Genomic DNA, 71,119 nt, shown 5'->3' on the forward strand with positions numbered 1-71,119 from the left:
CCGTTGAAATCTATCTACCTTAAAAATGATGTGTTTACATACAAAATTTTCAAAATTTTTAAAATTTCAAAATAATTGTGTATAGAGTCAAGTGGTCAAAATATTCAAAAAATAAATGTATTAAAATTAATTTATGAAGCTTCTAATTTTGACCGCTTGACTTTATACTAAACTAATTCTAAAGTTTAATTTTTTTTTTTTTGCTGGTAAACATATCACTTGTAAGGTAGATGAATTTTAACGGTTCGGATTCGTTATTTAAAATCAATTCATTATTTAAAATAAATTTTAGAATTGAGTTCACAAAAAGAATTGGTGAACTTAGGAACACCCTAGTGCTACTCTTCATAGTATATTTATATTTTCTAAAGAGGAGGGTTCAAATGCCTCCATGTTTTTGTGCCTCCATCTCTCTCCATCATTTTCAAAGTTTAAACAGTCGATCCGAACCGCTCAACCTAACCTCCATACTAAAATATGTTTGGAGACCAAATTTTATATTTTTAGGAATTTTTTTACTATTTTTTTAGATAGGTAAAAAAATACTGTTTTTAGATGGTTCAGATTTACTGATTTTGTACCTATCTAAGAAAATAGTAAAAAAATTCCTAAAAATATAAAATTTGGTCTCCAAACATATTTTAGTATGGAGGTTAGGTTGAGCGGTTCGGATCAACTGTTTGAACTTTAAAAATGATGGAGAGAGATGGAGGCACAAAAATATGGAGGCATTTGAACCCTCCTCTTTTCTAAAAGGTGTTTCTACTTATGTTGAAAGTGTTTATAAAAACTGCGAAAGTTTTATATTTAGTTATTCAATTAAGGTTTTTACTAGAACTTTTCTGTCATCATTCACAAAAAAAAATGATAAACACTTTGTACATTAAATATAAACACTTATGAATTTAAAATATATAACTTTTTTATATAAACACTTTGAAGTGCAAATACAGGCTGTAGAATATAAGAGGTAAGAATATTTTTTTTTCATTGATTATATTAAAAAAATCATCCTATATTATATTTCTTTGTTGGGTTGCCATTACAAATTAACCCCAATCATAAATATGAAATTAGTTCCCATTAAAAGATTTAAATTGATAAGAACGTGCTATCAAAAGTTTCTGATTATGGTTCCTTTCGTAATTAATTAAGCATGCAGCTACTTAATTAAATTGCTAGGACGAAATTTGGTGGGAGGTATGCTTAGATTTTGATTGCTTGTAGGGAGAACGAAAGTTTACCTGATAATATTTTTATTGGCATTTGGCAATGAAAAGTGTACCAGGCAAGTTGTAATACAAAAGACAATAAAATATTGTGTAGATCTAGACTAGACTTCAAAAATCTATGTATTTATTTGTGGGACTGGGAACAGAGTAAGTCACCAGTGGCCCCTAATCTGTTTCATTAAGTAAAAATTCTATTACAGTGACACCTAGTACCAAAATTAATTATTAAGTAGAAACTATGTTGGAAAATTTTCTTATTAAAAAACTATTTATAAATTCCACTCTGGTCAAATAATTGATTCAAATTATTTTTTCTTTTTAATTTATTACTGATGTGGCTTAATAGAAACTTTAAAATTAATTTCAGAGATGTAAGAGTTAGAACTTTAGAGACTTCAATTTCTAAAAAATAATTAACAGTTATTTAGAAACTCATTGAATTGTTGGGATTTAGATGGTGACGCATGAATTAATTATATATTTCTCCTTTTTCATATTACCTCTATTAATCGTGCGTTGGGTAAAACTAAAATACCACTTGGTATACCAAAGACATAAATTATTTTGTAATTATTTTTTTATAAGGAAGATGAAGATCAGTCATCAGACCATAGAATTCAGGATTTTATTGATGAGTTGGGTACACATTTCCCAGGATTACAAAAGTATCTTAAAAATTAAATTAAACCTGAAACAATGTAAATGTCCTTTTGAAGCAACACTCAACGGGCGCCGAATACTTGCTCACAACGGTATACGGGCCCAGTGTAGAGAATGAGAAGCCTCAGTTCATTCGGGAGCTAACTAGCCTCTGGCAACAAATCCAATCACCATGGATCATAGCTGGAGACTTTAATTTAGTCAGGTGGATTATTGATCGGTCTGGAGATTACCGAGGTGACCCTCTAATGGACTTATTCAATGATTTCATTTCGATGGCGGGGCTGATAGATGTCCCGGTTAAGAATCGGACTTACACATGGTCCAACAAAAGACCAATTCCTTCCTTTTCTAGACTGGATCGCATATTCACTTTGCATGATTGGTCTATTCAGTATCCAATAATCTTGGCAGAGGCGCTGGGAATGGTTGTTTCCGACCATGCACCTCTACTACTGACTTGCAAGAATATGGCGCCAACTCAAAGAAGATTTAAAATTGAGACCTTCTGGTTAAGGTATGAACAACCAATGTTGATGGTGCGGAAATTGTGGCATGGGATGCAACCCAGTAATCAGGATGGACTTAACCTCTTTCATCACAGATTAGGAATTTTGCATAGAGCACTGAGGATATGGCATGCCCGGGATTTCAATTTGATGGAAGTTCAATTAAAAAGATGCAAGGAGACCACACTGTTTTTTGACAGGATAGAGGAGAAAAGGCCGCTAGCTCCGCATGAATTCAAGTTGAGATGTAAGCTAAAGCAGAGGACATTTGAACTGGCTAATAACCTAGAAGAGAGATGGCGACAAAGGGCAAGGATAAACTGGCTAAAGTTAGGAGATCGTAATACACGGTTCTTCCATGTGAGCGCATCAACCAGAATGAGGAAGAATATGGTGAGTTCTATAAGTCAAGACGAGGTGACAATCACAGACCCGATACAGATCCGGCAAGCATTCCTCAACCAATTGCAATCATCCCTAGGCTCCTCTAACCAAGTCTTGAAAGTAAACCTCAAGGCACTGTATCCATCTGAGGAAAACCTGTCTCAGTTGCAGTCACCTTTCACAGTAAAGGAGATTGAGACGGCGGTATTTCAGCTGGCAAAAAACAAGTCTTCTGGCCCGGATGGAGTCCCAAATGAATTTATTCAGGCTTACTGGCAGGAGTTGAAGTCCAACATTGTGCAGCTCCTAGCTGACTTCTACAATCATAGTTTGGATCTATCAAAATTCAATCAAGCAGATGTGATCATGATCCCAAAAGGAGAATGCCCAAAGACAGTAGGAGACTACCGTCCCATAAGTGTACTCAATCTGTTTCCAAAGTTGATATCCAAAATTCTCTCTAACCGTCTCAGAGAGGTACTGCCCGAAATCATTTCCCCTCACCAGACTGCTTTCATTACGGGTAGACAAATCAGTGATAACTTTGTCGCAACAAGGGAGGTCTTACAACACACGGCTGCGTCAAAAAACCAAGCTGTGTTCATACAAATTGATCTTGCAAAAGCTTTTGACACAATTGAGTGGGAGTTCTTACTCAATGTGTTGATTGCTCGGGGTTTCCCAAGAAGATGGGTGGCATGGATTGAATCAATACTCTCAACGGCTCAGTCACGAGTCATTATTAATGGAGTAGCATCAGAATTCATCCCTCACAAGCGAGGGTTGCGTCAGGGCGACCCTCTATCGCCGATGTTATTCAACTTGGCGGTCGACACCTTTCAACAAATGATAAGAGTCATTAACGGGTTCTTAACGGAGCCTATCTCTCAGAAGACAAGGGAATCGGTCTTAGCATTCCAATATGCAGACGATACGGCGGTGATTGCTTCTGCCACGGATACTACACTGGTAACTCTTAAAATGGTAATTAGACTATTTGCAAGCATCTCGGGCTTGGAGGTCAATTACAAGAAAAGCCTATTTGTGCCGATTAACCTGTCCCCGCTGAATATCAGGTGCATAGAGGCCATTTTGGGATGCAAACAGGCTAATTTCCCAATCAGGTACTTAGGCATGCCCCTGACAATTCTAAAACCAACGAGAGATCAGTTCATGCCATTAATAGAGAAGGTTGAAAGAAAGCTAAGTGGTTGGAAAGGAAAATTAATTTCAAGAGGTGGCTGCATGGAATTAGTGCGATCGGTTATGTCGTCGATTCCAATTTATTTCATGACATGCTTCCGTCTACCTCAGTGGGTTATAAACCGTATTGATCGAATAAGACGTACTTTTCTCTGGGGAAAAAAGGAAGATTCAAGCAGGGGATTCTCGCTCACTAATTGGCAGATGGTCTGTATTCCGAGAAAGTGGGGAGGGATGGGGGTCCTAAACCTACAATTCATGAACGTTGCTCTACTCTTACGTTGGTGGTGGAAGGCATATCATGCTCCAAAATGCTTGTGGACAATAATGGTCACACGATTGAGAACAAGAGGAGGCAGTTCAATCACCCCACTGATATGGCTAATTAGCGGGTCCTTTTTCTGGAAACAGTTGCGCAATATTAAGACCTTGTTTAATTGGTCTGTTAAATGGCATATTGGAAATGGTAATAGAATATCCTACTGGTTTGATATTTGGCTAGATGAGCCGAGAGCAGAGGAGTCCGATAGTACAATCAAACAAAGGAAAATATCTCTAAGCAAGGCATTGCCAATACAGGCCACACTAGAACCAGACAGGCCAATTCAACAATTGATTCAACTGAATAATGAGGAGGATAGATTGGAATGGAAATGGGACAAAACAGGTCAATATACCTCAAGATCTGCTTACCGAAGTCTAACGGGGGGAGGGTCACGATGCCCTTATGTCAGAATATGGAAGGCAAAAATTCTGCCTACGGTAAGGATCTTTGCATATCTCCTACTTAAGGGGAAAATTCTAACTCGAGATGTTCTTAGAAGAAGAGGTTTACAGGTGGAAAGGGATTGTGCTATGTGTTCTAATTGCCCGGTAGAGTCTGGGTTGCATCTGTTCTTCCTTTGCCCGTACGCGGTAGAAGTATGGTTCCATACTGGTAACACTCTGAGGAAGCAACTCATGAAGCCGGGTTTAACTGTGCAGGTGATTTGGGAGGGTTCGTGGTCCATGGTTAAAGAATCGGGAGGTTTAAATTATGCTCAATGGATGTCGAGGTTCATATGTGTCATGTGGCACATATGGAAAACAAGGAACAGGTTGATCTTTCAGGCGGAACGACTGCCACCTACAATTCTGGCTGATAGATGTGTACAAGAAATGAGTAATTGGCTAAAATACTGCTGACTAGCTTAGTTACTTAATTGGTTTTCTTTACTGTATGCATAATGGTTTGCGTAGTTGCTTGTAATATGTCTCTTGCTGCTGACCTGATGATGTGTCCATCACAGTGTCAATACTTGTGTAATCCTTTCATGATTAATTCAAATTCCTAGCAGCCTCTGCTAGGCTTCAAAAAAAAATATCTTCATAATTTCATCAGCTAGACGAATGGTATCTAGGGTTTTTTTTCTGTAAATATCCATTTGCGTCTTTCTTTTCATTAAAGCTGTGCTCTAGACGGAGGACGCTGAGGGAAGGAATAGCAAATTCCCTGTGCAGAGGTGAAAACTCTCAAAATTTAGTCAGCCTAGACCAACTCACCTGCTCCAGAATAGGAGAATCGGAAAGGGAGCGAAGGGGAATGAAAGGGAGCGCGCACTGTTTGAAGAGGAGCGACAAAGAGATTTTGGCGAAATCTGTCACTTCCGATTTGAGGTGTAGATTTTACTATTCCGAGGGTAGTCATCCCGTTCCCTTCCTTCCCTTTAATGAGAATTTCTCTTTTGATATTGAAGCACAGCCTAAGATTCATAGTGTGGCCTATTTAATTGTATCTACAATTTTGAATTGGTTTGAGGAACACCTCTGCATAAAATTTCATCTTAGTCCCTCATAAAATAAAATTACATGATATTTATTCATATAGCCTCACAATCTTAATTTTCTGATTCCGCCCCATAATTTATCCACTATATAAGAATTTTGAACCTTAATAAAAAAAAAATTGCGTATCTTGTGTGGTGAAGTGGTGAAGTGTGCACAATGAATCATAATTATGTATATTAAATACGATGTTCATAACAAATTTTTATTCTATTACGTAAAAAATTTAAACTTACGGGAAAAAAAACTATTTTATTTGTTTTCCAAATAGCAAAATAGTTGCACGAGTAAAAAGGAAAGATTTTGCTTATTGGGTCTTACCAGTTCGGCCCCTGTAGCACAAAGTCAAACTTATTGGGCCTAGTTCGAAGTAAATTCAGTTAAACAGCCCAGAGAAATGAGGTTCCAAACAATAGAACATTCTATTAAGAAATTCATCGGCCCGCTTCGGCCCAGTAAAGAGCACGCTCCTTTTCTTATGAAACAGTCAAGTTCGTTCCAATCGCCATTGTCGATTACTACTGATTCCCATCTCCTCTTGCTGTCGTCGCACTTTCGCCTCGATCACCACTATAAGTAGGGCAAGCTGATACAATCTAACGGCTGAGGTACCTATCTCTCTCTCTCTCTCTCTCTCTCTCTATTGAGCTCTCTGGCTGTGTCCATGAGGCGAAACTGCAATGCTTGAATCAACTGCTGTTTTTGTCCTGAAATGTGAAGTCTGGATATCGGAAATGGAAATTATTGCTAAAATATTTTTCTAATAATGAGGGTTCGAAGTAAATTCAGTTAAACGGCCCAGAGAAATGAGGTTCCAAACAATAGAACATTCTATTAAGAAATTCATCGGCCCGCTTCGGCCCAGTAAAGAGCACGCTCCTTTTCGTATGAAACAGTCAAGTTCGTTCCAATCGTCATTGTCGATTACTACTGATTCCCATCTCCTCTTGCTGTCGTCGCGCTTTTGCCTCGATCACCACTATAAGTAGGGCAAGCTGATACAATCTAACGGCTGAGGGACCTCTCTCTCTCTCTCTCTCTATTGAGCTCTCTGGCTGTGTCCATGAGGCGAAACTGCAATGCTTGAATCAACTGCTGTTTTTATCCTGAAATGTGAAATCTGGATATCGAAAATGAAAATTATTACTAAAACATTTTTCTAATAATGAGGGCCTGAACCTTTTCATTTCTGATAAGGAGCCTATGTGCTTTTAATTTTGATAATACCTCCCTGAACTCTCTGTGGCTCTGTGGCTCTGTGGTAGTATTCTATAAAAAAATTGTGTTGGGTTCCACTGTCAACGAATAAGCAATCTTGACAAGGTTTTCCGAAATCAAGTCAAATTTCTTTTTTTACTAAATAGAAAAATTATAAATATATTGATAGTCTTATGCATTGGTTGTGTTATTGTTAGCCTTATACATTTGTTGTGTATCAACTGTTGGCAATTTGAGTGTCATTTGATGTTCTAACAAAGTTTTGTTAAATATGGACCGTTTTAAATTTTAAGTCATTGATGGACGGTGAAACTTGTACCATTTTCATCATTTTTTTCATTTGTACGAGATGTGTAATATATAGATCATATTCCAAATAGTTTGTTAAATTATAAGTTATATTTAACAGCCGTTAAGATTGTCAAGTTAATTCGTTGTCAATGGATCTCAACCTAGATATGTTTCTAAATATCAGTTTAGTATGTTCACTGTTTGATTTTTTTTCATATTAATTGTATAATTTTATCCCATAAACAATTAGAATGGTATTTTTTTCTTTCCAAGAAAAGGTGGTTTCACATATACCGGTTTCCATTAAACAAAACCTGTATGTAGTACCCTCATATATAACCTTATGTTGTATAATTTGTTCTTATTATATATGTGAAAATTAAAAAAAAAAAAGAATGAAATGAGTATTTGTCATATATTTAGAATTATATATAAAGTACATGAATTCATAGAAAAAATTTAATACAAGGGTATTGTAGTCAGTGTAACGTGTTATCAAATTCAGGTGAATGTTACTGTCAAAATTAAAAGTTCGAGGGATTACTTGTCCCACCCAAATCAAAAGTTTGGGAGATTTTTTTGCAAGTTCCTTTTATCATGTGGTAGGCATTAGGGGTGTTCAAACGGTTCGGTTTAGTTGGTTTTGGACCGAACCGAATTAGTTCGATTTAAATGGTTCGGTTTTTTCGGTTTATTGGATCGGTTCGGTTGACTTTTCAGAACCGAATAATAAGTTTGGTTCAGTTCGGTTTTAAAAATTCCAAAACCGAATATACTGAACCGACCGAAGTTTTTTCTCTTAATCAGTGTTATCAGAACCGGACCGGACCGCCGGTTAAACATAAAAAAACCGGAATCGGACCCCCATACGGTTCGATTCATTTAAAAGATCGCTTAAGCAATCGAAACGGTAAAAATTGATTTAATCAGCTGGTTTTTATAAAATCGCCGAACTAGACCACCGTAAAAAGCTCGGTTCAAAACTGATTTCACGTATCTTGCAGAAATAGCGTATTTCTCCTCCGATCTTCCAAATTTCTTGCTGTTTCTCAAATCACTAAGAGAAAAGCATTGAGAATTGGAATCTCCTTCTTCCTTTGACATCTCAATTCTCAATTTGGCTGGGTCCTTCAATATTCTTGACCTATTTGTGTATTTCACGGCATTCTCAAGGATTAGCTTTGAAAAGAAAAGAAGCTGCGGCAACTATCAAGTATTGTAAGTTTATTTAATCACAAAATTCGAGTTTTAGTAGGAAGTACAACGTAGATCTCATTCCCCTATTTTGAACCTGGGAGAGTGGTGTTAAAGCACATAAATAAATAGGTCTCAAAATTCCCATGTTTTTTTGTTGGTGAAGCAATTCATACTTTGAGCTTTCTTTGCTCATTGCTGGTCCAACCTTTCGAATCCACATCGAACTATGCCTTCAGTTGCTTTAGGAGAGTAATATGTGAAAGGCATTAATTTTTGAGTTAATTTTATTGCATTGATGAATGCCTTTCAAGTGTTTGATGAAATGCCCCAATGAAAATAGAATTTTATTTTTTTGAGGTCTTACTGCTTTGTGCGAACCACTGTTTAGAAAATTAATTGAGATTTTGATGTGCATATTTTTCAATAATCTTAGTGTTAGAGAACATAAAACTCTTGCATAATGAAGTAGTATTTTTCAACTTGATATAAATTTACCTTAAATATCAACTTGGTATAATCCAAGTCTGATACTAGAATTTTCATGATCACAGTTTGTAGCATATCATGATGGTCTGGCACCAGTTAGTTATCAATATTTATACTTGATGATTATGGATAGTTACTGCATGTACATGTTAAAAAAATGCTACTCATATCCACTGCAAGTTCAAAGATACTGGTATTATACCTTTCCTGTTGGTATTTAGCATACATGCTATAGATATATGTGAAATTGCGTATACTTGAAAAATGCTAATTCTTGGTTTTTCTAATTTCTTGTATATTTTGGGAAGAGCGCTCAAGACATATCAGGTTTTTCAATTTTCTATTTTATGTATATTTTTTTGGGTTTTAAGGGAAGTTTTTGTATTTTATGTTTTTAATAATTTATAGGGTATTTTATGTGATGGGATAGTATAATTGTACTTTTTTTACTTCACCTTTTATGTATATATGTACTCTATATAGCGCTGCAAATGAACCGAACCAAATCAAATTGGGTCTAGTTCGAATTCGAATTCAAAATTATTTCGAACCGAACCCAATTCGAAATTGAAATAGATTTCGAACCTAAAAGGTCAATTCGAATTTGGTTCGGTATAATTCGAACTAGTTCGATTTGATTCGAAATTAGTTCGAAATTGAGCTAGAGGAGAAGAAATGGCGGAGGAGGCGGAGGGTTTTCGTTTTCGTTTTCGCCAGGAGGTGGAGCTAGAGTTTTGGCGAAGGAGGCGGAGGGTTATCGTTTTCGCAAATTGAGCTGGAGAGGACAGGCAGAGAGAGAGAAGGGTTCGCGAATTAATGCAATAAAGTAAAATTTGGTGAAGCAAGAAAAATTCTCACAGATTAGGCTTGGTACTTTTTAATTGGGCTTGGCACAGCCTAACAATATCAAAAGGTTCGCGAACTGACCTTTTATTCGAATTGGGCTTGGCACTTTTTATTTCGAATTGGGCCTAGTTCGTGAACCACACGAATCGAATTGGGCCAGATTCGAATTCGAAATTGAATTAATTTCGAATTGAACTGGTTTGAATTAATTTCGAACCGAATTGCTTTCGAATCGAATTTTTTTTGAACTTTTTCAAATCGAACTCGAATCAAATCACGAATCTCGAATTTTTTGTGCACCCCTAACTCTATATATATTACAATTGTTTTAAAAAAATCAGCAGTTAAACCGACTGACCCAGCGGTCCGACCGATGAACCGTTAACCCGGAGCTTTTACGGGTCGATGTCCGGTCCGGTTCTGATAACATTGCTCTTAATACATGCGATCAGGTCCCACTGGCGACATCCCATCCATTTTCCCAAATACAGTCCCCAGTACAATTGAACCAGCCCTTCTTTCCTCTTCTATCAAATCCAGCTCTCTCTCTCGATCTGCGCTTCTAAACCCTATTCTCTGCAATCCAACTCTCCTTAGACGACCCAGATCTCTGTGCCGAGATCCTCTCTGTGCACAGTTGGGACCTCGAACAAGCCGTCTCCTCCTTCACGACTCCACCTCCCGCCACTTCTACCTCCGCCGACCCGAACTCGTCTCGGTCTCCTCCCTCCTCGGCTCCGTCTCAAGCTGCCGTCGTGCCAATCGAAGGATTTCGCTGTATCGCGAAGCTCTGTTTCGCTATTTTTTTGCTAAATTTTTTGAAGCTTTTTCCTTGTAGAACTTCGCTACCGAGATGATGAGAAAACAAGCAAGTGGTTTTTATTTTATTATTGTTTTTTTTTTTGTGAGATGAAAACCACGCAACCGTTGATAGCATATTAGCATTACAGCTGGGTGTCAATTATTTGTGATTTTGTATTTTCAAAGGGTATTTTGCATATTTTTTAGTACTGATACGGTTATCCATGCTAGAATATTTTGATATTTTCAAAGGGTTGTTTTGCACATTTTTCAAATGGTTGGAACCGAATAAACCGAACTAAAAGTTTGGATCGGTTCGGTTCGGTTAATCAACTAAAACGGTCAGTTCGGTTCTAATTTTGAAACCGTAATAAAACTTTGGATTGCATAGTTTGGTTCGGTTCTAGGGTTTAGGGTTTAATTCCGCCAAAGCTGCAGATCAGTGTATAATAAGGTTTAATTCTGCCAAAGCTGCAGATCAGTGTATTTAACTCAGAACTTGGTTTGCATTAATTATATTTTCTTTCATTTCCTTTCTATTTCCTTTGAAATACAGATATAATCAAATACCAGTGTGATGTCTAGGCTACGGAATGTTGTACTCGCTGCCGGCTTGTGTGCATTTGCAGCTGGTGGCTTGGCCTTTCCCTTTTATTTTGTGTAAGTGTTCCTGTTGTTGTATATTTTAATTTGAGTAGGGTTAAAATGCCCCATTGTTTTTATGCCCAATCATGCCTCACATCTTTACCTCTGTTTTTGAAGTCCAAACAGCTTATCCGAACCGCTCAACATGATCTCCATATTAAAATGTGCTTGGAGACCAAATTTTCTATTTTTTGGAAAAAATTTACTACTTTTTTAGATAGGTACAAAATCACTGTTTTTGGATGGTCCAAAATCTTCTATAAAACAGTGATTTTGTACCTATCTAAACATATAGTAAAAAAATCCAAAAAATATAAAATTTGGTCTCCAAGAACATTTTAATATGGGGATCATGTTGAGCAGTTCGGATCGACTTTTGGACTTTGAAAATAGAGGTAAGGATGTGAGGCATGATTGGGGCACGAAAACAATGGGGCATTTTTAACCCTGATTTTTTTTAATTTATACCTTTTGTACATGTTGTATGTCTAGTCCCAAGATTACTGTGCTTGCTCGTTTGTCTCAGTATCAGGAATTTGCACTATCAGTAAAGGCAGAGTTTTTTCCATACAAGTATAGCCCTATCCAAAACCAAGGATTGCAGTGCCAATGTGAAGTATTATACTGGTTGAGTTCTGTAGAAGTGGACGTGTTAGATTTGGCAAGTTGCCCCATAGCAGTTAATACATTTTTGGAGTCCTGCCTCCAACATTAAACCCCCACCCCCTAAACACACACACGCATGCAGAAAAAGAAAAGACAAGTAAGAATGAAAGAAACTCTGGTGTTACTGTTAGGGACCCATGTGTTACCAACATTAAACCCCCACCCCCTAAACACACACACACACACACACCCTAAACTCTGGTGTTACTGTTAGGGACACACGTGTTACCAACTTATACCAGTATTATATATTTCTAGGGCAACTTCCTCTCCTCCAACCCAAATTTTGTCCCCTGCCTCTCCACCCTCTAAACTCCACCCAAATTTTTAACATCCTTCCTAAACCAGTATTGCCTCTTATGTACTTTCATTCTTTACTTCACTATATTATTCTTTCGTTTTTTTTTGGAAGAATTTTAGTGGCTCTTGTGTAGTGAATTTATTTCCATGCTAAATAAGAGCACAAGTGAATTAAACTAGTATCCATGTGATACTGTACCAGTCATATGTAGTACTGGTATATTCCAGCTGAGTGGCTTTTTTTTCTTACTTCAGAATAGGAGGGAAGTATACCATACGAAGAACGTAAAGAATTTTTTTCTGATTTGGTCAGTGTGGTAATATGGCATTGTTACAAAATCCAAAATCTATCTTTGCAATGCATTGTAGTGACATTATTTTTCCTCTTTTCAGAAAATCAAAAAATAAACCTATAATCGACTCGACAAAGCCGCTGCCACCACAAGCCACATTTCGTGGGCCTTACGTCAATACTGGGTCCCGTGATATTGGACCGGATTCAACCACCTACCCGAAAACCTAATCCTTGTCAATCTTAAATAATTAAAACCTTATCAGTAATGTTTTCAATGCTAAAGATTATCTCCAATTTTAGATCAACCCCCAATTACAGCTTGTAACAAGGTTAGCCTTGTGTGTATCAGAAAAACGAATATAATATTTTATTCTTTTTATTTTCTCTGGATTTATGTTAGAAGTCCGAGCTAAAATTGTTTGTTACCTTCTCGCTGGTAGTGCTAGTAGTGGGTCCCCACTTGCCTTACCTGTATGACAAATCATAGTCACAAGATTTTGTAAATTAAATTTGAATAATTCGTTTTTTTTGGTAATGTCAAACAGAATACCGAATTATTCGGTTGACCGAATTAAATTTGAATAATTCATGAATTTTACGAATTCTACCTAGAAATTTTTTTTTTTTGGGTTTTTTTTGTGTTCTCTCTAGCAAGATTGAGATCTCTGGTTCAGATAATTTTGAATCATTTTTGAATTATATTCGAATTATTTCCGAATCACGAATTTTTGATATCACCAAACCAAACTTGAATAATTCATTTGTCACTATGTGACCAATGCATTAGTAGATAATACTTTAATCTAGATATACAAATCAATTTCCTCAAAACCGAATAAATTATATTACTAGAAAGGTGAGAGGTAAAAAATTTTGGAAGAAGGGTCTTCGGATGGGCATCGGACCCAAATCTATCCGATATCTATTTGGAGCCGTCTGATTGGCAGCAAAATTTGTACGAACTTCATCCGCATGAATCTAAAAGCAGTATGCGTGAATCTTGACGCTAATTAAATGGTTTTGATTTAACATCGGACAGATTTCGGTCCAATATCCATCAGATGCCCCCTGGTTCTAAAATTGTAGGGTCCTGCACGGTTGGAGTGCGTATCCTCTGAGATATCTCAACTTTTGCGTGACCGACGTGTCCGGTGCCTATTCGGGGGATTACGTAGGGGTCAGTATTATGTGTGCTTTGAGATTCGTGCAGAACGTATTTAAACGGTTGGGATTTTTCATAAAGTCACGCAAAGTTTGAGATATCTCAGAGGATACGAATTCGCGCGGTTGCACAGGTACAGTAAGTTTGGTCGGGTCGACCTAAAACATCTAAAAGCAACAAAGCATATAACAAGCATTATGCTGTGGATATCCGAAGATTCCATATATTAGTGCATTGCATGTTCCAAAGTGGGACACAGAGCAGGAAAAAAGTTTAATTGTTCACATGTCACAGGAAAATAAGTTTACTCTGAGTTGTCTGTGGCCATCACTTTAAAAGACTCGCGAGAAATTCACGTTTTATTTGTGTATTATTCGTTTTTTTTATGTTACCAAACCGAATTCCGAAAAAATGTAAATAAAAAAAAAATTATAATACGTTTTATATGCGAATAAAATGTGAAAAAATGCCAAAAATATATATTCTTTTAGAAAAATATTTTTGGTTTTTTTTTCCTTCTTTATTGTACCGAATTATATCCAAATTACGAATTTTTGACTCCGCCGAATCCGAACTATATATTCGTTTGTCACTATGATTATCAAACTCTTAGCAAACTTAGGGATGTTAATATTTCAATAACAGAGTGAACATCCTCAAAATTATTCTGCTTTTATGTTGATATATTTTTGGATTTGCATGAAATTTTTTTTTATTAGTAAAATAAAATACACATCCCCCGTCAATTCGCTAGAGAAAAAGCCACATGGAAATATATACAGAGGAACCTGGAACCAGCGGTTGTGCTCGCCGCATATGCCTAAAAGATGCGTTCTCTCTTTCCCTTGATTCTTAAATTGCAAAGATGACAATCGGAAAGGATCCCTTGGATTCCATTTGGAGCACCAATAAAACCTCCAAATTCAGTTCTCTCTCTCTCTCTCTTTATCCCTTCCTGTTCCAATGGAAGGGGAGATAGATACAGCCATGTTGATTTAAACTTTTGTTGTGGGAAGAGAGTGCTATGGAGAAACATAGATATAAACTAGCTTTTAATCCTCTCGTTTAAATCTTCTATTTCTACTTCTTTTGGTTGGAGAAGTAGGGCAACTTGTATCCTTTGGCATTTTGGAGCTTCCTCTGGCATGGGAAGAATATTTTATTATGTGGGTTATATATTAATTATGTAGTTCAAGGATCTAGGATAATCTATAGATATATAGTGCTTTCATATCTAGGTAGCATAGATTACTGTTCTTCGCTTTAATGCCTGTTGTATCTTTGACCTTATTGGTAAAATTTTATTGAAGAGTATGCCTTTAATTATGTGTTGGTTGTTTGTTCTCTTAACTGACAACAATTGATGTTGATTCAATTGATTTTGATTCGATGTGTTAATTCGGCGAGCATCTGTTGCATTGTGAAGTTAAACTCTGAAGAAAATTAGGTTTTTGATGCTTTTCTGTAAGGATATGTTTTGAGAAGTAGAGTGGAAAAATGGTACGGCGGAGCCGGCTCCGTCACGGAACAACACGGTTACTGTACGGAACGGCACGATACACCTGTTGAGCTGTGATTATTTGCGTGTTGTGATCATCTTTAGAAAATTTGACATGGTCCGGTATGTGGTCACACGAGTCACGTGTAATTAGGACCGTTAGATTTTGATTAAATGGCAAATCTTAAATAAACTAACCTAAATTATGATCAAATTATTACACGAGTCATGTTTGATCACGGTGCGTTTGAGCATGGTGTGACTATTAGCGTGCCGTGATCACATAATTTTAATAACGAAATCAAAATCACAACGTATTAATCATCACGACGTAATCATGACAAATTACAACACGTTTTTGCTGGTCGTAATCATGACAAATTACAACACGTTTTTGCTGCTCTACAAAAAAGACGGTTTGCCTACGGTTGTATGCATGGGAGTAGGTTTATTTCGCAAGAAAGCAAGTTTCTGATCAAAATTAGATTAGAAATTGTACTAATTTAAGTACTGGAGGGAGGCTCCAGCGCAAATACAAGGATTGAGACCCTTTTTTAGGGAAAAAGAAACAGAAAAAATTACAACTAAAAGAAGTTGAAAGTCCTCAGGAACAGAGAAGTCAACATTTTAGTACTATTGAGCCACAACAGAACTCCAGAGAAACTCTGTTCTAAAACAGTGGCTGCATTGCTTTGGAGATTTCTATTTTGTGATATTTTAACACTGTAACCCTTCTGTTATTGTCCCATAATAGGGAAAAAAAACATTCAGTTTTGTTCCTGGGCCTCAGGTATTTTCATGTAACAGAAAATATTTTGAGATGTAACACCAAAAAGAAAAAATATGTCGCTTTAATTATCCACAGTTGCTCAAAGTTCCTCTCAAAAGTGCTCATAGTATCAAAAAAACTAAAGAACTGGTGATTGGTTAGCTCAACAATAACGAACTACTTTTAAATGTTTAATTCATTGCCAGAACAATTAATTTCATTATAAATGTTTGTTGTTTTGTATAACCAAGTCCAAAACAACTTTAACCTGTAAAAAATCAATTGTGTCCCATGTAAGCAAGTACAGAAGCAACTCTGAAATGTTAAAAGCAAAGTATGAAGCTTTCATTGATTAATTATCTAACAATCAGTGCAAATCAGGGTACAGAACTTGAATATACAACAATCAAGAAAACATGTTTTCTTTGAATATATTTATCTTTCAAAAACAAAAACAAAAATGTTATTGAATACCAAGCACTGGAAAACATTGCCAATGTATTTGTTATTTTCATTTTTCTCAAGTTAGAAATCATGACAGGAACGATAGTTTCTGACAACACCATCATTAAACAAAAAAAACATTAACTTAAAAAATGAGTGCAGTATGGATTATTACATCAAAATATTATTGGCTTGACATTAAATTGCTTTTCACATTTTTTTTCATATCAATTAACTCGTCAACCCCATTAAAGAGTCAGATGACCATATACTATCAACAAAAGATGTTTCCTGCCGCATTATGACCTTGAAAACCGATTGATCAACCCTGGCATTAGTTGTCCCCTGCATATATTTATCAGATTTAGCTCGCAACAAAAGCCATGTATCACCATGTGTCAAAACAAAATCCTAAATCTTGTAACAACTCTAGATACTGGTACAGTATTGGTTCATCCATCAGAGCCCATCTTTTTTTGTTGGCTTGATTGATACTTAGTTGCATATGGAGTGTTATTACAATTAAAACAAGGGCTATGTATGGTAATACTTTCAAGGAATTGTCAAAACCAGATGAATTATATTTCCAGCTTTTGGTACAGGTCATAGCGAGACAGGCAGCCAGCAGGTAAGGATTTAACACTCCACGTTCCAGAAGCTGACTGGTACACATGATACTAGCATTTGGTATTAGAATAAATTACTAAAACCAACAAAATGCCACAAGATAGAAGTCGCACCTTGCAATGACAGTACCAGACAACTACTTGATCTGGTACTGGTGTTGGGACTTCTCACGCTGCCACCTTTGCCCTAATATGACAATACCAACCAAGGCAGCGGCAACCACCACTGACCAAACAGCATTAGCCTCCTTCACATGCTGGTACAGCCATAATCCCCTTTTCTTCACCCACTCCAAGCCATCTTCTCCCGCCTTTCCTTCTCTCTTTTTATCGGCCCCCAATTCCAATTTATCTTCACGATTTCCAACTTCAGAACTAATTTCTTGAGATTCCTCCTTTTTGAATTGACCCGCTGTTTCTAATTCTTCTTCTCTTTTTTCTTTTTCTATTTGTCCTTCTTCCTCTTCTCCGGATAAATTTTCCTTTTCTCTCGTTTTTACATCAATTTCACTTGCATTAGGATCAACCGGGAGATTTTCGTGCTCGCTTGGGGGAAATACAAAATGGCCAGACCCAAACAGAGATAATTCTTGGTTTGAATTAATTTTTGAAGCATCAGACACAATTTCACTTTTGTTGGGTGCAGCAGCATAAGCCGAGGAGGTAAGTGATACCACTTCCCAGTCCGTACCAGTCCTCATAACTTCTGATTGTCTTTCATCATCTGCCATTTTACTCAATCTACAAAGAAGCATCTATCATCAATTAGTGGTTCCAAATGCAAACAATCAATGAAATCCAGAACCATCCATAAGATAAGGCGACTCAATTTCGAAAAAAAATTAATTTATGCTACCAGTAACTGACACCAGCAGCTTAATCAGGAGAAATTTCAAAATATTTTCGCTTAATCAGGAGAAATATTTTCGATTTTACATGAATTTTTGTTAATAGTATGCACAATAGATCAGCAGATTGGATTATCTGATACCCTAAACCAGCTACTACGAACCAGAAAATTTACACAATTGAATTAAAAGAAATTAAAAGAGCAATCATATTCATACCTGTGGTGGAGATCTACAAGGATGGAAGAAAAAAAAACTATTAATCAAATAAGGGAATTAGCCTTTATAGGATTGAAATATTTTCCTAATAGCCCCTCAAGCAACCTTAAATTATGTAATACACCTCATAAGAAAAATCTTGAAGCCACGTGTCCCTTAGACAGCGGAGGTCGTGAGAAGAAAAGGTCTAAATTGCAAATAAATTTAATAGGAGAGTCAATTGAGAAAAACGAAGGGAGTAAATAGTAGAAGAGGCAGGTGACTGGGTCCGAACCCCTAAAGTAACCATTTTTTTAGGTTAGATCAACACCGTCCGATTCGAATCCGGGCCAATCCGGTCCGAGGTGGAGCGCAAGGAGGCCCTTTAATCTGACGGTTCGATTCGAATCTGACGGTCCTAATATAAACTCAAAAATTGGGTTACTTTAGGATAACTGAAGTTGACCGGTTTGGCCTATTGTGAAATAGCGGAATTACTGGCGATAACCGGTTTATTATCGCTGTCTAGGAGAGCGGAGCGTAGAAGGATAAGCTGGATATTAAGAGAGAATCATCTCCAGTTTAACAGAACCCACAACATCTCCAGTTTTATATTCATATTTTGCACGCTTGAACCTGAAGTCCTGAACGAAATTATCATCGCCAAAATTGTAGTGGTTAATTGAAAAATCATGCAAAAATTGTGGTTAATTTTCTAAAAAAAAAAATTTGACAGCTAAATTGAATATAAATATAAATGTTGACATTAAGTGTACAACTGTCTACTGGAATTATTTTATATTTAACGTGTCATGTTGTTGGTGTCATACATAAAATTTAAATTTTGGTACATAGGTCAATACATTCTTCTATTGTTTATGTTGATATTTGAAAAAAAAAAATAGAAATATACTTGAAGACATCTTCTAGAGACAAAATAAATAAATAATAAAGTCATGAAAATGTACGCATACAAGTCACTTAATTTGTTTAATGATCTGTATAATGATTATTTATTACTGTTTAAACTTCCTAAGCAAGGTTTTGCTTTCATAACTTAAAAGTTATATTTGTGCTCTGTATTTATTATATTTTTGTTTCAGACTTTGCTTAAAAAAAATTAAATGAGACAATTCATACAGATTTTTTTACACATAAATATATATAATTTCAAAACATAGTAGATGCTATAAACAACACAATTAAAACGTGTAGTAATTCGACAGATAAATACAAAAAAATTATATTGATTTGAGAGCCATATTGCATATTAGGAACATCAAATACATTAAATATTACTTTTAAATTATACAGAGAAGCATGATAATTACCAGATCAAAATAAAGGAAGTTTAACACTTTTTATTGAGTATGAAATTAAATTATTTTTTTTAACTAAATAGGTGTTTCGTAATATAACACCCGCTTATCTTTAATATAGTCACCGTATATGATTTTCATTTTCTATGAAAATTATAACTACTTTTGATGTACCAAAATAGGCACTTTCAATTATTGTTTTGTTTAAAAAAAAAATACAAATACTCTAAAAATTATGACTTTTAATTTATTGAACTCGCCATTCTTTCATGATTGGATTATTTTTAATCACTAGTTATTTTATTTTATTTAAATTTGTACTTGTATTATATATTTTTATTTTTCACAATTTGCAGATTGACAGACAACTCCAATACTTTTTTTTTGTCTCATTACACATTAAATTAGTAACAAGATGCTCAACGTATCTTCAATATTTTTAGATCTTTGCCTGCGTCATCCTTCAATATTTATTAATCATACAAGGACAGCATAATCAATTGAAATGGAGGCTCTTTTCGAGAAATAACAAGAGAAAAGAGAAGACTCCGGTCTCCGGATAATAACTATCACTATCAGTGTCAGCACTTCGGAGTAGGTCCGATGCCCATTGGACCTACTTTGGTTCGATGGGTGATCTGGCCATCCAATTGCATCAAGAATCGTGCACTATGTATTAAAATCCGTATGATTTTTTATCAATTTCCGTGCGCACAGATCTTAATGCTAATCATACGGTGATAGAGCTAATTGAACCTAAAAGTAGGTCCAATGCCCATCGGACCTACTCCTATCTACAGTGTCATGGGAAGGCTTCCGGAAGTGGCGTGAAGAAGGGAATTGTTGCTGGCTTGTTGCATCTGCGTGCACAGCACGAATTACCACGAAAGCACCACGCTTGGACTCGAGTGCGTATCCTCTGAGATATCTCAATTTTTGCGTGACCGACGTGTCCAGTGCCTATTCGGGGGTGATGTAGGGGTCAGTATTATTTGTGCTTTAAGATTCGTGCAGAACGCATTTAAACGGTTGAGATTTTCCATAAAGTCACTCAAAGTTTGAGATATCTCAGAGGATACGAATTCGCTTGGACTCCACCTCAGAATGCTTCCTGGTTTGTAATTTTAGGCCGACTTTGGATCTTGTTCTTGTGTTGGTTGACCGCGACCCGAGTAACTGAGTTGGGCATAGACGCATAGTATAGTTGTTGCGGACCTTCGGTAACAAGAGATTCTCTTAAGAGTGAATGATTAAGAGTTTAAGGTGTACTAAAGAATTAATATAATGTTCAGTTGTCTTAATCCGTAAGTAAAAGCTAAGGAAGTTAAAGAAAACAATAAATGTGTCTTAAGGTCAGAACAGAGGATTAAGATCCGAGAAAATAATAGGTTAAAGGAGGTGATCTTAATCCGCACTAAAAAACCATTTTTGATAGGATTAAGCAGCTAAGAAAATTAAAGGAAGCAGATTAAGTCTTAAGGAGGCTTAATCTCTTGTTACCGAATAGCCCTGTAAACCATGAATCAAAGGGGTTAAAGGGTGGGACGAAATTTTTATTTATATCATATTCTAAAAAAAAATAAACTAAAAATCCACGTTTTTTTTTAATTCCAAAAATACTAGGACTGCCAATTCAATATGCGGTCTCATTCTTAAAAGGTCGTAGGTTGAATTGGAGGCCCCTCAAAATTAAAAAAAAATGCACTGCAATATATATGTTGATATTTGAATTTTTGAAGAGATTTCAATTCAATCTGCGGCCCTCCAAAAATAAGACCGCAGATTGAATTAAAGGCCTTGGTATTTTTCAAATTCCCCTGTGTTTTGGTTTATTTTCTTTTTCGAAATGATATTAATAAAAAAATCCGGTGCAGGGGGAGCAGAATAGGGTCAGAGACAAGTGCTCATGCTCATTATGAATTATAAAAATATTTTTTAAAAATATGTTTCTATTTTTATAATTTTTTAAAATTATAAAAATATATTTAAGCTGAAAAAAATTGCTTATTATGATTTTTTTTCTGAAAATATGCTTCTAATTATATATTTTTCTCAGAAAAAAATTATAAAATATATTTAATATTCAAAATAATTATACAATTATATCTCAACCAAAATTTCTGTTCTGCCGAAATGGCGACCCAAATTTCTATTAAATCGTTAGAATATATTTCATATTATTATCTATGCTTTCTATGCATTGAAAATTCCAATATTGTTTAGGATATGTTAACCAGTGATAGTTGCAGAAAGAAGGTGGATCTGATAAAGAAAAATTGAAATGACCGAATTATAATAGTTAAAGTATAATTTATATTTTGTTTGATTAAATCATCGTTCCCTTCCATTTTTGTTGGATATTTTGGAATATTTACATATTTTGTATGAAATTGAATAATGTGTGTAATATTATCTTGATATTTATTTCTATGAAATTATTAATATACTAATGTATGAATTGAATGTATTGGGTTTAACCAAACAAATCGAAATTTAATTCGGTTTAAACGGTTCGGTTTTTGTTCAATTGGTCATTTTATATTGGTCGGTTCGGTTCAGTTTTTAAAAACTAATAAAAAATTAGTTTGCTTAATTTATTTCGATTTCAACCGAACCAATAGTTTAAACATCCCTATTCAGAAGTCCATAAACATAGAAATGGACAAAAAATGAGTATCCAAAAAATTACTGTTTTTAGAAAACTCTGAACCATTCAAAAAGTTCAAAACTTTTTTTTGGTAAAACTTGCACTTTTTTTTTTTATGGTTGGCGGCGAAATGCCGCTAACAGATATATTGATACTAAAAAAGGTTATTTACAAGGCTTGGCTGTCAAATGACATGCCAGATTTTATTTAATTACAAAAGCCCCGAAATAAAAGTAAATGAAAAAAAAACTATTGTAAAACTTCACAACGAATGATGAATTTGTAAGCAGTACCACCGAATTTAAGCCTATCCAATGTCTCTTGATCAAAATTGTAGGATGGTATCCTGAAAAATTTGCACTGTTAAAATTATGTTTTTATGTTTAGTATGAGTTCACAACTTTTCTAGCTCAGAAATCAAAGTAAAATAAATAATTCAAAATTTCATATCAATTGTTGCATCATTTGACTTAAACGAAATCATGCATATGTGAGCAAGACAAACAGAGAACAAAACAGGAACAAAATATATATATATATAAAGATGGTCAGAAGGTAAACAAGCATCAAAATAATTTTGACTTTATAATTCTCAGTGTTCTAAATAGCGCATTATAGCGTTTTTGGACTCTAAACGCTAGGCTATGTCATAATAACACGTTATTTGAGCTACGGACGCTATAGCGCATAGCATGTAGTGCAAATAGCGTCCGCTATGCAACATTTGTTTTTTTTTTGTTCAATTTATATGAGTTTTAAATAAAGACTCATATTGGATTTTAACTGTAATTTTTTTTTTTTGCAATTGACGTACTGAGCTTTATATTAAACTATTAAATATTTAATGAGAGATCCATCAAATGAAACCAAAAGAAGGAAGCTACAACGCGCTATGTAACATGAGCTTTTTTTTTTCTTTTCAATTTATATGGGTTTTAAATAAAGGCTTAGATTGAATATATTAAGATATTTCTTCAAGTAACAAAATGATACTTACTATACAGTAGTTTGAATATTTTGAATATATTAAGATAGTTAATGATGCCATGATGTCTAGGTTATTTTGAAATTTAAATAGAAAAAAGATAGATTATGCCATGATGCTAAATATATTTTGAATAGAAAAAGATTGATAGTTTATGATATTAGTATTATTATGGATATTTTGAGTCGCAATTTAGACTTTGTATTGGTTCAATATGAATATTATAATTTTTTAATCAATTTGATTTTTTTTATTATTCTATGAGACTTAGATAATGTTGACATTTAGTACAAATATATGATATAATTTTTATAAAAATAAGAAAATGCTATGTAGCACAGTTTTCGCTATAGCGACGCTATTCACTATAATTTTTTTTGTAGGCTTCCCGCTATGACGCAATAAACGTTATTTAGAACCTTGATAATTCTTAATCAAAAATAAATTAAATTTCTTTAATAATTTTATTAAAGTTAACATAAGTTAATTATACAAGATTCTCATCGGAGGATCAATATATTGATCAGGTACTGCACAAGATTCTCCTCACTTTACGGTTTGGGATTTACTCTCAGTCCTTTTGAGATTCGGATCAGCACAGGAGCAGTATTATTAGGCTTTGAGATTCGTGCCGAGTTAAAATGAATGGCTCGGATCTACTAACTGTAAAAGATTCCCTTTTCAGGTACCTGGGAGGATGTGAATTCCCATCGGATCGCTGCCAACGGACCCATTTTCTTAACGGTAAACCCAATCTCTATTCGGATCATCAATCACATCCACCTTTCGACTCAAATCAGTCACAAAAAAAGAAAGAGTCGGCGTCACTCCGACGGTGATCATCTATCTTTCGGCCCAAAACGCGGCCCAATAATCGGATCGGCGACTGCTGATACCTGATAGATTTCTCTGCTGCTAACGAAGCTTCTCTTACCTACTTCAGTTATCGAGAGCAGAGAGGTGGAGATGATGGCAATCTCTTATTTGCGGCAGCTTATTAAGAATACTGTAGTAGGCGGTACGATAGGGTTAGCTATTTCAGATCGGTACGCATCAGTTGTACCTGTCCATGGAAATTCTATGCATCCCACTTTTAAAGAATGTCCCACTACTTTTTCTGGATTGCTATCAGGTAATTCTTTTAATAAAAAATGGAACAATTATAAAGAAAAAAAAAACATTCAATAACCGGTTTATCTGAGTAGGTGATCTTGCGTTGTCCGAGAAGGCTTGCCTCGGGAGATACGAGTTCTCTCATGGAGATGTGGTTGTATTCAGGTATTACTGATTTCAATACCTGAATTTTAAATTTGTTACAATGGCTATCATTTTATTTGTATGTTTTGTTTATTGCGGAAAATTATGTATGGTTGTTAGTTTGAAGGATCTAGTTGAAAATGTACATTGGCTAACCTCTCTTAAACAACTTTCAGATCTCTTCATGATCACAGGAGAAACGTGGTGAAGAGAATTATTGGTTTACCGGGTGACTGGATCCGAGTACCTGATAAGGCAGAGATACTGAAAGTTCCAGTGGGCCATTGTTGGGTTGAAGGTGATAACTTAGATGTCAGCTTGGATTCACGATCTTATGGACCGGTACATCTTTGTTTCCTGTTCTCCATTTCTCTTCTCTGGTACTTGAAAATAGTGAGACATAATAAGTTTAGTTTTAGATGTAGTTAATTTGCTACAAAAGTCAAGCTGTGGTAGTGCTGACCTTAAGTGGTACTTGTATGCCTCGTTGGTTCAGGTACCATACTGGTACAACTCTTGTACAGATGACAGTACATCCTAATACTAAAGTTTCAGCCTGGTACCAGTACATTCTGGTACAATACTAGAATACTGTTTATCCTGGACACCTGTAATGCATCCCTATTAGAACGGGACCCAACGGGTGCTGCAGATTAGCATAAATATGCCTGAATTATCCTCCCTAAACCCAAACTGGTGGTTCTATGTAACACTTAAATGTGCCTCAATTAAACCAAGTAAATGCATTGTTAAGAGAAAACCCGTACAAAAGGCCGAAAAGGAAATACTTTTAATCTTGTCCTCAAAAAAACAAAATGAAAAATCCTATAAATATCTAGTACACTATGACACCAGTATTGATGCATAAAAAAGACCAAACAATTGCAAGTATGAAATTATGTTTGCAGATTCCTTTGGGTCTGATACGAGGAAGGGTAACTCATGTAATTTGGCCGCCTCATAGAATTCGACAAGTTGAGAGAAAGGTACCAGAAGGGCGAGTTTCACAACTTGATTAACATTTTTTCCATTGTCAATTTTGCCACATCTCGTCATTTTTTACCCTTGGGAAGTCCGGAAGCTACTTCAGTTTTGGTAACGTGACTCATAATAGTTAGCTACTGGTGACTTTTTCATATGAGAAAACACTTTCTATATGCTGGAAATATTTTTGCTTGAAATTTACAACATTTTTGTCTCTTGTTACTTTCTTTATTTTCATGATTTGGTACTTCTAATTTGCTAGGAAACCAAAGTTGTATTCTTGTTTTAAACATAGTATTGTGATAACATTTTCAAGAGAGATTTGTTTAGTATTATTCAAGAGAGATTTTGCTTCGATAAATAGTTGGGTGGTTTGACCTCCGACCTTTACTAAAAAAAAAAAAAGGCTGAATGCTTACGAATGAGCTCTCCATGCACTTCTCAACAAAATAATTATAGAAACTAATTTTTGTGCATAACATTTCATCTTCATCTTTTATATGGAAAGTAAGAAGAAGCAATTAGCAAATATAATATAAAGGTCTGTATTAAGATGAACAATAGTACAATCCTAAAAAAATAATGACAATTAAGAAACAGGGGTCATGATGATTTACCCTGCCTACATTTATTACTGAGATAATATTTTATATGCTCAAAACTTTAATTAACAGGCTCTGGCTGCATCTGCTCTGCCTCTTGCCTCAGCTCATCGAACAAAGCAGACGATAGGTATCGTTCCCCAAGGCTCGGCATAACAGTCTAAGTAAAACCAAAACAACAAATTTAGGAAGTAGAATAGAAAATCTATTGATGATAAACTTTGTTTCATATAACCAAAAGTAATCATACCACAATGAGCTTTCCTTTGTTTTCTGGTTTCTTTGCCAGACTAAGTGCTGCAACTGTATTGGCTCCTGAAGATATCCCTACCTGAGATTTTAGAAATAATTGTCAATAATTGTCCTATTTTTAAGAAATTTAAAGTAACCGAAACAAAATGGACTGATTTGAGCAAAGAAGTATGTTATTACCAGAAGCCCTTCTTTCCTAGCCAATTCCCTGGCCATTTTAACTGCATCCTCGCTTTTTACCTATTGAATTTAATTAAATTAAGTCAGTTAAAAACCTCATAGTAACAAAATGTCTATTGATATAACTTCTAATATCTCTTAATTTTGCTTGATAACATAATCACCTCAATAACTTTTTCCATAACATCCATGTCTAGAATGTCAGGTTTGAAACCAACTCCATTACCAGTGATTAGATGTGGACCTGTATCAGTACATTATTACAACATTAAGCAACTGAATTATTTAACAAGTTTGAATAATATGCCCAAGTAAAACAATATAATAAATACCTGCTTGGCCACCATTTAAAATATTCGACTCAGCTGGCTCGACTCCATATATCTACATTAATTAGGAGCAGTTATGAGAAGATGTTCCGCCATCAATTTTTAAAAACATCAGGTACGCTACCCACTTTGTACCAGATGGGTTCGACTAAGTACAAGGTGTTCATATAGGATTGAAATTGCTTTCATTGGTTCCAAAACAGGTCCCCTGAATATATTACCTTAACATTAGGATTCATGGATTTGAGGTACTTTCCCACACCAGTAACAGTGCCAGATGGGTTCGACTAAGTACAAGGTGTTGATATAGGATTGAAATTACTTTCATTGGTTCCAAAACACGTCCCCTGGATATATTACCTTAACATTAGGATTCATGGATTTGAGGTACTTTCCCACACCAGTAACAGTGCCACCACTTCCTATTCCCATGACAAATATGTCAACTTGACCCAATGTATCATCCCAAATTTCGGGACCGGTGGTCTCAAAGTGCACCTATAAATAGCGAAAACAAGAACAAAGCTTTAATTAATATTTTTGAAGATGTATAAGTACACATGTTACCACTGTTTCCTTTAAAAAGAGCACATACAATTTTACAAAAGAAAGAGAACCCTCTAACAAATCAAGAATATTAAATTTCATATTTTTCTTCAAATATATGCTGTGAAGGCCTGAAGTACACCATTTTAACTCACTCATGTAGAAAGACAGAAAAATGGTGGCTTATTGAACAATTTGAAAGAAACTGATAAGGTCTTTCCCAAAAAAAAAAAATGTGTATGACATATTGCTGGAAAAATTAGCACCATATATAGGTAGCCAATATATATATCTTATGAACTATATCATAAGACAGTTATACCTTAACATTAGCAGGGTTGTTAAACTGCTGAAGCATGAAGACCTCATCACGGCTCGAGTCCATGAGTTCATAAGCTTTCTTCACAGTACCACCCATGCCTTTGGTTGGGTCAGTGACTACCAAATTGGCCCCATAACCTCGCATGACAACACGCCTCTCGAGACTCGTGTAAGATGGCATTGTGAGAATCATCTTGTACCCCTTCATGGCTGCCATGAATGCCAAACTTATTCCCATGTTTCCAGATGTTGGTTCAATCAGTGTTGTCTGAAAACCCACATTTTACACAACTGTAAGGTTTATTATTCGATCAATGTTTATATAATAATACTTAGTTTGCTTAAGCATCAAATAACCTTGCCAGGAGTTATTAATCCCTTCTTTTCGGCATCTTCAAGCATGGACATAGCTGGTCTGTGATAAACAAAATCATAATAATCACTTAACTGCTCCGCAATAAAAATTATATTTGTTCTAATTTAACTGTGTCAGTAAAAAAATGTTTGGGACAAAATTCACTTTGTGTTCAAGTCATTCCAATTTGAAGACCCAAGTTTGATTGATTTTGCATATTTGGTGAGTTTATTTGACTCTCTTATAGGCAGGGGCGGACCAGTATGTAACATGGGAGGCAGCTGTCCCTTTCTGAATTTTGAGTTTTAGTGATGATTTATCGGTACTGATTGAATTTGTCCTTCTCTGAATTTTTTTTTGCCTCTCTCTGAATGTTTGATTTATAATTCGGGTTAAATTTAGTGTTAAAATTACAATAAATTTCTTGAATTGTGATTGGTAATTAGAATCATAAATTAAATCATCAGAAATTATAAATTAGATTATTGAAAAATATAAGTCAAAACATTGTTTTTATCGAGTACCTAATTAGTTAATAGATTTAAATCTAATTCGATATATTTTTTGTCCCCTGCTGAAAATTTTAGATCTGTCTCTGCTTATAGATGGGTTAGGTGTAGCTTTATAGACAACAAGACAAGTTAAATACTGCCACTTCCAAAAAGTATAGCCATGATTTCCTTGGCCAGAATTAAGTTTTCTAAATAAAATGAGAAGGATTACCAATCACAGATTAAAGTCACTAAAAGACACCAATTGATGAGCAGTCTAGAATGGCTGCTAGTGGTTGTGGATATGTGGCCCTTGACATCATGAGAGGTCCTAAAATATTTCTGGTAATATTTCCAGCGAATAACTTTTGGAGCAAACGCATTTGACAAACAAAATTACAACCAGACCCACAAATTAATCAAGGGCCTCAAACAGAGCAGTGGGCCAGAATCAGGGTGCATTGAATTGTATAATATTTTGCAAGAATCCAGAGGTTCAGTGCACCTGTATAATGTTTTATAGAGAGAGAAGTAAAAAATGAATTTTGTCAAGAATCCAGATTTTGAATGTACCTGTCTTTCACGCTGAAAGATGGCTGCAAAAACTCAAGCTTGGCTGCCACGCGGGCCCCACAGTCATCAGTCACCTTGCTCAGATACACAAGAGGCGTCCTCCCAATTAACTGAAAATTTTATTTATGACTTAATTTGTCAATCTTAACAATCATCATAGGAAGGAAAAAAAAATTAAAATAGAAAATGTTAGGCATGATTTATGTGGTATATATATCATGTATGTGTTTTATCATTTATTTAACAACTTTTTTTTTTAGTAAAACATTTATTCAGCAATTTGGATTTGATAGTGTTAATTTAACAACCCTGACACATTATCTAATGGTAGTTCCAATAAGTTAACATTTTACACGTCCAAAAAATAAAGCTTTTAAACTTATTTGAATCTTTTTAGTTTTGATTTCACTAAGGTTGGTAAGATTGTTGACAGTTCTACGCCATTTGGTTATATTCAAGCTGCACAATAATATAGATTGAATTTTTTTTTTTTCTCAAAACTGGTTGCGCAAGTGGTTAATAGATTTTTTTTTCCAAGCAATTTATTCTGGAAAGCAAAAGAATGATTATTCAATTATTGATCTGGCTCCTTCCAATAAATAAAACAAATATAATAAACGGGCTTGTGCAAATTGCACAACCCATAGTGCTCACGAGTGAATAGTGGTATATCCATATCCATATATATATATATATATATATTTTTTTTTTAATACGGATACGGATTCAAATTAGATAGGATATTTATTAAAATAATATAAAAAATATTAAATTTTGTAATATTTATCTAATTATAATACTGAATAACATAATTTTTTATAATATATATTAAAATATATGATATATATCTACTATTTGAATACGGATAATTGAAACGTAAAACTATATCAGTATCTTTATTCACACGGATATTCGGATATCAGATATCCACATCTAATTATTTAAATACAGATCGGATATTATCTATACCGTTTTTGCCCCTAATAGCACTTCAATTATATATCACTCAAATTTTGGCATCTTAGAGCTATCTTATCTCAAAAAAATTTAATAGCGCACTAGCTCCACCAAATTAGGTAGCAAACATTTAGAAAATTGTTACAATGTCTAGCTAGGTTAAGTAAAAAGTTGAACAAAATCAAAATTCTTTAGGTATTATTAATAGCAGAGAAATTCTTTAGATATTATAGCTAGGGATTTATTTAGGAAAAAAAATCGATCGAAAACAGCGATCAAAATATATTGCAAGATAAGATAAAATAAGATAAGATCGTAAAGGGAATGGTAGATTGTTTGCCTGAGAAGGTTCCTTCCTGATATTGAGAGCTGAGAAATCTTTGAAGGTTGATGCATGGCCATCAATGGCACCAGCCTTCTGGTCTAATTGGGTAGAGAAGAAGGATCCATTTCGCAATGCATAGAGGCTCTTTCCTCCCTTTCTTACAAATCTGATCACCTTCTCCATATTCTCTCTCTCTCTCTCTCCCGCTCTCACGTTTTTTCTCTGGGAATTGTGTTTCTCGCTTTGTATCTATAGTGAGATATTATTGGTATCCTCTGCATTAACTCAAAAAGGAAATCTTGTGAGTTAATCAATCTCAATCGTCCGATCTGTTTTAAGATTCGTGCGAACTAGATCTGCACTAATTTTGAAAGACCCCGATTATATAAGCCGGAAGTCAGATTGGCTCCGTTTAAAATCAAACGGTTGAGATTGATTAATTCAAAAGATTCGCAGAGGATACGCATTCAGATTAAAAGCGTTAGAGAGGAACGCAGCCACTGGGCTGGCTTGCACTGGGAATCTCTTTCGGAAAATTTGTTGAGTCTGTGTTCAGACCACTATAGACTTTAGTACTGTTTAATATTAAATTTTTAATTGTTTATATTAACAATAAACTAATTACATGTACCATATAATAATGAAAAATTGAACAATGATAAAAAAAAATGTGTATTTTTCAAATTAAATTAGTTATTAATACACGTGTTTTGTAATATGGAGGGAAAGATGTGCGAGAATATGTAGAGATGAGGAAAAAATACTAACCATCCTTGCGAGAGAGAAATTTTAAGAATATCGAAGCTGGTTTGACGTACATTAGATCTTCTAGCTTACAATGTGTTACTATTTTCAAATTTTATTTGTTGCTTGCTTTCTTTCTATTTTCAAATTTGTAAATATTTTTTATAAAAGCTGACACCACCAGTGTTATCAGAACCGAACCGGACCGGACCGGCGGTCATACCGGAAAAAACTGGACCCGGCAACCTGTCCGGTTTGGTTCCTTTAAAGGATTGTTTATGTTAATGAACCGGTCAAAACCAGTTTGACCGGCCGGTTTTAACTAAGAAATTGCTGTTGTTAAATGTTAAAAGATCATTTAGGAACAAGTATTTGATTTGTATATGTCACAAAAGAAAACATATTTTTCCTTTTTTCTTTTTAATTACATAAATATTTATGTTACGTATGTTCGAAAGTATTTATTTTTGTTATGCATGTAACATTTATTATTTTATTTTTATAAAAATATGATTTACAATTTAACTTTAATCCAAGTTTCTATTTGTTTTTTCGTATTTTTATATACTTGTATTATATTATTAAATTGGATTATATAGATGTGGTATTGACTTAATTTTTTTACAATAGTAATAAATACTGTATCGGTATTAAATTTAATATTGTGTTGATAAGATCTCATATGTCACAGGCATATTGGTGTGCAGCAATTTGGAAAAAATAAAATATAGATATTATTATCTAAATTACTTAGACTGTCAAAGGCATATTGGTGTCCATTACTTATTTAGTGGGCCCACCAGAGCCCCACAGCCACAAATAATAAAAGATAGTATGATCTACCAGTTCTTTGGAAGGGAATCTGGAATAGAAAATCAAGAAGAGAACCTTTTGGGTTTTGGATAATATATATGAGCTTTTATGGGCTAAATATGTCTACATACAGAAGGCCCATTAAAACAAAAGGTGTTCTAATTACATTTTCAGAAATGTACGTCTGACATTATTTTTAAGAAAGTGGGTATAACCACCGATTTCATTAGAAACTCCATTCATACACGTCTGAACAATATATAATTTGATCACACAATTGTTTGACACTTGCATTACATTAATCTCGAATATGACCAGAATAACTAATAAGGATATTTGTTATATGTTTAGAAACCTGATTGGACCAGGATATTTGTTTAATTGTGTCTGTTTTATAGAAGTCTGATTTTGGAAAGTTGGACAAAAAAGGCTTGCATATCTATGAAATTTGGAACAAATCTGGAGGACAGTCTAAGGTGGTGAATTGTGTGTTCAAAAACCAGAAATTTTGATAGGGAGCGAAGCCAGTCAGAGGTGAATTGTATGTATATAGTTAGCAATTTTATTTACCCCTGTATGCATCTCTCTCTTTCCTTTCCTTTTTGTTCCACGACCGATTGTGGAGCATAGTCTAAGGTGCCCAGCACGCAAGGATAATATGTGAATTTCGAAGTAAGTTTGATGTGTTGGATTATATATCCAATGTTGAGCATATATGTAATATGAGGAGGGTTCAAATGCCTCCATTTTTGTGTCTCTATTTTTAAAACTTTAATAACTCAAAATTTAAATCTTAAAATTCAAAATAAAACCATTGGATGTGAACTACATCATTTTATCTATGCATGTGTAAAAAATTATGGCATTTCAACTTTGTTTTGGTTGTCACCTTGAGCTTGTAAAAATGTATACTAATGTGAATAATTTCTAAACATTGATTTTTAACTTATTGATTCACATAAAAACAAAATCAAAATGTGATATTTTTTTTATGGGTATATAGAGAAAATAGCATAGATCACATCTAACGATTTTATTTTGACATTTAAGTTTTAAACTTTGAGTTATTTAAGTTTTAAAAAATGGAGGCATGATAGAGACAAAAAAAAATGGAGGCATTTGAACCCTCCTCATGTAATATAATGGATTGTCTACTGTCATATATGATTGTCACAATTAAGTGATCTAATATGGAATTAATATATTATACAATCTATGTATTCAGTAGGGTGTGATCCATAGATATATAGAACAATTTAAGCAAATTTCAAATTATTTTTTTTGAGATGAACAAATTTCAAATTATTAATGGACTAATTTTGAAATTTTGTAATTCATTAGAAATCATAAAATTGTCTTTATAGAGGACTTTTGATGCAACATAACGTTTTTTGATGCAGACGCACTATAAACCTTTTTCAAATTGGTAGATAACCATAAAGATTACTATATATATATATATATAAGAATTGGCCCTCAAGGCATAACGTAACATAGAAAAACACAAAAACTGAAAAGACGTTTTTCTCTTTAGAAAAATACAGATGTGTGTCTTCCCTTCTTCTTCCACCATCAAAGAAAAAAAGAAAATAAATTCATTAAAAAATTTGAAAATGATTTTTCAAAAGCCATATCTTGCTGTCTTTGATGACTTGATCCACGACCATACGATGTAAATACGAGAAGGGCTTCTTGCCATTGAACACTTCTCTCATGCTCACAGAGACGGTTGTTGCTCTACCAAGGCTTTGGATATTTTATGACAAACGGTATGGAATTAGGTATTATGTTTTGGGTCCCTTTGACATACGACGTCCCATAGGTTAAGGTGGGGAGTTGTTTCTCTTTCCCCGGGATGTAAATTTTTAATCCCCAGATGAGATGTAATTGTTTGATCTCTAGATAAGATGTAATTGTTTGATATTTATGATTCCCAAACATAATGGTCACAAAAAATACCAAATGTCTTGTGTATGTTTAAGAGTCTGTCACTGCATTTTCCATTGATGTTCATGTTTTGATATACCACTGTGAAGTTGAATCTGAAATACTTGAATATAGTCATAATTAACAGATCACAGAAGTCTCAGTCCTTTGTTTAGAAATGTCAGACTAATTAGAAGTTGTAGAAAAGTGAAAAAAAAAAAGAACAAGAATAAAAAAGTTAATTAGGACAATTTAGAAATGATTCCGAATTTAATTTTGAAGAATATGATGATTTACATGTATATTTATACTGGATTTTTTAGTTTTCAACTTATCTCTAAAGGAAAATATGCGATATAACAATTATTCTCACATAAATATATCATATTAAAAAATTGAAATAAAATGTAGTGATAATTAGTGTCACAATTCTTTATCGGACAAATTTTAAATTTCTAAAAGAAGTTAATACAAGCAAACATACACAAAAAAAAGAACAAATTGTTAAATTCTTATTATGTATTTTATTTTTGCATTGTAAAATATTTCGATCAAGCCACGGATACTTTAATTTGAGGTGAATTAATTGTTTTATGATTTATTATATATACAAGATATGAAAAGGAATAAAGTTGAAGGATAAATTGAGTGCAAAGAGATAATTTTTTTAATTTCTCACGTCGCAATAATTAAAATTGTTCTCGCAAATAACACCATCCTTACCTCTCAGTACACAACTGAAAAAAAAAAGTTTCAGTTTCATACAATGACAAAATTGTAACACCAAGTTCACACGCAAATATGCATTTTTATATATCATATCATTCAACAAAATCTTACAAGCACATATGATAGAGTGACTGGATAAAGCACTAGCTAGCTCATGAAAAATATATCACACTTTTCAAACTACAACACACATATATAATACAGACATGCTATAAGAGTGTTTTATCTGCAAGAATAAAAACAACTACTATAAATTGTTATTACCGACGAAAGTATTTACAAGAATACAAATACGGTTAAGTATTTTTATCCTTTCGTGTTTTATTAGATCGACTGAAACCATATATCTGGCTGCAATAAGCTAGAAACGACGACCATTTTTAACATCTTTAAATTCAAGAAAGCGCTTGGTTAGACTCAATTGATCAGTTGTAAAAAGAAGCCCTTTACGCTGTTCTGACTGCTGCCTGATCTCTATGCAACTAATTTTTCCATATGTCATACCAGTCTGCGTCTTCATTCCATTTATATCAGATAGCTTCCCTCCCTCAAGTAATCCGGTAACAGTTTTTGAAAACCGCAAGACACAGGAATCACATATTAGTTCCCAATTAACATCGGGCATGGTGACTGCAATTTTCCTTGTTTTCTCATCAAATTGAAAGTCAGTTATATCTTTTGGAAATAGACCCGGCGGCAATGTGTGTTCTTTTAATAGATCCGGCAGAGTTTTCTTCGGCGGCTCTACAACTGGATTTCTGGATAATGCAAAATCAAAGGAACATAAACACTTGCACAATACTACCAGTATCAGAAAAATAAACTAAAGGACAGAAAATTATACACCAAACCCATCCTACGTACCATGCCTCTCTCGATCACATAGCATGATAGCATAAAGAATGTCCAACACAAAATTGACTTAAAAATGTTTCAAATCCAAATTTTATTTCTCCTAAATGGACCACATTTGACCGTTCAAATTATGCAATCTGCTTCAATATTCGATGAGCGAAGCTTAATTCATTCACTATTCTCAACAGTGCTCAAAGGAAACAGCAATCAAGATATATAAAACTATTTTTTTCATTTCTATTATGAAAAAGTGAAAACAGCAATGATGAAAACTGGTGCAAGGAAACATTGTTACCTAATACTTGGTACACCACCAGATCCACCCCTCGGTCTGTTCGAATGCCGTATCGCATAATGTTGCTGAGTTCACAATTAATGCACAAAGTTAGAACATAAAAGTGGATTTTGTTGAAATGATTTCAATAGTTTATCTTTCTTGCTACATTATTTGCAGAATGCATGCATTTCATGCATGTGCACTTCTGAGAAACTTGTTAGTTCTCTTTATCTGGTAAGTTGTTCAAAGGAGCAGAACTGAGTAAAGCATCAAATTAAGTGAGAAATGGTTCAGAAATGAAGGCACAATATTGGAAAAAGAATATAATAAAAAAAAATTGTGAGGTTTAAATGATGCCACCCTATACTGTGATATATGGTAGTTAAATTATTCTCTCTCCAAATCAAGAAGTGAATTGGTGCTTCTACCATGTGGGTCTTGCTTTTTTGGAATCCCTGTCACTTAAGAATTCCATGTTCTTTATTTTATTTTTTAATTGTTAATTCTTCTTTTTATTACAACTTATGTTAATTCTAAGTTACCAAGCTATCAATTTCATTATTCTAAATTGATAATCCCTTACGTACTTCTATCATTTTGCTCAATTGCACGATTGTCCGTCCTGGCACTTCAATTGAGCAAACTTGGCGCTGTTCGGCCAAATTGTATAGTGGGAACAGAATTATGTGAAAGAAATGGCAGGTCAATTTGGAGGCAGCGTAACAGCACGGTTTTCAAAGGAAAAAGTGATCCAACTGATCTGGTAGCTCAATGGATAGTGAGGCAGGCAACCCTTTGGGAGAAATTCTGTAATAATGGTGGAAAGAAGTAAGTCTGTTGGGGAAGGAAAAGGCTTAGTGGGTTACAGGATTTTATTTTTTTAAACGGATAACGGGTGGTTTTATCAAGTGGTTTGTTACTGTGTATATTTCTGGAGATGTATTGGTGAAGACCAAAGTTTACATTTTTTTGAATTTTTTTTACTATTTATTAAGCCAAAAATCACTGATCCAATGGTTCAGTCTGATTTTACTGTTTGGTTAAGCCACCATTACTGGCAAAGATAAAAATAATTGCGATGCAAATATATGAAATAAAGTATATCATGAGAGAAGAATCTAGAACTTCATGACTCTGTGCTTGGTCTTTAATTAACTAAGAATTAAGAATTAAAATAAACATTAGTTTGAGCTGATCCAGGGATGGGTTATTGGTTAGGTAATCTGGCATCATCTCATTTTCACTGATGATATCGGGCATAATTTAGATAAAGATTACTACAATTGGCACCTACTGGTCAATAGCTTTATTAGACTTGGAAGCTTGTACACACTGCAAAATAATATGAAATTATTTTATTTTAAATGATTACTGCAAAGTAAATTAAAGATTGGGGCTCCATTTAATTCAGTATTGGACTTATCCACCTGTTACATATCCTCTTCTGGGGGGACATAAAAAAATCCAAGAGATATTTTCTTCTCAGAATATATGTATACTAGCTGGCTTCATCCGCTCTTTAATTATTTTCTCTATGTGCTTAATTATTGAATGAGGATGTTCAAATATTGATTGAACCTCAAAAATCAAGATGTTGCGAAAAAAGGAAAATAAAACTGGTACCACACCAATACCAATTACCAGTCAACCCTACACTTCTTGGCAAGACTACCTACATACTACAAAGTGCCAGGTAACCATCCACAACAGCACCTGAGTAAACAATGCTACGAGGATAAAATCTTTGGACATATAGTACTAGCACAGCTACCAAAATTCCCAGGAATCACATTTCAAAGGACAAATTTAGCTGAGCAAATTCTGAGACATACCGGGGCTGGGTTGACTACAGTTCCTTGGTGAGTCTCAAAATATGCCTGTGAAGAAGATGAACGCACTGGCCGAGGGATCTGATTCAGGTCAATCTTTGACGGTGTACCAACCTGGGCACCTGCATGAGGCGAGTAGCCCATGACCGCACCTGCATGGGGTGGGGTCATGGGATGTTGCCCCATTGCAGCAGGCCCCATCCTAACTCGTGGTATGACACCTGACGTGCCTCCCTAAAAGTTCATAAATCAAACAAGAAAAATTAAGTTAAAGGTGGCGCAAGCATAACCCAGTCCCAGACAAGGATAATAGCATCCAAAATAAGAGGACCCTATGTAGAGTAGTTTATCAAGGAATGGTATTTGAGACAATCTGAAGCAAAACCCACTGGCCTTTGCTGAGTTTGCCATGCATGAGCACCAAATGGTGCAGCAGCAGAACCTGCTGGTGCGCCCATAGGCGGAGCACTGATGAATGGTGGTGCCATAGATGGTTGACTCATAGGCTGTAGCCCCATGAATGGTGGTGCCATGGATGGTGCAGATTTATTTCTTTGCATTTTATAGTTGGGCCTAGGCGAAAATTAATTTGCATTTCCATTTATTTGCTTTGACTTCTCCTAATTTCTCCTAATCTCTATTGAAGCAACAGTGGTTAGAAATCAATTTATTATTTTTCCATTTTGGTATTTCATGTTTTCTAATTTGTGGTTGGATGAAAGTTTGAAAGTTCAAATTAGGTTTAAATTAGAAGTTAGAGCATTATAATTTGGAATTTGGAATAAATTAGGGTTATATTTAAGGTTAAATTTGTACCCGATTAGCTAATGGGAAACCCGATAAGTTATTTGAATCTGATTCTTGACCCCCTCTGGCAGAAATCCTGAGTTGGCCCCTGCTAACTCGTGGTATGACACCTGACGTACCTCCCTAAAAGTTCACAAATCAAACAAGAAAAATTAAGTTAAAGGTGGCGCAAGCATAACCCAGTCCCAGATAAGGATAATAGCATCCAAAATAAGAGGACCCTATGTAGAGTAGTTTATTAAGGAATGGTATTTGAGAATTCAATCTGAAGCAAAACCCACCCGCCTTTGCTGAGTTTGCCATGCATGAGCACCAAATGGGACTGTTTGCAGTGGCTCAGACACTGGATTCAGATTCTGGTTTGCAAAATAGGAAGCTGAAGTAGGTCGTCCAGGAGGGGCATTAAATGACTGATTAGGCGGAGGACTACCGTGTGTACGACCCCGAAACGATTGGGCCAGAGGCGCTTGAATCATAGAAGGATGTCCATTAGGTGGGCCCACGGGGGCACCATTGCTTGGGAAGGAACTCCGTGACAAGGCGGCAGGAGGCGGGCCTGATGTGGCAGTTGCTGGAGGTGGCGCGCCCACTTGACCGCAGATCTGGATGTTTTGGAAAGGGCCAGAAAGATAAATATTTTGGTAGGGGTTGGGGTTGGGAATGTAATTTGGAGGCGGTCGCGTTGGAGCGGGAGGCGGCGGCGCCATGGATTTAGCGGATAAAGAAAAAAAAACAACGATTAATAACAACAACAACAATTAATAAAGTAGAAAAGCAAACATACTTTTTTTTCTTTTTTTTTTATCTTCAGAAAGAAGAAATCTTCCAACTAACCTAACCCCAGACTACCCAAATCCTACTATGAAAAGATACTCCAGACCAATGTTATCAGAATTGGATCGAACATCGACCCGATAAAGCTTTGGTCTAACGGTTTACTAGTCGGACTGGCGAGCCAACCGGTTCAATTGCTGGTTATTTAAATACTATGTATATGTATATACTGTAATTATTATAAAATATCATATTTATATAGTATTTGTAAGAATTCACATATTCATATTCAACAATGTAATATAAGTCCAAATTTTAAAAATATTTTAAATTTAGCATCTAAATAAAATAATTATATTGATTTATTAAATATGACCAAAAGTTTTTCTTTACCGTAAAGAAAATAACATCTCAAAATTTAATTTTTTATAACTATTTATTTACTTATTTTATACTAACAACAAATTATATTCCTAACGAAAAATAGATGGATTTTTCTAAAAGTTGCGAAAAATAAGATGAATAATAAAATAATAACCATTTTTATTTTGAAAAAAAAAACATATATGAATAGACATAGTTTTTATATTATACATAATTGATTCTTTTTCAATATCCAAAATATTAAGGGTCTTTTGTGCAAATTATATATGAGTAAATCAATAAACAGATACTAGGTCTTTTTGGTGGTTTTCCATGTGATTAGTACGAAAACTGAACCAGTCAGTCTCTCTCTTATTTAATGGACCAAAAAGCATTGAAACTGAACTAGTATGAAAACCCGTTTTTGAAGAACAAATTAGCGGTTTTTTTTATTAAAAACCGGTCTATAAATGCGGTTTTAACCGGTCCATTGGCAACAACAGTCTTATATTTGAACTAGACCGGAAGGAGTATCGGTTCTGGTTTATTTCGGTGCAACCGTCCGGTCCAGTCCGATTTTAATAATACTGCCCCAGACTAACGAATTTGTATCCTTTGAGATATCTCAAATTTTGCGTGACTTTATGGAAAACCCCAACCGTTTAAATATGCTATGCACGAATCTCAAAGCAAAGGTAATACTGACCCCTACATCACCCCCGGATAGGCACCGGACACGTCAGTCACGCAAAAGTTGAGATATCTCAGAGGATACGCACTCCAGATTAACCCCATACATTTTTTTGAATTTTTTTTACTATTTTTTTAGATTTATTGAAAATCGTTGTTTTTTATGGTCAAGATTTGTCTGAAAAACAATAATTTTCAATAAATCTAAAAAAATAGTAAAAAAGTTTCAAAAAAATGTAAAATTTGGTCTCCAAAGACATATTAATATGGAGAACAAGATGAATGGTTTGGATCGGTTATTTAGATTTTGAATTCGGTGATTTATAGTCTAATATACAAAAATGCCTATGCATTGCAATGTATGGTAGCCTTACTATATATATATATATAGAGAGAGAGAGAGAGTGACTGCTGTGCATTCAAATGTATATGGGCCGAAATACATACGGTCCAAATTCGACTTTTCAAAATTCAAACGGTCGATCCGAACCATTCATCTTGTTCTCCATATTAATATGTGCTTGGAGACCAAATTTTATATTTTTCTGAATTTTTTTACTATTTATTAAGTATTTTACAAAATTGTTAATCCAATGGTGGCTTAACAAAATAGTAAAATCAGCCGCCACCGTTGGATCAACAATTTTGTAAAATACTTAATAAATAGTAAAAAAATTTAGAAAAATGTAAAATTTGGTCTTCAAGCACATATTAATATGGATAATAAGATGAACGGTTCGAATCGACCGTTTGAATTTTGAAAGGTCAAATTTGGACCGTATATATTTCGGCCCATATACATTTGAATGCACATTAGTCACTCTCTCTATATATATAAATATATGCACAAACACACACAACATATTTATTGAAAAAAGAAAACTTAAGCTGAATTCCTGTAGAGTGAAAACAAAATGAACACTTAAAAAATAAACTTCTCTCCAAACTCATTTTTTTTGCCTTTGAAGAAAAATCAAACAAGGCACTTATTAGTTACTACTTGCTATTATCTCACTATAACACAACTTTCGATAAATCTGTCCCAAATTTGAAAATATTTTCCGAATTAATCCTAGTTAACAAATTGTCAAATTATTCCTTGAGATCAGATCTCCTGCCTCTGGGGTGCAGGAAATTCCTGCCCCCAGAGTCACTGTAGAGTGGGTCCGATTACTGTTAAAGAGTTAAAGTTAACTGGTTATTGTTTATTAGGAGCTCACTCTTCAGTGACTCTGGGAGCAGACGATTCGGTCTCTTATTCTTTAGCCTATGTGGCGTCCATCCATGATCCATATTCCATGCAAGCACGCTTGTGACTAAGAATGCTATAACTGTCTAATCTGTCCAGATCTTGTTTTTGTCAGCTAGTGGGAGTGTGGGACCAGAATCCCTAATCCTCCCTCCGTTAGATATTTTCTGGAAATCATTTAATGGGCCCACCAGGGCCCAACAAATAATAAAAGATAGTATGATCTACCAGTTCTGTGGCAGGGAATATGGAATAGAAAATCCAGAAGAGAATCTTTTGGGTTTTGGATAATATATGGGCTTTTATGGGCTAGATATGTGTATACACCAGGTCCATTAAAATTACATGTTATGATTCTCTACATCTATCATAAGAAAAGACAGCGGAAGCCCTGTATATCATCCTGTGATCCAGCTGTAGTGAAGATAGTCTGATAGGTAATTAGATCTGACATGATGGAACTCAATAGTTGACGACAAGCAAGCGGCATGACTTATCCATTCCATCCATTCCATCCATCCATCCATCCATCCATACATCATCATAGGGACCAAGCCCGGCAGGTGCAACCAAGTGCAACCTTTCATATTCGTACTTCATCTAACGGTCCAATTTGTACCTAGCTCTTGTCACAAAAAAATTTGTTCCAAGTTCTCTGATTTTGATTTGACCCCAGTGGCCCAGTGGCCCAGTACCATTCCTCAGGCTCAGGTACAATGGCCTCGGACCAGAATTCAGGTCATAACTCATAACATGATGTTTGTGTTTATTTACATACCGTCAGATTAATTCAGATTCTGATCGGACGGTTGTGATCTAAATAGAAATATATTGTTCCCTTCCGTTTTGAGTTGGAGAGAATACTTCCTTCCAAGTTTTTTTATTCTGAGAGCAGATATCCAGAGCTAATTAAGTGCTTCAGATACTGTTATTTGAAAATATTCAGAGGCGAACCCAGCATAGAACAGATTGACTTTGTTCCTCTGAGTTTTGAGTTTTAGTAGTGATTTATCGGTACAGATTGACTTTTATTCTCTCTTGATGTTTGATTTATAATTCGGGTTAAATTAAGTATTAAAATTCAAATAAATTTCTTGAATTATAATTGGTAATTAGAATTATAAGTTAAAGAATCAGAAATTATAAGTTAAAAATATAAGTCAAAATATTGTTTTTTTTTTTAAAATAAGATAGGGGTCAAGCCCTAATCTTATATTTTTTTTAATAAATTAAATACAGAGTATTATTTTTTTTATCGAATATCCAATTAGTTAATGAGTTTAAATCCGATTCGATATTTTTTTTTGCCCCTCCAACTAAAATCATGATCCCCCCATGCATATATTATAAATTGAGTGAGTCTATGGTACTGTGCATATTACGATTTGGTCTGTAATACAGCTTAATATTTAACTTTTTAAAATCTTAACGGTCGATCCGAACCGTTCATCTTGTTCTCCATATTAATATGTGTTTGGAGACCAAATTTTACATTTTTTGAAATTTTTTTACTATTTTTTTTAGATATTTAGAAAATCACTTGATCTGAAAATTCTGCACCATCCAAAAACAGTGATTTTTAATAAATCTAAAAAAAATAGTAAAAAAATTTCAAAAAATGTAAAATTTGGTTTCTAAACACATATTAATATGGAGAACAAGATGAACGGTTCGGATCGACCGTTAAGATTTTAAAAAGTTAAATATTAAGCTGTATTACAGACCAAATCGTAATATGCACAGTACCATAGACTCACTCTTATAAATTTGTTGATAGTTCGGCAGATTTGACGATGAAAGTAAGAGGAAACACAGCATTTAATGCGAACTGTTATGTCTCCTTGTATGAACGCAAAAGGGAAAGCATGAGCATAACTCGTTCCCCAGTTTCCGTGTTTTCTTCGCTGTTACTGGGACGCATTTCCTGCAACAAATCAGATGCAATGAGGTTATCACTTATCAGTTATGGGATGGGGGGCCGTTCCGATCAAGACTCACTTTGACTTTTATTTTATTCGATAACGGGTCTGGTCGGGTCTGAAAAATTGTCTCAAGTCGGACCCTTTTTTTGAGAGAGAGAAAGATGAATTTGTATCCTCTGCATTAACTCAAAAAAGAATCTTTTGAGTCAATGTCTCCGATTCGTGCAGATTAGATCCACACTAATATTAAAAATCATCTACATTATAGGCAGGGGACGGATAGACTCCATTTATAATTAGACGGCCGAGATGCATTAACTCAAAAGATGCGGACCCTGGTCAGATCGAGCCGGGTCTATTTGATTTTGAAAAATTGTCTGGTCACAAGTCGGATTGGATCCGAACAGATTTTAGTTCGTTTTCGGATCCGGGTTAGATATTTGAATCAATTTTAAAAAAAAAAAAAATGGATCCATCTTGAGTCAAATATTTCAGACTTGCAAAAATTTGAGTTAGATAAAACCCATTTAATGCTTTCGTATTAAAATTTCAAAAATTGCCAACCCATCTATGACACATTGACACCTCTAGTTTCAACACATGCGGATGCAGTAGCGGTGAAAACATCGTATGAACACTGAGATGGAGTACAGCACTTGTTATGTAGATCACATGATTGTCAACATTTTCAATATTATGGTACTATGCCTATGTAACTATGTAACGGTTGGCTGGCGCTATAACTCCAAATATTGAATTGTAAGCTCCAATTACAGTTAGAAATGAATTATTCAAATTCGGTGAGGTGAGATTAAAAATTTGTGATTCATGAATAATTTAGAATTATTCAAATCAGAGATCTTAGTTTTACAAGGAACAAAAAAAAAATGTTATGGAAAAAATTTGCGAATTATTCAGTCAAAGTTTGATCAACCGAATAATTCGGCGTTCGGTTCGTTATCACAAAAAAAATGAATTATTCACGAATTTTGTAACTATGGTTCCAATCGGTCAATCTTAGGGTGATTTACATATTCAAATTTTATAGAGCAAAATATATTATGTAGATATTTTTTTTTAAAGATGAAGATTAAGCTTTCAAATTTCATACCTTGTTATTACAACAAATATTTTTTTCTATCTGAATTTTGAACATATAACCTTCCATATAAAGATCATGTGGCTTTGCCACTAAACCAAATGCTAGTTCTTATTATATAAATATTTCACATTTGTAAAAATATAAAATCAGTGATTTTTGAAAGAAAAAAAAATATTGTGTCCGATGACATTATTTCTTCCAATCTTAAAGAATAGAAAAGTATTTTTGAAAATATAATAAAAATATTTGGATTATAACAGTTTTGTTTTTTTTATTAATATCATATATATCCATCAACTATTTCTTCATTTGAGTTCGCAGTATCTGTGAAGATTTAAAAATTATATATATATATTTGTTCATTTCATATTTACTTATCAACTCTTCAATTTATCTATTATATGATGATATCCTTGAACTACTTAGAACAATTAGGATTATAACCCCTTTACCCATCACATAATCAGTTTGTTGTTATATTATTTTCTTAAAAAATATTTGTAAAAAGTAATGATTTTTAGCCTTTCTGCATGCAATTTGGCGTGTTAATAAAACTTAATTTGGGAATCTAATTGGAGACTTACATATTGACCTATTTTTTTTATTTTATTTTATTTTATTTTTAAGAGGAGGCCAGGCCAACATGCCTTATCGATTATTTTAATTTATTTTTTATTCTCAAAATATCGATATACAGTATATTCCATATGATTTTTTTTTTATATACAACCGAGTTGTTATGGAATTGAATTTTCCAACAAATAAGACCTTATTTATTATTTTATTTATAAAATAATAGAAAATAATGGCATATCAGATGGAATTTGTTAGGAGATTGTGGTGACAATCTCAACTATAATAATTAATCAAAATAACAAAATTACCGATACAAAAACATTTTTTTTTCCTGTTCCTTTAGAAAATTTAAAGGTATCCAAACAAATTTGGTTCCTTCTATGAATTGAAATATGAATTAAATCAATCTAGACTAGGGTTGTACAAAAAGCTCTTAGCTCGTGATTCGATTGAGTTTGATTTTAAAAATATATATAATTAACTCGGTTTGAAATTGGTTTGTCCTGAAACGAATTAAATTAGCTCAGTTTGAAATTAGTTCAAATTCAAACTCAAATTGGATTAAGTTTGATTCAAAACTCTTCTTTTCAATTCTAAACCCTACTTCAATTTCGAATCAGTTCAGTTCGAAACTGGTTTGAACTGATTCGAATCAAACTTGAACTCTTCTTTTCAGTTCGAAACCTAGATTCGAATGAAACCAGTTCAGTTCGAAACTAGTTCGAACTCGAACTGGGTTAAGTTTGATTCGTTTGCAGTCCTAGACCCAATATTTATTTATATATAATTTCTGTAAATGAAAATTTCTGTAGAGAGAGAAGGGAAGTTTAGAAGGAGAGAGAAAGCAAAGGTCATTAAACTGGAATTAAAAGTTTAAAACCGGACCCTATGTCCCTACTCCCTATGCAGCTGTGCTATTATTAAGCAGATTAAAAAAAAGCTAATCTAATAATAATAATAATGCTTCGTTTAGAGCAACTAATGATAATTTGTTAAGCAAATTAATCCCCTGCCAGCTAAGCCGCACAGCTTTTGTTATGAAAGCCAAAGCCTGTAATCTAATCTGTATAAGAGATTTCTAGACCTGTGACCATGTGCTGCTCTGTCACACAGTCGACTGTTTTCCTTTCCAACATGCACACCACCTATTGCAGATAACACCCTACAGAAATATTTATTTTCTTATAGATTATCTACGCGGTGGCGTGCAGAAATTAATATCATAGAGCCCTATTCTATAGCAGTGCCTGTGCCTAGGGATGTCAATGGCACCCTTTTACGATTATTTTTTAAAACCATAAATAAGAAACAATATTTTATCAAACCAATTTGATTGTTTTGATTTTTAAAAAAAATCATAAGAATCAAAATATCATTTCTCATACCGAAATGTCATTTCGGTCCAAACTATTTTGACATATTTTCATAAAAAAAATGATGGTAAAACTTGTGAAAACACCTCGGATCAAAATGACATTTTAGTTCCAAAAAAATAAAAAAAAATTGGACCGAAATGACATTTCGGTTCTTATGGTTTCTGTAAAAACCAAAGCAATCAAGTTGGTTTGGTAAAATATTGTTTTTCATATATGGTTTTTTAAAAAAATTCCCCTTTTACTTGTTTACCCAATCTGTATTGTATCCAAAAATACGGGTAAATGTAAGATTTTTTTTTCGTTAATAAAGTTCTGTATTTTATTAAAAATTTATAATTTAAATTAGTTATATTTATTATTATTTTTTTCTTTTTTTGTTTTGAAAAATATTTTCTCAAAAATACAAATCGAAATATCAATGATATTTTTTTATCTGTTTATCCAATCCATACTATATTTCAAAATACGGATAAAATTAAAGACTTTTTTTTTGTTATCATAACGGATACAGATATAAAAATGCCTCTACCTAATCCGTATTGTACCCGTTAACACCCCTACCAGTGGCTGTGCCTACTCAACTTTTATTATGTATAATTAATTAGAATGCCTAGCCAATTATTGTGGAATGCACGGCCAATGGCGGAGAGAAGAGATCCTCTTTGCACATTTTTCAATCAAGACCCTTCTGTTTTCCTTATTTTGTAAAACATGGCTATGACCGTACTCGGCACAGGTGTATTATATATATAAAATTACAAATAAAGAAAGGGGTGAACATGTGTAGGTTCGTCATGTTGAGGTAGATCTACGAAATAATAAAGCATAATATGCTACGTGGCGCTTTGCAATTGGCTTGGGGTGAAAAATATCAATCAAAGCAATATTCGTCTTTGCCTCTTTTCAGAGCAGATGAATCATGAATGTACTTGAATTGTGAAGAAGAGGATAATGTGTTGTACAAGTTAATTACTTGTACATTTCATTTGTCTTTTCTAAAATATACTCCGAAATTTTTATTTATACCATGTTCTAAAAAAAAAAAAACCAAAAAAATCATGTTTTCTAAATAATTTCAAAAATACCATAACTACCAATTCAATCTGCAGCTTTATTCTTGAGAGGCTGCAGATTGAGTTGGAGACCTCCGAAAAAACAAAAAATGCATTATAATTTATTGATATTTAGATTTTGAGGGTCTCCAATTCATTTTTGGAATTTCCTAAATTCAAGATGTTTTGGTTTTTTTTTTTTTTGAAATGGTATTAATACAAATTTCAGGTACTTTTTTACATTGAAACTTAGTCAAATTCGGTTCAATGAGCATCGGATGAAATTTGATTTGATGTTCATAATTCATATTAAAATTCACATGAACAACTTCATTAATCTACGATCAATTTTAAAATTCATACATATTAACTGTACACAAATTTTAAATTCAAATCAAATAGTTCCAATCATACATTAAATCAAATTTGGTTTGTCGCTCATCCAACCACCCCACTCCATGTTCAATTTAAAAAAAATAATAATAAAAATAGAGATTACTCACTCTCTGAAAAAGAGACAATAAATAAATTATAATCTGCAAGATAATTAAAAAAAAAAAGAGTTTACTCAGTCTCTGAAAATGAGACAGAAAAATAAATTATAATTTGCAAGATGATTATACCTGGTTTACATGATGCCTGATAAAATATCAAAACTATTGAAATAGTTTATTTGCAAGACCAAACAAGGCAATTACAAGCTAACACGAAGCCTTGCAAAATTAATTAAACTTAAATCTTTTAATTAATTATTTTCCATATTCAAACGCTTAATTAAGAATGCAAAATCAAATACATAATTAAAATATTTTGAGGTCATGTGCTGTATCCAGATGCATAACAAAAGAATTATTTTTGTGTGAGTCCTACATGATAATTGAATTTATTACTAAAATGGATTCCAAATTGCTAATTATGGGGTGCCATTAATTGTGTTCGTGCAAGATTTAACCTCATTGCTTTATTTGGTTCCTGTTATTTATCCAGATTGGCAAATAATAATTTAATAAAGTCGTTCAATGCAATTATGTCAAAGTTGCCTTTAATTACGATTTCTAAAAAAATATAAAATTTGATCTCCAATTACATTTTAATATAGAGATAAAATTTGAGCGGTTGTTTGAATTTTAAAAATAGAGATAAGAATGTGAAGTACAATTGAGACACGAGACATTTGAATCTTGCTTTGTATAATAAATCTTTGAGTTTTAAATTACCGAAATTTTTATTTATACCATTTAAAAAAATATCCTTAAATTGGGAAATTTCAAAAATACCATGGCCGCTAATTCAATCTGCGGCTCCATTCTTAGGAGGATACATATTGAATTGGAGTCCTCCTAAAAACCTAAATATCAGTATATTACAGTGCATTTTTTAGTTTTTTTGAAGGCCTCCAATTCAATATGCCCCCCCTCCTCTCAAGAATGAAATCACATCCTCTCCAATACCTGATGAGGGAATATTTTGCAATTACTAGATCTGGACCGTTCTTTTTAACTTGGCACGAATCTCAAAGCCCAATAATATTGCCTCCTACGGTGATCCGAATCCCAAACCGTTTGAGATTTAATCTCAAACCGCAAAGTGAGGGAAATCCTCTGCAATACATCAGAGGATACAAACTTCTCAAGAATGAAGCCGCATATTGAACTGGTGGCCCAGATAATTTTAGAATTCCTCCGAAAACTATAATGCCAGAAGTTTAATAAACTAGGCATGTTTTTTGCTTTTAGATTGAAAATTAGGGATACAAGTTAGAATTATAGGAGACTGAAGAGGGAATCTTTTTCTCGTAACAGGAACCACATTAGAAACAGGCTCTTTGATTCAATATATTTTGTTTATTGATAGTTTAAATAGAGACATGTGTTAGTTATGATAAAATTTCCATTCTTTCGTACAGAATACGAGAAAGCTAAAAGATCTATATGTGGAGCCAAGTGGTATCTTGCTATTTGTGGGTCCAATTTATTTCTCACTATTTCATTCAATGATTTTGGGTTTCATGATAATTTGTCTTTTATACAAAATAAGAAGATAATAGGTAGAACGAAAAGATGGATGAGTTTGCACTGTAATAAAAACATGTAATGGCAAGAATGGGATGTTAAGTATCTGTGAGGATAAAAGTGTTTTTTTGTTGACGGTATCGTTGCAGATACTCTTGTCGGTAATATTGATACGTTCATAAATAACATGTTTCTATCGGCGTACTCTCGACAATAGTATTTTTTTTACCCTCGCAACGTTGATGAGATGTCTGTGTTTTCTCATTTTATTTTAATTATACATCTATCGATCAGATAGATTGAGAACAAAGTAGGTTCAATGCCCATCTGATCTACTTTTAGCTCCAATGAATTCTAAAATCGTCCGATATGCTTTTAAGTCTGTATGCACAAAAATTTAAGCAGAAGTACACAAATTTCAATGATGGAATGGTTAGTTAACGAATTAAGCGGTCCAGAGAATTAAACTGATCTGGCAGTCTTTTGCTATTTGGTGAAATGTGAAACAAACAGCAGTTGCAATGATACAGCAAACAGATATATCTGTTGTTGCCTCATTTGAGAACAGATCTCATTTGATGAGATGATAGCAATAGCACGATCTCTGTTTGCAGTTTGCACACAGGTCAACTATAGTGGTCCAGCCGAATTTTTATTTATAGCAAATTTCACAAAAGATAATATGTTTTTTTGGAGAATTTTAAAAAATACCTCGGCCGTCAATTAAATTTGCGGCTCCATTTTTAAGAGACCGCAGGTTGAATTGGAGGCCTCCCAAAAATCTAAAAATACATTGTAATATATTAATATTTAGGTTTTTAGGGGCTCTAACTCAATCTACGCCCCCCTTAAGAATGAGACCGCATATTGAATTGGTGGGAATAGAGCCGCGGATTGAATTGACGGCCTCCTAAAAATCCAAAATACCCTGTAATATACTGATATTTAGGTTTTTAAAGAGCCTTCAATTCAATCTGCGCACACTTGAGAATGAAACCGCATATTGAATTAATGGTCCAAGTATTTTTGAAATTCTCTAATTTCAGTGATATTTAATTTATTACTTTTTTAAATGGTATTAATAAAAATTTTGGGTGGTCCAGTTTGATCCACTGGGACATGAGTTTATATCAAGTAAGACAAACAAATAAGACAGATCCAGTTGTTTAGTCATTCTATAATTTTATTTTATTTTTAATCATCTGGCCCTTTTCTCTTTGGGAGCTCAAAGTCAAGTATTACCAAACACACAAAAGAAAAATGATACTAAATAGATACAGACTACCTAAAATTTGAAATTCAGGGAACATGAAACTACCAACAATTTGAAATTCAAGATCTTCATAACGTCGTTTACCACCTAAAATATAATTAAAAAAAAATGCCAAATAAAAATATTAAGTTTAGGCATTTTGACATCAAAAACATGCCAAATAAATTAGTACTAGACATTCCTAAACCACTAATAGAGAGTTGTTTAACTAATCACACCAATCCTCTTCAAGACATCTCTTTTTTAAATAAACCATTTAAACTTAGTTTCTTTTATTTTAATATTTATGTTTGTCTGTCTGTACAATGACATTTCTTTGTTTTTTTTTTAAAAGAGGCTAAAAGCCCGTTTTATGTTACTGAAGCAAAAGTTAAGTCACAGATTGGAGTTCTAGTCTGTACAATGACAATCACAGAAAACTAAACCTTTATCTTTTTATCTAAAAGAAATAAAAATAAAGTAAGAAGAAAAATATTCGTTTAGGCTGATTAATTGACTGATTAGTCGTTGGCGGTAATCAACCTGTCCCAGATTTTTTCGACTAAATAGACCGATTATTCCTGTTTAATCGCTTAGCTGTATCGTCCATCCGACGAACACATACCGTTAAATAACTTTTGTGTGGAAGGTCGTAAATTCCAAATCCGAATAAAATATTCTTTATGAACACTCAATAAAATTTGAAAAGCTAGACTTTCATTTTCTATGGAAATAATAAAAATATTCACAAGAGAGAGAGAGAAATAAAAAGGGAACCAGATCACCTGCCCTCCCGGGAGCAGGAAATTTCTACATCCAGAGTCACTGCGGGGTGGGACCGGTTACTGTTAAAGGGTTTAAGTACTGTTACTGTTTTTAAATAAGGGCCCACCAGCAGTAACTCTGGGGGCAAAAATTTCCTGTTCCCAGAGGGCAGACGATTCGGTCTCAATAAAAAGACCAACCAACCAACATGACCTTGATTTCCATTAAGAAGGTCATGTACCAATGTACCATGTGTACTGACATGTAGTGGCCTATGCTATACGTACATATGTATTGCCCATATGGCTACAACCTTTTAACCTTACTAGTTTTATTTCTTTCCATCTTCGCCAAGCAACCTTACTAGTCAGAACACCATTAATTCTCCCTTCCTGTTTTTGCCATTACTTCAATGTGCGATAGAATGACCATTTCACCTTTTTCTTAAAATAAAAGAATCCCGTACAAGACTATTTTATTTTTACCTTTGCCATACAGCTGCGCAGCGCAGCGCAGGGCATGTTAGTTACGGCCGAAAAAGTTAAAATGAATTTGTCCTTTGGCTACAACCTGGCCGCAGGGTAAATATTTGAACAGAATAATTTTGACTACATGCAGCGCAAGGATGCTATAGTTTCGGTTTCTATAGTACATATGTTGATATGCTGCATGAAGCTAAAACTGTTCTGTTAAATGTTTACGACTCATTAAGTCATACCTATTGTATTAAAAAAAACCGACTGGTTCAGTCGTGGACCGGCCGGACTGTGGACTTGATTCGGATTAGTCTGGACTGATGTTCAAATCCGTGGTGGACCGTACTGTTCCTAAACCCGAGCCTAGCACGGTTTTTGGCCGCCCTTTTCCACTAGACTCGAACTAGACTGGACGAGTCTTGACCCGTAGACCGTGGCAACCCGTACTGTGACAAAACCGGACCAGATTGGACACAAACGTGTGAACCATACCAGATTGGACACAAACGTGTGAACCGAACCAAAACTGTGTGGACCTGGACCAAAACTGTGTGAACCCGGACTAATCCGCCCCAAAACTGCCCCAAAACAGTTTAAACTGCTGTAATTTTTTTTTTTAATAACTTAACCTGTTTTAAAAAAAAGATCCATGGACCCATACAGACTAAATTGGACCGAACCGTGTGAATCTGGACCATGGCTCTAACACAGATTTAGACCAAAGAATTTAATATTGGACCCATTGAACCCGAACCGTGTAGACCCGTGAATCCGTGAGAATCGTGAACCGGCCGGGTCCGGACCGGACCGGTCCGTTTGCAAGACACTAGTCTAATACCACGTTAATGGATCCAAATTGAAAGACTGGACACAAAATTAACGGGTCGGATGTATTTATTATATTGTAATGGCATGGTAAACTTGTCATTTAACAGGAAACTGGACCAGTCACCAGTAGCTTCTTTATATTTTTTTCTTCCCCCCATTTCTCTCTCTCTTTCTCTCTCTCTCTCTCTCTCTCTCTCTCTCTCATAACATATAACATATAAATAAATAAACGAATAAATAATGCCGAAGAGAGATTAACAAGTGTCCGCTCATGCATTTCCATTGCTACTAGATAGATGCAAACTTGAAGATTAAAGCCTCCCTCGCTTTTTTCTGGAACTGGTTGTTTGCAATAACAGAGAATTTGTGAAGAAACAGAGTAAGTTTTCTAATTTTTTTGTTTTGTTTTTAGTGTCGGTAAATCTTCTGTTGATTAATTGTCCAGAGAGATTAGTAGCTGTTGTTTTTGATCTCTTATCTTGAGCTTCGAGAAGTTTCGCTTCAGTTTCCATATAGAGAGAAGGAACTTAACTTATTTCCGGATTTAGGTTTTCGATTTTTGGGAATACATTCTTTGTATGTAAACAGATCTGTGGTTTCTTAATGAGTTAATGTCGTTGATGGAATATTTCTTTCTGGATATTTAATTAGAAATAGGTAATTTTGATTTTAAAGAAGAGCTTAAATCACTGATTAGTCGAGATCCAAGCACCGAGGGAGAACTGGAGAAGGTCGTGTTAGATCTAGGAATAAGAATGATTTTATCTATTTCTAGTTAGAGCATTAAGCCCTACTTAAATTTTTATTTGTTCGCAGATCAGCATTTTCTTGTACTTTGCTAAACCCTTTTTTTTTTTTCTTTTTCGGTCGATTTTCTTTTCTAGTTATTCGCGCCGATGCTTTGACTTCTCATTTGTAAATGACTTTTCTTTAATTTATTTTTCTGAGGGCTATACATTATCACTGTTTTATTGGAATATGAGATAAGAGAAAGGAGATGATTTCTGTTCATTTACAGGATTTAGTAGCTAGAAGTAAACAATAGCACTTACTTCAACTTTTTTTTTTTTTTTGAATTTATAATTCATTATCACTGCTTCCAATTACCCCATTATGGCACTACATTATCAATTACGCATTAAAATGAGTCACCAAGTATTAAATTCTGCTTATTTTCCTCAATTTTTCAGGTAAGAAAAGAACAATAATGATGAACTAAGCTCAGAATCGACAGTATCTCTGCGAGGATGGATATATGGAGCTTCACAAGGAAAGCTCCCACCCAGGGGCATTTTTGTCAAATGCCTCCCGCAACCTCTCCTCTTCCTCCTCGGCCTTTGTCTCAGCCTCCCAATCTCCCTTCTTCTCCCCTCGATCCCCTCCTCCTCTCCTAATCCCCCCTCAAATTACCATCTTACCCTCCCAAATCACTATCTCGCCATCTGATGCTTCCCCTTGCCATGCCATCTCCTCTGACGCAAGCTTGGCTCACCGGAGGAATAAAAAAACCAAAAAGAAAAACAGTCCGATATCTCTACGTACTAGGTCGGTCATTACAGTTTCCTCCTCAACCAATCGACCGCGGAGCTATGATGTATACTTGGCTTACCATGGTAAAAAAGTTTCTCTGTTGAGATTTGTGAATTGGCTTCGGGCTGAGCTGGAGGCACAAGGGATTAGCTGTTTTGCCTGTGATCGGGCCCGGTGTAGATCTTCCCGTAGCCAGAGCCATGTTGAGAAAATCATGAACTTCACCACCTTTGGTGTTGTTATAATTACCAAAAAATCCTTTGGCAACCCTTACACCATAGAGGAACTGAGACACTTTTTCAGCAGGAGGAATTTGGTGCCGATTTACTTTGACTTGGGACCAAGTGATTGCCTTGCTAGAGATATTGTGGAGAGAAGAGGTATGTGGGAGAAGCATGGTGGAGAGCTCTGGGTGCTTTATGGGGGTTTAGAGAGGGAATGGAGAGAGGCGGTTGAGGCACTTTCACGGGCTTTTGATTTACAGTTGGAGGCAGGTTGCGGTAACTGGCGAGACTGTATTCTTGAAGCAGTGTCAGTTTTGGCAAAGAAGTTGGGTAGGCGGAGTGTTGTTGACAGAATAAATAGGTGGAGAGAGAAAATCGAAAAAGAGGAGTTCCCTTACCCTAGAAATGAAAACTTTGTGGGCAGGAAAAAGGAGATATCTGAGCTCGAACTAATATTGTTTGGAGATGTAAGTGGAGATGCGGAAAGAGAGTACTTTGAGCTAAAAACACGCCATAAACGGAATATTGCAGGTACCAGTACGAACAAATGTGAAAGTCTATCTGAAAATGGTGGGAAAGGGAAGGAGCCAGTGGTTTGGCGAGAGTCAGAGAAGGAAATTGAAATGCAAAGATCAGTACGAGGAAAGGCTGCTAGTCGAAATGCGCGCAGAAAAAGGCCGAAGGCTAAGATTTTGTATGGAAAAGGAGTTGCGTGTGTTTCTGGTGAATCAGGAATTGGTAAAACTGAGCTCGTTTTGGAGTATGCTTATAGGTTTGCTCAACGGTACAAGCTAGTTTTGTGGGTCGGAGGGCAAAGCCGGTACATCCGTCAAAATTTTTTAAATTTGCGGAATCTTCTGGAAATTGATCTAGGCTGTGACACATACAGTCATGAAAAGGGTAATTTCAAATGCTTTGAGGAACAAGAGGAGGAAGCTATTGCCAGAGTTAGAAAGGAACTTGCGAGTGATATACCATATTTGGTAATAATTGACGATCTAGAGAGTGAGACTGACTGGTGGGACCGGCGAGTCATTACTGATCTGATTCCACAACTAGGGGGAGAAACACACTTTATAATAACAACCCGGCTACCTAGGGTATTGGGCTTGGAACCAATGAAACTCTCTTACCTATCTGGTGTAGAGGCCATGGCTGTAATGCGAGGCGAAACCGTTGCTAAGGACTACCCCTTAGTAGAGACTGACGCCTTAAGAGCCATTGAAGAGAAATTAGGTAGGCTTACACTTGGTCTGGGTATAATCGGTGCTATCCTTTCAGAGCTCCCAATCACCCCAAGCCGTCTACTTGACACCATAAATAGAATGCCATTGCGGGATCTACCATGGACTGATAAAGAAGAAATGCTTACATTTAAAAGGCACTCAACCCTAATCCAGCTCTTGGATGTGTGCCTCTCTATTTTTGACCATGCGGATGGCCCTCGCAGCCTTGCGGCCCGCATGGTCCATGTCAGTGGCTGGTTTGCAATGTCAGCAGTACCTGTCCATCTACTGGCTCTGGCAGCATACAAGTTTCCTAAAAAGAAACATGGATCTAAACTATTCAAAAAATGTTCAAGCTTGTTCAGGCGGTCTCGTATTAAGAGATCGGAATCTGAGGCAGCCTCTGTGCTGGTGCGTTTTGGGGTTGCGAGAATTTCTACACGACCCAATTGCATCCAGTTTCATGAGTTGGTGAAAATATATGCACGTAGGCGGGGGTCCCACAGGGTTGCTCAGGCTGTGGTGCAGTCTATATGTGTAAGAGCTTCGGTTTCACACTCACTTGACCATCTATGGGCTGCATGCTTCTTGGTTTTTGGGTCCGGGTCAGAACATGTTATGGTGGAACTCAACCCAACTGAATTGACCCATTTTGTGAGACAGGTAGCTTTACCTCTTGCAATTCGCACCTTCATAACCTACTCTCGGTGCAATGCGGCTCTTGAGTTGTTGCGGCTTTGCACTGAGGCCTTGGAATCAGCTGGTGAGGCATTGGTTAATTCTCGGGGCGACAAGTGGCGTCTTAAGAGAAGGTTGAGATATTGTTTTCGGGCTGATTGTTCCCGGTCTGATGAGGGCTTTAGGTTGATATGGCAAGAGATGGCACTTCTAAAAGCAACTGTGCTTGAAACAAGGGCTAAGCTAATGCTTAGAGCGGGGCGTTATGATGCAGGGGATGATTTAATAAGAAAAGCTATTTTCATAAGAAGTTCGATTTGTGGGGACCGCCATCCTGATACGGTATCAGCCCGTGAAACCCTAAGTAGACTCACAAGGCTTCTCACAAATGTTCAGATTAGTTAGCTCTGACTCGTGATTGTTTTTTTTTTTTTTATAATTTTACTTTTGTTGTCAAAGAAGGTACAACATATAAATATATATATTCTTTGATGTGGTTTCACAAATCAAATAACAAAGAAATTTCTGCCATTCAACATGAATCCCTTTCTCTCTATATATAATATCTTGGGTATTCTTTTACAACATCTGGAAATGCAAGAAACTAAGTTCTTCTCGCTCTGTATTTATTTTTTCTTTATCTGATACAACAATAGTTGTTCATATAATTGGTCTGAGCATTTTTTACTCTACCAAATACTGACCTGGTCAGTATTTGGTAGAGCAACATCATGTACCAGTATTTGCCAGTATGGTACATTATATCAAATCAATTCTTTTGTGAAGTTGTATTAGTTCATTAAATATTATTGACGAAAATATCCATGCATCTTTAGGTCCGGCACCGGTACATGACAGTGAAAATGTGGCTGGTGAGGTAAGATGCCATTTATATATACATTGTTCTTAATACTGATTTTGGAACTCTGTGCGTTTGAGGTAATTTTGTTATGCAATGCATGCTTTTTATGGTAATAACTGTCTTCATTTATACAGTGTTGATGCAATGTTTTAACCCAAGTTGTCTCCAAAGGAAAACATGAACCTATAATTCATAAAGATAGTTAGGTTTTAAGATTTTTATTTATGCCATGTCAATAACACTTATTCTCTGATTCTATTCTCTTTTGCTTTCTTATTTATTATGATCAAAGGCTCATATTTTTGCATGTTCTTCCTTTCAATTTAAAAGAGAACATACATTTATATTTCTATGTAGAATTTTCTATACAGTTAATCATGTTGTTTCTAAAATTTACTTACCTGTAAAATTCTTTCATAAAAATTCAATTTATTTTACAACAAGTACTATTTCTTTTAAAGCAATCTAATTAAAAAAAAAGAGAACAGGGAGAACAGCAACCACAAATCCATAACATGCATTCAGAAGCTATATCAGCGCATGCTTTTCTGGAGGGCCATTTTGTAAAATTTATTATATGGAAATTGATAATACCAGGAGCACCAGACTTATCGCCATTCTCTGTTGTTGTTTTCATGGGGAACATCTTCAGTATTGGAGCTTGCACAGCTGCACTGTGGTTTGAGTACCTCAACAATGAATGTGCTTAAAGGCCCTTAATTTATCCATTTAATCAATTTCCGCACAGTCCATGTGTTTCTACTAATCTGATGAAAAGATAGATTGGGCAACATGAAAAATGAGCGTAAATGTTGCTCGTGCTATTGTTTCCTCAGTACAGCCTGCCATTATATCAGCTCTGATACATGAAGAATTAACAAGCCCATGTTCTTAGAAAGACAACTTAGCTTTTCAGACTTGTGTAGCGTAAAGGAAATATTCTATTAATCAAGGGCAGCCAATTAGGTAAAAATAATAATCATGAGAACTTTTACTGAATGCTTTCAGAAAATCAATCAATACAATCTACCAAGAAAGATGATCTCGTGTTCCATGGTAAAACCAAATGGAGCTTATTTCAGCAAATTAGAAAAAGTACAAAAACCCACATTTACCAAAGAAAACTATTCTCCACAAAAAAGGCCTGGAAAAATTGAAGGCATAACATTCTACTTGTGCAGTACTTACAAAAACAAAAATATTCGAACCATAAAAGGCTGAATCCTTGCAAGAAGAATAATTATTTCATCTTTGCTTCGGTGAAGAGAACATGGCGGTTGACACGTGGATCATATTTCCTGAACTCGAGCTTCTCTGTTATTTTTCTAGGGTTCTTTCTCTTTACATAAAAGAAACCTGTCCCGGCAGCTGATACCAGCCTGATGAAAATCGAACCACCCTTTGCTTTTCCCATCTACTCTTCTACACCGAAACCCTAGCAAATTAACAGAAACACAGAACCTTATCACAGTAAACATGGGCCTTTTGGTCAAATAAAACAAATCAGTATATGCAATGCCAACTTCTAAATACAATTGCAAAGGGAAACTGTGATCTTAAGACAAGCCTTGTTAGGGGGGGGGGAATAGTGAAGAAAAAACATGACGTTTCGTGACTAACACGTCGTGACTTGGTCATGTCACATCATTGCAACTGACCAAAATTTACTTTTACATAACATGACTAAAATGGTGAAAGACAGTCATGTCACGCGAATGGTCATGTCATGTGTGGTGACGTGACTGATCACGTTTAATTATTGTTTTCAAGTTTTAAGTTAGTTCATAGAAAATAATAACAAAATGTACTAAAGAGTTACAAAATTAATTAGAATTACGAAATAATGGTGAAAAAATTGGTCACGTAACGTGTCACATGACGTGACCGGGTCAATGTGACGTGACTAAAACGGTGGAGGATAGTCACATCACATGAATGGTAACATCACGTGACATGACTGACCCACATGACATGACACATCCGGGACGTAATGTAACAAAACTAGTAAATCGTGACTAATTTCATTCACTAGGGGGAATAAACCAAACTAAATGAGGATGAAACTTTTAAACACAAAAATAAGATATACTAAAACACTACTCACCAGATTGTACCTGAATGCAGAATATTCCAGAATTGGACCAAATTTCTCACAATATAATTGCAAGAAGAAACGAGGATTTTGAAACCACTAAAAATTGAATTTCCGACTACATTAATCGAGTGCAGTATATGTCCACTCCAAACATTACAAGTGAAATATAGATGCTACAAAGCTTGACTGGAAAAAGGAACCCAAATCAAAGCAATACAAAACTTTCAACGGACATAAGCTCTTCCGCCAGAATTAAGCCAAACACAAGTAGACGGTTGAACTGGTACTGAAACAGAAGTTAAAACTGCAAATATAGGCAGGCACTTCCTATTCTTATAAAATGCTTTTGAACACTGGTATCAGACTCTGTGCTGCTGCTGGAGAAAATAGATTACATTCAAACTGTGCCAATTCTAATTTTAGAAAAAGCAAATGCAGAGGGTGGGTGCAAAATGATAAATGCACAGTAACAATATATGAAAGACGCAAATCCGCTTAACTCAATCCAAATCAAACCTAAAACCCCTTGGCAATAAGAACCTAAATTCCAATTCACGATCACAATTAAACCCACTCCGAACGCATTATTCAGAGCACCAGATAGAAAACGCTCAAGAAACAAAAAAGAAGAAAAAATAGAAGATAAAGCACCTTTGCAACTTACCTAGGAAGAGGCACGAAAAGGCTCGACAACTACGTCTAGAGAGAGGAGAGGAGAAACGGAGAAAGGCGAGAGAGAGAGAGAGAGAGAGAGAGGGGTAGGGCTTTGAACTGGAAAGGAAGTGTTGGCTGTGAGTCGATCTAGGGTTAGAGATCAGATCATCAGTACGTATGAACGGTCCAGATTAAATCAGAAAACTCAATAGCCATTTCGAGCTCACCAAACCCAACACAAAATTAGAATCGCAATGGACCCGGTAGGGTTGAGTTTGTGAGCACAAATGCACGAATAACCCATTTCTTTATCAAGCATTGAAAAAAAATATTACTAATTTTTGTCATGTTTTTAAATTTTTTTTTGAAATGCTATTTTTTTGGCAATAATACCTAATTTTTTTATTTCAAATTTATGTTATTTACTAAGTTCGATCCGTCTTACTTGGTTTAAGTCATTCAACTTTTTCTTCAGATAATTTAAAAAAAATACCACAATAATATTGAGTTGTTAATTTTATAATTTTGTAGAAATTTATGATATTTTTAATTGCATTTTATAGTTTAACAAGAATATAACACATATTTGTTGCTTGCATAAACGCTATGTGACTACTTAAATAGCTATATAATGGTAGTTTAATTATGAAAAACAATTAGTGAACATACACAAAATTTTAATTTTTAACTTATATTTAATACTACCTTATAAGATACATAATAATTTACAAAAAAAAAAAATGTACCAAGTATTTTTAAAAATACATACATATTTACATATATATAATATGACGGGTGGGCCGACTATTGGGCCGGACGAGTAAAGACAAGTTGGCCCAATTTCAGTGAAAATCGATCTCCATCTGATATAATAATAAACACTATTATGAACTTGCTGCATGCATTGAGAAACTATATGATATACAACATTGACAAATAAACATTAACCGTTATTAGATAGATCCTAATAAACAGATTGGAACCCTTTTGGCAGCTACATGTAGGCCAGAAATACCAAGTTATGAAGCCTAAAGCCTTAAAGCCAAGCGGTATTGATCACAGACCTCTTTTCACATGCTTAATTTTATTAAGGGCTACTGTTATTGTTGTAGTTTCTTATAGTAGTTTTTACTTCATAGTTAGCAATTTGCTCATGATGTGATCAACAATAAAAGAACACATCAATTAACTTTAAGCAAGCTCTTTCAAAAGACATATATACCATATAAAAAGCCATATCAATTAATTAAAAGGATACTTATAAACAGAGTTAATCGTGATCGTCTGATCGAGTAAAAGAAGTCTTTCAATGTAAGATTTATTTGCAATACAGAACTGGTTACTAAAAACATGATCATTTAATTAGTAACTGTTTAAATTCATTTTGGGATAGAATTTACTTGAATAAATGTTTAAACAAATTTGATTTTATAATATACTATTTTAGTCTCCAATCCTCTTTTCCCTGATATCAATTTTAATAAATCAACGGCAATGATCTCTTCCGACCTCTGGCATGTGCATCGCACGTGCGGTGAAACCAAGGGGATACAAAACAAGAGCCACAGCAGCTTCCACTTTCCTCCTCCTTTCTAATCTCTCCTCGATTCCCCCTTGTCCGTTGTTCCGTCCCCATTCCCTCGCCCTAGCTTGTCGTTCCAACCGATTGGTTGCTATATATCGATTGGCAGGATCCATCTCTGTATTTCTTTTCCTTATGAGAATCCGAAAGACTCTCGCAAAAGCCCTAGGGTATGCATCTCCACCTTTACCTCCCCCATCTGAAACTCCGACCTTGTTGTCGTCTCCTGATACCTCCGTTGCCGGATCTTCAGGTTTATTCTGCCAGCTGAATCAGTCACCATGGGACGTCTATCCGAATTATCGTTTCGTTAGGTCCTCATTCAAGGTTAGACTTTACACTATTGGCTCTCTTCCTCCTACAACAGTAATTAATTACTATTATAGTTACCCTTTCATGCATACATAAATTATTTTTTTCTGATCTTTAATTGCATATTATTTTGCAACCACATTATGGTTTTAATTCTTGATCCTCAATTTCAATATATTTAATTTAGCTCAGCCACATTTTCATAAGGAATTTACATATTTGTCTCTGTAATTGGGTTTATTTCCTATAATTCTAATCATTTATGTGGGATTGGATTGATCTAGTGCTTTGATGGGGTTAGATCACCACAGCTTCCAAAGGAAGAACATGAAGAGAAGTCGGGTGAAATTTCTGAACATGATCAAAAGGTCGACGTCTTAGGAAATATTATTCCTACTATGGAAATGGCAGAAGAGAAGCCACTTGTCAGAAAAAGGTACGTACGGTTTCATCCTCTGTAACAACCCTGATTAATTTCTCCCTCGATTTCTACCTCTAACCATTTTTCTCTTTATCTGATTAAAGGGTCAATTCTGTAAGTAAAAAAGAAAAGAAGACGGTAGTAAAGAAGGAATCAAGCACTGAAATCATAAGGTGCAAGAAAAATGATGGGAGGAGCTGGTTTTGTAAGAGACCTGCTAAACAGCCTCATACCTTGTGCGAACACCACCTTGCGCAATCTCGTTCCTATAAAGAAATACCCTCTGGATCAACTGTGTGTAAAACTAAGAAACAGAAAGAAACTGGAGAGATTTACTCGGAGTACTATTACTATGGTACGGTCACGCCTTCAAGAGGAAAGAGAAGGTGTGCGAGAAATGCTTCTGATGATGCTACTACTAAAAAGGAAAAGATAGACAACAATGAAGTGCCAGGTGAAGATCACAAGGCAGTTTCCGGTTCTCATAGCGAGGAAGAAGGCAAAACTGGTGCTGAGAAAGCAAGGAAGCTGGTCAGGTACCGCTCTTTGGATTCCTTACCAGAAGCCGAGCCTTAAAAGCTCGGCTACCTCCCTCCCCCAGCCTAGCCCCGTACATCCATCGATCCTCGGTGCTTTTGGTAATTTGGTATCTATGTGCGCTTTGTATTTGATTACTGTTTCTTTCTTTCTGTTGGAACCAGTAGTTTGATTTTATGTTTGGATTGAAACATGCCTTGATCAGTTAATGTTTGTTCTTCTTTTTCCTTAATTCTGAGTTAGCTGTTTAAGTAACTATATACCTTGTTGTGCAATGAAATGCATATGATTTCTGGTTTTCTACCATGAGAATCATATATGCATGTAGTTTAGTAAGAACAGACAGAACTGATGCTAATAATTAAGAATTTTAGATATTCAATTGATCAGAAAGTTATTATTTTATGAGGAGCAAAGCATATCGATGAAAAGGAAACCCTACGTGCGATATGATTGATTCATTATAGAATAGCACTTTATATTGCATGCTAGGCTTGTAAACTAGCTAATGGGCTGGGCTTTGTGGCCCATTTGGCACCAGTGGATCAGTTAGGTTTTGTTGATATCATTTCTGAAGGAAACACCGTATTTTGAAAGGAAAATAGAGATGGTATTCTGTACAAAATTTAAATTCACTTTACGTTATAAACATAAAACATGGGTATATTATGGATTCATGTGTCTCAAGTCTTAACAGCCTATATTTTAAAAGAGGAGGGTTCAAATGTCTCTATTTATTGGAGTGTGTATTCTCTGAGATATTTCAAATTTTGCGTGACCGACATATCTGGTGGCTATTCGGGGAAACCGCAGGGGCCAATATTATTTGAGCTTCGATATTCGTGCAAAATGTATTTGAACGGTTGAGATTTTCCAGAAAGTCATGCAAAATATGAGATATCTCGAGGGATGTGAATTCTATTTATTGTGTCTTTACCATGCCTCTATTTCTAAAATGTTAATAACTCAAAATTTAAATCATAAATGTTAAAATAAAACTGTTAAATGTGATCTATGTTATTTTCTCTATGTGCTCATAAAAAATTATCACAATTCGGCTTTGTTTTTTTCTCTGTGTATCAATAAGTTGAAATATCAACGTATGTTTATAAATTATCCACACCAGTACGTTTATAAGTTCTTGATGACAACTAAAACAAAGTTGAAATGTCATAATTTTTTACGCATGCATAGATAAATTAATATAGATCATATCCAACGGTTTTATTTTGACTTTTAAGTTTTAAATTTTGAGTTATAAAAATAAAGGCATAGAGACACAAAAATATAGGTATTTGAACCTCCTCATTTTGAAAAATAATTAGCTTATGATCATTGACTTGATTTTGTTTCCTTTTTTATTTACCAAATGTTGTTTCCCATTAATGGAAGATACGGTACCACACCGTTTTAATTGAAAATGATACAGAGATTAATTATGTTATATCAAATTCAACACTTTGAAATTCAGATATATTATTTTCAATAACATATTAAACTTGAATTTTGTTATGATGCTCTCCTTGTAAATATTCTTGGGGTGCATGTTCCCTGCAATTATAACAATTGATTTATTATCACTCCAATCTAAGACATCAATTTCAAGAAGGGTAAAATCGTCAATTTGTAATCCAATTATATATTCTGTTCAATTTATGCACTTGCAAATGGGGAAACTCATGTCAATTTCCCTGTACTGAAAATTCAGGGGAAAATAACATTTTATTAGACAATATGAAACAAAACATTTTTAATATTATGGCATAAAAAATGTTGCTACAGTTAGAGGTGTTCATTGAATCCGGTTTAGTCGGATTTGAACCGAACCGAATTAGTTTGGACTAAATAGTTCGGTTTTTCGGTTAATGGTTCGGTTTGGTTTGAAAATTTTCAAAACCCAAAATAACCGAACCGACCAAACTTTTATATATTATGAATTTGGTTCGGACTTTCCCGGTTTATTTCTTAATCAATTGCTTTAAATACTTCGGTTTATTTCTTAATATTCTGATTTATTTCTTAATATTCTGGATTATTCCTTAATACTTCGGTTTCTTATAAATTAATTATTTTAAATAAAAAAATTAATATATTTCTGTTTGAGCTGAACAAACCGAAATAATACCGTGATTTGGTTTAGTTTGATTGCAATGCTAAATCGATTCGGTTCAGTTCTATTTTCGAAACCGAATTATAACTTTAATTTGCCTTGTTCGGTTCGATTGAAACCGATGTAGCTACAGTACTCAATGTGACAAATTACAATATCAACATTCTTAAAACTTAATTTATTATAGCAGGCCTTGATTTATGTAAACCTGGGCCCGAATTCAAAGAATTCGTACTCCCTCAGGTTACCTGACTAAGTAGAATTGAATCGGACGGTCTAAAATGGCTTGGCACGCATCTCAAAGCATAAATAATACTGCCCTACTGCCATCCGATCACCCACGGGCTGAAATTAAATCTGGATCGTCTATTTCAATTGTGTTGAGTCAGGTACCTGGGAGGATACGGATCCCGAATCAAAAGCATCTCAAGTTGTGCAATTCTGTAGTGCTTTCCTTGCACCAAAATTCCCATGCGTAAACTCAAACTTCACCACTATTTCTCTTTCGTTTCCGGTTATACTTCACTTTTCCATGCATTTTTGCTGTCTTCTCCAATTCGCTACACAACAGCTTCATCAACAGCTTCTTACATGCAGAAAAGTTTCTTAAACCTCCTTCGATCTTGCCTCAGCCTTAATGAACCGCTCAAGGGAAAACAGGCTCATTGCTTAATTCTAAAGTCTGGATTCTTATCATATTCTCACATTTGTACGGCTTTAATAGATACATATTCAAAGTTTGGGTTTGTTAAGGATGCCCGAATGTTGTTTGATGAAATTCCTGAACGAGATTTGGTATCATGGAATGTGATGGTTTCCTGCTATGCTCAAAATGGGTTTGGAAAAGAAGCTTTTGAGCTGTTTAGGTGTATGAGACATAATGGGTTTATTGGTGATGGGTTCACACTTAGCATTTTGATTCAAGCATGTAGCTTTTTGGGCTCTGAAATAGTAAGTGCAACACATGGAACAGTTTTTGGTTTAGGCTTCAATACAGACATAGTTGTTTGTACTTCACTTATCAACATGTATGCAAAATCCTGTCAGATTAAAGACGCCCATCAGGTGTTTGATGAAATGATTTTAAGAAATGTTATTTCATGGAATGCCATTATTGTTGGTTATGGACAAGAAGGTAACAGCAGAGAGGCAATGCAACTTCTTTCTCAAATGCTTAGAGAAGGATTTAGACCAGATGATTTAACAATGTCAAGTGTCCTTAGCTCATGTGCCCATTCAACAGCGGTTAATGAACTCTTTCAAATTCATAGCCATGTGCTAAAAGGTGGTCTCCATGCCTTCATTTCGGTATGCAATGCCTTAATTTTGGCCTATGCAAAGAATGGTTTCATAAAAAATGCATTTAGTGTATTTGATATGACACCTAACCCTGATTTGGTGACATGGTCTACCATGGTTTCTTCTTGTGCATATCATGGCCTTCATGCGGAAGCGATAGAAATGTTTGATAAATTACTTCTGCAAGGGATTAAACCAGATGGTGTTGCCTTTCTAGGGGTTCTCTCTATCTTTGCACAAGCAGGGCTAGTTGAATTAGGCTTGAAGTATTTCACATCCATGAAGGAGCAATACTCTATACAACCCAATTGGGAGCACTACGCTTGTATGATCGATCTTCTTGGGAGAGCGGGTCGACTCAATGATGCCTATCACTTGCTCGATAAAATGCCTCTTGGAACCAATGGAGATGTTCTTGGAGCTTTCATTGGTGCATGTAGAGAACAAGGAAATATTAGTATGGCAAAACAGGTAGTATGCGAGCTTTTCAATTTGGAACCAAACAAGCCTGTCAATTATGCTCTTGTCTCCAACTTGTATTCATTGGTAGGTAGCTGGGCCGAGGTTGCCGGCATAAGGGAAGTTATGATGGAGAATTGTGAGAATAAGGTCCCTGGTTATAGTAGAATAGACATTATGAGGTGAGCTGAATAATTATTTTTCAAAACTTTTGTCGAGTATTATCATCGATCCATCCCCTGAAAATAACAAACCTATTGTTAATGCAAGAGATGATCATTGAATAAGAGAGAACATAAAGAGATTGTCTTCCTCTTGAAGCTCAGCAATGAGAAATGGGGGAGATGGCAATGAGAGAATTGTGGATAGCATAATGCTTCTCTGTTGCCATTGCTAAGCAAGAATGTACAAAATCCTCTAGGTAGCATGGAACACCGAACATGGAAGCGTCAGCACATAAATCTGGTTGAAGCGGGCCCCACTTTTGGCTCATCAGCTTTTCTTTTCTAGCTGTGTTTTTGTTTTTATTCCACCTTTTTATTTTTATTTTTTTCAATTACTTAACATGAGTTCATGGCATTAATATTAGTTATTACCTTGTAGAGGGCATCCCTCCATTTTTTTCCCAATTTATGCATTCTGCACCTATGTCTATCTCTTTATATCTTCATTTTTCACTTTTATCTCTCTGTCAAACATAACCCGAATAATTTATTTGCGGTTCACTTTGAAAGTGAACCGTTGTCTTTTTTTTTGTTGAGAATTGTCAACAAATAACATATAGAAGATTAATTGAGGAGTAAATTGTTTATCAATTAATTTTTTTATTAATTAATATTAATCTCACAATATATAAACTCCACTAAATAACATAACAAAACAGAAATAATGTATTAGTTCAATGAGAAAAAAAAAACATTCTTCTTTTGGACAGGTGTATATGATTGTTCCAACAATTATACACGGTTTTAATGTACGATTCGTGTGTGATAAAAGAATTATTTTATTATTCACGTCATCAATCAATACTTTTCTGATATAATGGATCTTTAACTTTGAGACATTTCTTTTGAACATACGAGACTAGGGCGACGATATGTTCACATAGAAGACAATTTTTGACAAACTATTAGCACAATACTGGAGGTATCCAGTTCAAACACAAATGCTGATGACTCCAAACAATAGAAACAGATTCGCTGCTACAATAACAACCTCAGGCCCCTTCTTACTGTAGTTAGTTTTACAATTACTGTAGTTAGCTTTACCTTTCATCATAGTTACATGTAAAGTCAAGAGAGCTATAAATACAGAGATGAGAGATGTAAACAATGCGATTCAATAAGAAATAAACTATTCGAAATCATTCTCTTCTCCTCTTCTCACAAACAAACTTTAAACGGGTGTAGCTCAGCAGTCAAGTGTCTGATTTCAACGTTCAATTACTTTTCAGCTCGTGAGAAAAAAATAGTATCTTTGTTCATAAATCTGAATCTTAGTATGTACCAGTGTTGTAAAAAACGTCTGTTTAGACTGATTAGTCGTTGGCGGTGACCAAACCGTCATGCATTTTTCTGACTAATCAACTGATTATTCCTGATTAATCGCTTGGTGGTACCATGTCCGTCCGATGACCGCATACCGTTATTTACAACACTGATATGTACGGTATGTTTGAACCGGTAAAATATATAACGAAGTAAAAACTAAAAACCGGTTGGATGAATATTACGGAAATCGTCTACGAAAGTATTATAATCAGAGGCTGAACAATACGTGGATTATTTTAGTGCTTGAAATTATTTTTCATATATAAACTTGAAGATATATAGATTCTGAGATAGTACTACGATTATGATTGACAATAAATGATAATCGGAAACTTCTTTACATGAAACTTTTAATTTTAATATAGTCATTCTCTGTTTTGCATCCCTGAGGAATAAATTTAAAATTTCCAAATTTTGTACAAGCAAATAGGATATTTGGATTATTAATTTTAGATTTGGTACCTAATTTTGCATTTAGGAGTATGTATATTTATTCAGACTTTTTATGTATGCTTAGGATTTGGGATGGTTATCAATCTTTACTTGAAAATCTTTTTGTGTGTGTAGTGATGTAACTGTTTATGAGTAGTACAATGTGTCTATGGACCTTTAGAAAAAAAAATAATAACAATAAATAAGAGTGAAGCTATGGTACAATGCGTATATTAATTCATACTATGGACCAATATTTATATTTTTAAAGTTCAATAGTCAAATATGAATGTTTAAAATGATTTTCAAATAAAAATGTGTTTATAGATCAAATTTTATAATTTTTAAAGTTTTTTTACTATCTTTTTAGATAGATAGAGCAAATAACTTGATATTGATTTTTCTATCTATCTAAAAATTAGTAAAAAGATTCTAAAAACATAAAATTTAGTTTGTAGGTATATTTTCATATGGAAATCATGTTAAACGGTTCAAATCAACTTTAATAATTTTTAAATGAAAATTTTGATCCATAATTAATACGAACCAATATATGCTACTATTGATTATTTTAAAAAACGAATTTAAAATTCAATATTATAAATATTATTACATCAGTGAAATATGCTGAGAATTCAATATTATAAATTTAACTGTTCAAAATTATCAGTTTTTTTTTTATCAATAAGTAATATTTAAATTACATAAAATTTTGTTATTAGACTATCAAAATGTTTAATAGCATATCTATATATTTACTTTTCAATTTTATTTATTTGTTAAGTTTATTATTAAAATTGTTTAAAAAGTGATCCTCCTCTTTTTTAAATTCATATATCATTATCGCAAATGTTTTTGTCCAGCCACCAATTTCGTATTAAACCAGCTGCTCAAGCGCATACGCCTCAATGACAAACTTTGGCAAAAATCACTACTAAACTGTACGAATCTTAAAGCATATTTTATATCTCCATTCTTATATTAAGCATGTAGATATCCTGATCCACCAACGACTTTGATTAAAATATAAAATTTCAGTATTAATCCTCATATCAAATAATCAGATTCTATGCATCAATTTGATATTTTTTTACATGTAAAAGTCATGGTTTATTTAGATATACACTCGCCACATGTATTCTCCACATGCAAATTGTATCATTTTTATGAATTATCATGATTTGTTTTTATTTTTTAAATGTCATTTAAGAAATTTTGAATTGATTGATAATCGATTAGTCATGTCTTAATTTCTTTCTATTTTTATAATATTTAAGGAATATTACTTGTCATTTAATATGTCATTTTGTATGAGCTTTGTTTATGAAAATATGTCAAAGAGATCAAAAAAAAAAATGTCATATAATATATTATTTAAAAAATGTTATTACATGTACATGCAATTTACTATGTCATTAAAAAAATATTATTTGTCATCTAATCTAATATTTTTATAAAATATGTTATTTTGTATGAAATTTTTTCCTATTATAGTATGTCAATGTTGCAACACATAAACATAATACTAGTAATTTATATAAGGGATTGACTAACTATCCCCCACTTCATTTCCCCCATTTATTCCCAGTCAATAACTGTCTTTGTTGACCACTAATTAAGAGGGGGACCACAACTTTCAACACTAAAAGACAAAACAAAATGCGTCATTATCAGTTATTAAGTTGAGGGGCCGCTAATTTACTGGGTGTACCACTAACTACTTGGGGAACTGCCTAATATTTGATAGATTTTACAACTGACGCGCGCAAATATAGATACATATGCATGCAAGTGTTAATATATAATAGATCAAGTATTCATACCTAAGATATCAAGTATTTTAAAAAAAAAACTGGACATATCACACCCATATTTTACACGTTTCTAGAGTTGAGTTTTTTTTCCCGTTCAATCTCGCCAATATTTCTAACAATCTGTGAGGAAATTTGTGAATCTAATATCACGAACATCTTTTATGTAATTTTCTCTTTCAAATGAGATTCATGATGACATACTTTCGAGTTGTCCGTCGCGTAATTATTCATATCTCGTCATTTAGTTTCATACCTCGCCGGGCAAGTATTCTACCACGTCGAGCAAGTATTCATATATCGTTGTACAAGTATTGATACTTCGTCGTGCAAGTATTCATACCTCGTTGGGAAAGTATTCATAAATCGCCTGTGACAACCTGAAAAACCTTGTTGCTGGCGGATCAGTAGGAGCAGACGAATAGGAAGTCGGAGGTGATGCGGTCTGGATCAGGATCGCGATGAGTTATAAATACTTGCACGACGAGGTATGAATACTTGCACGACGAACAACTCAAAAGTACTTCATCATGGATCTCATTTGAAATAGAAAATTGCGTAGAAGACGTCTGTAACTTTAGATTCGCAAAAAAATACACAAATTGTCAGAAATATGGGCGACATTGAAGTAAGAAAAAAAAACCACCTTTAAAAATGTGTGAAAAATGAGTTTGTGATAAGAAATATTGGTTAAA

General features: G+C 34.5%; 8 protein-coding genes across 14 annotated transcripts; 4 read left to right on the forward strand and 4 right to left on the reverse strand.

The window, feature by feature from the left end:
* The first annotated feature begins 6,236 nt into the window (after positions 1-6,236).
* Positions 6,237-12,949, forward strand: LOC144562482 (uncharacterized). 3 transcript variants are annotated; one of them, XM_078311722.1, is made up of 4 exons: positions 8,293-8,539; positions 9,313-9,331; positions 11,208-11,311; positions 12,656-12,949. In XM_078311722.1, the coding sequence occupies exons 3-4, from the start codon at positions 11,229-11,231 to the stop codon at positions 12,783-12,785; spliced, it is 213 nt and encodes a 70-aa protein (XP_078167848.1). In that variant the 5' UTR covers positions 8,293-8,539; positions 9,313-9,331; positions 11,208-11,228; the 3' UTR covers positions 12,786-12,949. The 3 variants fall into 3 exon arrangements, with proteins under 3 accessions (XP_078167846.1, XP_078167848.1, XP_078167847.1); XM_078311720.1 differs by lacking the exons at positions 8,293-8,539; positions 9,313-9,331 and adding an exon at positions 6,237-6,420; XM_078311721.1 differs by lacking the exons at positions 8,293-8,539; positions 9,313-9,331 and adding an exon at positions 10,323-10,718.
* A 3,685-nt stretch (positions 12,950-16,634) lies between these two features.
* On the reverse strand, positions 16,635-18,259 carry LOC144562072 (ATG8-interacting protein 1-like). Its single transcript, XM_078311206.1, has 3 exons — positions 18,124-18,259; positions 17,171-17,797; positions 16,635-16,775 (listed from the first exon to the last, which is right to left on the reverse strand). The coding sequence occupies exon 2, from the start codon at positions 17,785-17,787 to the stop codon at positions 17,194-17,196; it is 594 nt and encodes a 197-aa protein (XP_078167332.1). The 5' UTR covers positions 17,788-17,797; positions 18,124-18,259; the 3' UTR covers positions 16,635-16,775; positions 17,171-17,193.
* A 5,699-nt stretch (positions 18,260-23,958) lies between these two features.
* On the forward strand, positions 23,959-25,638 carry LOC144562300 (Peptidase S24/S26A/S26B/S26C family protein). The gene is made up of 4 exons (XM_078311500.1): positions 23,959-24,185; positions 24,259-24,331; positions 24,487-24,652; positions 25,219-25,638. The coding sequence occupies exons 1-4, from the start codon at positions 24,020-24,022 to the stop codon at positions 25,327-25,329; spliced, it is 516 nt and encodes a 171-aa protein (XP_078167626.1). The 5' UTR covers positions 23,959-24,019; the 3' UTR covers positions 25,330-25,638.
* A 177-nt stretch (positions 25,639-25,815) lies between these two features.
* On the reverse strand, positions 25,816-30,498 carry CYSC1 (cysteine synthase C1). The gene is made up of 10 exons (XM_078311499.1): positions 30,241-30,498; positions 28,944-29,053; positions 27,882-27,939; positions 27,526-27,792; positions 27,018-27,155; positions 26,661-26,712; positions 26,493-26,572; positions 26,329-26,388; positions 26,147-26,227; positions 25,816-26,056 (listed from the first exon to the last, which is right to left on the reverse strand). The coding sequence occupies exons 1-10, from the start codon at positions 30,406-30,408 to the stop codon at positions 25,958-25,960; spliced, it is 1,113 nt and encodes a 370-aa protein (XP_078167625.1). The 5' UTR covers positions 30,409-30,498; the 3' UTR covers positions 25,816-25,957.
* Positions 30,499-34,496: 3,998 nt separating this feature from the next.
* On the reverse strand, positions 34,497-39,048 carry LOC144561479 (uncharacterized). 4 transcript variants are annotated; one of them, XM_078310441.1, is made up of 6 exons: positions 38,487-39,048; positions 38,215-38,328; positions 37,551-37,632; positions 37,402-37,520; positions 35,588-35,652; positions 34,497-35,195 (listed from the first exon to the last, which is right to left on the reverse strand). In XM_078310441.1, the coding sequence occupies exons 1-6, from the start codon at positions 38,910-38,912 to the stop codon at positions 34,799-34,801; spliced, it is 1,203 nt and encodes a 400-aa protein (XP_078166567.1). In that variant the 5' UTR covers positions 38,913-39,048; the 3' UTR covers positions 34,497-34,798. The 4 variants fall into 4 exon arrangements, with proteins under 4 accessions (XP_078166567.1, XP_078166569.1, XP_078166566.1 ...); XM_078310443.1 differs by lacking the exon at positions 38,215-38,328; XM_078310440.1 differs by having other exon boundaries at positions 37,402-37,632; positions 38,487-39,047.
* A 13,768-nt stretch (positions 39,049-52,816) lies between these two features.
* Positions 52,817-56,822, forward strand: LOC144561969 (Disease resistance protein (TIR-NBS class)). Its single transcript, XM_078311078.1, has 2 exons — positions 52,817-53,021; positions 53,833-56,822. The coding sequence occupies exon 2, from the start codon at positions 53,898-53,900 to the stop codon at positions 56,703-56,705; it is 2,808 nt and encodes a 935-aa protein (XP_078167204.1). The 5' UTR covers positions 52,817-53,021; positions 53,833-53,897; the 3' UTR covers positions 56,706-56,822.
* A 1,431-nt stretch (positions 56,823-58,253) lies between these two features.
* On the reverse strand, positions 58,254-60,047 carry LOC144561795 (uncharacterized). Of its 2 annotated transcripts, none has more exons than XM_078310888.1 (2): positions 59,922-60,047; positions 58,254-58,597 (listed from the first exon to the last, which is right to left on the reverse strand). In XM_078310888.1, the coding sequence occupies exon 2, from the start codon at positions 58,574-58,576 to the stop codon at positions 58,403-58,405; it is 174 nt and encodes a 57-aa protein (XP_078167014.1). In that variant the 5' UTR covers positions 58,577-58,597; positions 59,922-60,047; the 3' UTR covers positions 58,254-58,402. The 2 variants fall into 2 exon arrangements, with proteins under 2 accessions (XP_078167014.1, XP_078167015.1); XM_078310889.1 differs by having other exon boundaries at positions 59,909-59,933.
* Positions 60,048-65,431: 5,384 nt separating this feature from the next.
* LOC144562116 (Pentatricopeptide repeat (PPR-like) superfamily protein) lies at positions 65,432-67,334 on the forward strand. The gene has a single exon (XM_078311278.1). The coding sequence runs from the start codon at positions 65,465-65,467 to the stop codon at positions 66,815-66,817; it is 1,353 nt and encodes a 450-aa protein (XP_078167404.1). The 5' UTR covers positions 65,432-65,464; the 3' UTR covers positions 66,818-67,334.
* Positions 67,335-71,119: the final 3,785 nt, after the last annotated feature.

Source organism: Carex rostrata, chromosome 11, assembly GCF_964058835.1.
Source record: "Carex rostrata chromosome 11, lpCarRost1.2, whole genome shotgun sequence".
In the NCBI taxonomy this organism is placed as follows: domain Eukaryota; kingdom Viridiplantae; phylum Streptophyta; class Magnoliopsida; order Poales; family Cyperaceae; genus Carex; species Carex rostrata.

Bases quoted from the DNA above. Each gene is read 5' to 3' on its own strand.
- LOC144562482 (XM_078311720.1), top strand. From the start codon at position 11,229: ATGTCTAGGCTACGGAATGTTGTACTCGCTGCCGGCTTGTGTGCATTT. The intron at 11,312-12,655 runs GTAAGTGTTCCT...TCCTCTTTTCAG, and splicing joins GCCTTTCCCTTTTATTTTGT to AAAATCAAAAAATAAACCTA.
- LOC144562072 (XM_078311206.1), bottom strand. From the start codon at position 17,787: ATGGCAGATGATGAAAGACAATCAGAAGTTATGAGGACTGGTACGGAC.
- LOC144562300 (XM_078311500.1), top strand. From the start codon at position 24,020: ATGATGGCAATCTCTTATTTGCGGCAGCTTATTAAGAATACTGTAGTA. The intron at 24,332-24,486 runs GTATTACTGATT...AACAACTTTCAG, and splicing joins GGAGATGTGGTTGTATTCAG to ATCTCTTCATGATCACAGGA. The intron at 24,653-25,218 runs GTACATCTTTGT...TTATGTTTGCAG, and splicing joins ATTCACGATCTTATGGACCG to ATTCCTTTGGGTCTGATACG.
- CYSC1 (XM_078311499.1), bottom strand. From the start codon at position 30,408: ATGGAGAAGGTGATCAGATTTGTAAGAAAGGGAGGAAAGAGCCTCTAT. The intron at 29,054-30,240 runs GCAAACAATCTA...TAAAATTTTCAG, and splicing joins TCAGGAAGGAACCTTCTCAG to TTAATTGGGAGGACGCCTCT. The intron at 27,940-28,943 runs GTACATTCAAAA...TGTTTATCACAG, and splicing joins TCTTTCAGCGTGAAAGACAG to ACCAGCTATGTCCATGCTTG.
- LOC144561479 (XM_078310440.1), bottom strand. From the start codon at position 38,912: ATGGCGCCGCCGCCTCCCGCTCCAACGCGACCGCCTCCAAATTACATT. The intron at 38,329-38,486 runs GTGGGTTTTGCT...GTGAACTTTTAG, and splicing joins GGCAAACTCAGCAAAGGCGG to GGAGGTACGTCAGGTGTCAT. The intron at 37,633-38,214 runs GTACAAATTTAA...ATGAACTTTTAG, and splicing joins GTTTCCCATTAGCTAATCGG to GGAGGCACGTCAGGTGTCAT.
- LOC144561969 (XM_078311078.1), top strand. From the start codon at position 53,898: ATGGAGCTTCACAAGGAAAGCTCCCACCCAGGGGCATTTTTGTCAAAT.
- LOC144561795 (XM_078310888.1), bottom strand. From the start codon at position 58,576: ATGGGAAAAGCAAAGGGTGGTTCGATTTTCATCAGGCTGGTATCAGCT.
- LOC144562116 (XM_078311278.1), top strand. From the start codon at position 65,465: ATGCAGAAAAGTTTCTTAAACCTCCTTCGATCTTGCCTCAGCCTTAAT.